This window comes from Phalacrocorax aristotelis, unplaced genomic scaffold (genome assembly GCF_949628215.1).
Source record: "Phalacrocorax aristotelis unplaced genomic scaffold, bGulAri2.1 scaffold_34, whole genome shotgun sequence".
In the NCBI taxonomy this organism is placed as follows: Eukaryota; Metazoa; Chordata; class Aves; order Suliformes; family Phalacrocoracidae; genus Phalacrocorax; species Phalacrocorax aristotelis.
The window spans coordinates 944,883-1,009,561 of record NW_027441361.1 but is presented as its reverse complement, the minus strand read 5'-3'; the positions used below and the strand labels follow the sequence as shown (position 1 = coordinate 1,009,561).

General features: G+C 47.9%; 1 protein-coding gene across 1 annotated transcript; it reads left to right on the top strand.

The window, feature by feature from the left end:
* The first annotated feature begins 13,420 nt into the window (after positions 1–13,420).
* LOC142051430 (protein ELYS-like) lies at positions 13,421–38,380 on the top strand. The gene is made up of 24 exons (XM_075080564.1): positions 13,421–13,541; positions 14,750–15,003; positions 17,775–17,955; positions 18,743–18,950; positions 20,221–20,337; positions 21,299–21,383; positions 23,374–23,524; positions 25,965–26,097; positions 26,185–26,366; positions 26,841–26,902; positions 29,565–29,655; positions 29,743–29,832; positions 29,995–30,139; positions 30,640–30,644; positions 30,911–31,006; positions 31,774–31,867; positions 33,342–33,465; positions 33,595–33,651; positions 34,868–35,014; positions 36,205–36,392; positions 36,564–36,708; positions 36,803–36,916; positions 37,929–38,076; positions 38,162–38,380. The coding sequence occupies exons 1-24, from the start codon at positions 13,421–13,423 to the stop codon at positions 38,296–38,298; spliced, it is 3,075 nt and encodes a 1,024-aa protein (XP_074936665.1). The 3' UTR covers positions 38,299–38,380.
* The last annotated feature ends 26,299 nt before the right edge of the window (positions 38,381–64,679 follow it).

The following is a 64,679-nucleotide window of genomic DNA, read 5'->3' as shown; positions in this document are numbered from 1 at the left end:
AAAAATGAGGCCTTGGGTGGTAAAACTGAGGCTGTGAGCTTTAAAACAGGGGTTTGGACCCTGCAAGTGAGGCTTTGGGTGGTAAAACTGAGGCTTTGAGCTTTAAAACTGGGGTTTGAACCCTAAAAGTGAGGGCTTAGGACCTAAGAATGAGGGTTTGACCCTAAAAAAGACAGGTTTGGACCTGAAAAGTGAGGGTTTGGCACCTAAAAATGAGGCTTTATTCCTTAATAGAGGGGTTTGGACCCTGAAAATGAGGGTGTGGCACATAAAAATGAGGCTTTGAGCCTTAAACAAGGGCTTTGGACTCTAAAATGCACGGTTTGGAACTAAAAAATGAAGGTTTGAGCATTAATATGCTGGATTCGATGCTAAAAGGGAGAGTTTTATGTCCCAAGCCTGTCTTTCAACACTCAAAGCCTCAGCTTTCAGTCCCAAACCCTCACTCTCAAGGTCACAACCCCTCTTTTAAGGCTCAAAGCCTCATTTTTAACACCCAAACCCTCACTCTCAGGGCTCAAATCACTCTCTTGACTCTCAAAGTCTCAGTTTTCAGTTCCAAACCTTCACTTTCAGGGCCCAAACCCCACTTTTAAAACACAAGGCTCATTCAGGGGTCCCAAACCTTCACTGTTAGGGTCCAATCCTGTCTTTTAGGCTCAAAGCCTCAGTTTTAGATCCCAAACCCTCACTTTGGGGATCCAAACCCCTCCATTTCATGGAGTAACCCTCATTTTTAAATACCAAACTCTCCCTTTCATTGTCCAAACCCTTCTTTTAATGCTCAAAGCCTCATTTTCAGGTCCCAAACACTCACTTTATAGCACCCAGACCCCTCTTTTAACCTCAAAGCTTTATAGTTAGGACCGCAAACCTCACTTTTAGGGTTCAAACCCCTGTTTTAAAGCTCAAAGCCTCATTTGTAAGAGCCAAACCCTCACTTTCAGGGTCCAAAGCCCCATTTTCACACTCAAAGCCTCAGTTTTAACACCCAAAGCCACACTTTCATCATCGAAACCCCGCTTTTAATGCTCAGTGCCTCCCCTTTCGGTCCCAAACCCTCACTTTTAGCATCAACTCTGGTCCTTTAAGGCACAAACCATCATTTTTTTCTTTCCAAAGCCTCACGTTTTAGAGTCCAAATCCCTCGTTTAAGGCTAAAAGCCTCATCTTCAGGTACGAAACCCCCACTTTCAGGGTCCAAACCCCTCTGTTAAGGAACAAAGCCTCAGTTTTAAATTCCAGATCTTCAGTTTTAGGGTCCAAACACCTACTTTTAAGGGACAAACCCTCATTTTTAGGTCCCAAACCCTCACTTCTAGCATCGAATCTGGTCTTCTAATGCTCAAACAGTCATTTTTTCGTTCCAAACCGTGAGTTTCAGAGTCCAAACCCCTGTTTTAAGGCTCAAAGCCTCATTCTTAACACTCAAATCCTCACTTTCAGGGTTCAAATCCCTCTTTTAACTCTCAAAGCCTCAGTTTTCAGTTCCAAACCTTCACTGTCAGGGTCCAAACCTGTCTTTTTTACTGTCAAAGCCTCATTTGTATGTTGCAAAGCCTCACGTTTAGGGTCTAAATCCATCGTTTAAGGCTCAAAGCATCATTTTTACGTCCCAAACCCTCCCTTTCAGGGTCCAAACCCCTTTATTATGGCTCAAAGCCTCATTGTTAACACCCAAACCCTCACTTCTAGGAACCAAAGCCCTTGTTTAACAGTCAAAGCCTCATTTGTAACACCCAACGACTCACGTTCAGTGTCCAAGCCCCTATTTTAATACTCATTGCCTCCTTTTTAGGTCCCAAACCCTCACATTTTTTGCTCCAAACTGTGAGTTTCAGGGTTCAAACCCCTCTTTTAAGGCTAAAAGCCTCAGTTTTAGGTTCCAAACCTTCACTTTCAGGGTACAAACCCCTCCCTTAAGGTTCAAAGCCTCATTTTTAAATTCCAAACCTTCACTTTTAGGGTCAAAACCCCTACTTTTAAGGGACAAACCCTCATTTTAGGTCCCAAACCCCCCCTTTAAAGCACCAAAAACTTCACCTGTAACAGCAAAGCCTTATAGTTAGGACCGCAAACCTCACTTTCAGGGTCCAAATCCCGCTTTTTAAGCTCAAAGCCTTATTTTTAGCAGCCAAAGCTGCACTTTCAGGGTTCAAATCCCTCTTTTAGCTCTCAGTTTTATGTTCCAAACCTTCACTTTCAAGGTGCAAACCCCACTTTTAAGGCACAAAGCCTCATTCAGAGGTCCCAAAGTCTCACTGTTAGGGTCCAAACTCCTCATTTTCATGGACTAAATCTCATTTTTAAATTCCAAACCCTCCCTTTGATTATTCAAACCCTTCTTTTAATGCTCAAAGCCTCATTTTAAGGTCCCAAAGACTCTCTTTATAGCACCCAAACCCCTCTTTTAGTCTCAAAGCCTTATAGTTAGGACTGCAAACCTCACTTTCAGGGTCCAAACCCTTGTTTTAAAGCTCAAAGCCTCATTCTTAACACCCAAATCCTCACTTCCAGGGCTCAAATCCCTCTTTTCACCCTCAAAGCCTCAGTTTTCAGTTCCAAACCTTCACTTTCAGGGTACCAGCCCCTCTTTTAAGGCACAAAGCCACAGAGCAAATGCTTGATATGGGAGAGGAGGAAACCTTGGGGCTCAGGGGTTGGGTCATTTTTGCCCACCTCTGTGGGGAAAAAACAATGTATAAAGAAAAGGATACCTTGTGATGCTCACTCCTCTGTGTTCCTGTCCTGTGACACGTTGCTGTTGATGTAAAGCTCCCTGTTGTCACTGGGGTGCATTTTGCAAGGAGGCCAAAGGATCGCCGGTATTCAACTTATGGGCTGTTCCGTCTGCACAAGCTGGCGGAGACGGCGCTGCGGAGGCAGCCTCGGATGGGTCTGACCCACCTGCTGCTGCCGCCGGGCGTTGTGTCCTGCCAAGAGGGGCCCCAATGGGGAGAAGCGGGCGGCAAGCAGGCCAAGGGAAAGCTGGACGGCGACAGGGCAGTGCAGGTGGCAGCGGGCTGCGGGTGGGAAGCAGCAAGCGCAGAGCATCCAATACCACCAACGTGCCTGCCAAGCGACGTAGGACCCAAGAGGAAGCCAGAAGGCAAAGGCTCTTCATGGGGCGGAGAAGAAAGGTTTAATGCAGCGGCCCACCCAGACACCACAGCACGGAGGCCTTGAACTGCTGCTCTGGGACTCCCACCCCACGCCCCACCCCAGCCTTGTGACCCTCAACTGCTCCAGTCCCACAGACCCATGCTGGAAGCTACGGCCCCCCGCTGCCCGGGGGCTGCGATACGTTCCAGGGAACACACAGCATTGCCAGGTGCCAGCACAGCTGGTGTCAGGGCCCAGCCGGGCCCCGCAGCTCCCGGCAGCACTGGGCCGCACGCCCCTGCAGCACCCCAGGGAGGCCCCAGGAGGCCCCGGCCCGGGATGAAGCCGCGGAGCAGTGGGTGCAGGGGCAAGGCAGGGCAGACGCGCTCACCGCTCCAGTGAGACACGGGAGTCCCCTCTGCCCACCCTGATGGGGCCAGTCCTAGACCCACTGGGTGCCACCTCTGATCCCACCGCCTTGACCCTGCGCCGCTGCCGGCATCCCCACCGCAGCCTGGAACCAGAGTCCCCAGGAGCAGCATCCCCACCCGGCGCTGAGGACGCTCCGCATCGTCCTGAGGGTGCCCTTGCTCAACTCCAGCCAGAGTTTCCACCTGCTGGGGCACACAGTGAAGGTGGTGGGGCTGATGCCCCAACCACCCAACCCGGAACCCAATTCCTTGATGGCAGCCCCAAGACCCAGCGCAGCACTGGATGCCTCAAGCCCCCGCTGACGGCAAGAAGGACACGGCACCGGCGGCACCATCGAGCAGCAAGGCACGCACCAGGTCTGCCGCCAAACCCCAGCAGCCGAGCGGGCTGTGCTTGTCGCCCACAGAGGCCAAACCCCACGGGAGGGGCTGCCGCAGCAGCTGCACATGCCGCCACAACCTCCCAACGACTCCCCGCTGTCCTTCGGGCCCTGGGGGGGCTCACGGCTGCGCCCACCCCGCTGGAGGAGCAGGAGCAGTCGGTGCCCATCACACGCAAGCAGCGGCCCCAGCGGGAGCGTGTGAAGGCGCTGGCCCAGGAGGAGCGGGAGCGGGCGGCCCTGCAGGTGTCACCGGGCAGCTGCACGTTTGTGTGCAGAAGGAGGCCAGCATGGACATAGCCAACGACTACGGCTACCCATAACCCACCGGCCCAGAACCGTCCCCCCCTCTTCGGAGCTGCCTTTTCCTCTCTAGCATTTGACTAAGGACAGAGCAGTGCCGCGGTGACGGCCTCGGTCAACATCTTCCTTCTGGCTGCCCTGCGAGGTCTTTGCACCTCTCGTGGTCAAGACAGTGTGATCCTGTTCTACCTCATTTGGCTGCAAGAAGAGTAAAAGAAGAAGCAGCTCCCAGAAGCTTCAGCAAACAGTTTGGCAAGGTCTTCTAGCCTGCTTCCACAGTCACAAGACCCAGTGCTGTTAGTATAATGTCTCATTGCCTTCTCTAGAAAGGCACTGAAGCAGAATGGCCTCCCTGTCACTGCTCGCTACCAGCAGCAACAGAGGCCTCAGAAAGGCCAGGATTTCGAGTCTTTCACCAGCAGGCCAGGAGTAGTGCGTACTACGGGATGTGGCCACTTGTAGCCACTTGCAGTCCAGACACTCAAGGTGGTTTTAGCTTCAGCTGCGGTGGTTGTAGGCACTGAAGCTTAAACCCAAAAGGAAAGAGAAAAAGAACAGCTCTCCAGGCACACGCTGTTTGGAAGTTAAAGCAGAAGAAAGGCCAGCGTGGCACACGCTCAAGGACAGGGCTGCCTATAGCCCTTTGGCAGGGAAGCTTCTCCCCAGCCAAGCGCATTTCTCCTCCTCTCCTACAGTTCTCCTCCCTCTCTGTCCCCGTACCTTCAGCTGCAAGGCCTGACTGTGATTCAGCACTGCCCGGAAAGTGAACTGTCCCAGGAGCCTTCCCTGCTCCTCAGGTTCCTACTTCAGGCCCAAGAGAAACACGGGGGTGGAGAAACCAGAGCGCCTCACACACTGTGGGAAGACTTAACTTCAGTCGGTGAAGCACGGGTTTATTTCAGCTACGCAGTCAAAGGAAGACGAGCGCAAGGAGCAGACAAGAAGCTGCACCTAGGTAGCACGCCACGCTTGCCTACTCAGCGAGTCTAGGCTGCCACTCAGAGAAGGAGCAGATGTTCCCAGGGGGAGGGGGGTAACCTGAGGGTCACAAATGCCCACGGGGATTGAAAGCCAGAAGGGCTAGGACAGTGCGCTGTGCCACCTCCTCTTCCCTGTGGCTCCCCGAGTTCCATCATGCCCCAGAACCTTCCTTTCAAACAGTATATTGGACAGAAGCGCAATACAGCTCCAAGGAGCTTGCTGCTTCTGCGAGCCAGGAGGAGGCCAGAGGCCGCTGGACTCTTTGACCCATACTCACCCCCGGCTTAGAAACGCTGTGCAACACCCAGCCCCCCACTCTGGAGAAACCATTCACGTAGACAGCCATGTCCTTTGGAGCTCTCCTAAGCTATCCTAAAGCGCTCTGAACATGAGGGACACAGTTTCACCTCAAACACAGCAAGTGAAATCCACCTGAGGGTGGCACCCCAGCGCCTCTCAAGGGAGGCCAGCCGTGCAGCCGACCTGCTGAAACAACCAGCCAGAGAGCGCAGCGTGACCACAGCAGTGCCCAGCGCCTTACGAGACGCACTGCTGGCGCTGCTGCAGGGACAGGGTTTGTGTCCACTGGAACAGAGGCTGCCGTCAACCCAGCGGCAGCCGCCAAACCCAAAATAACCCTTAGACCTGGTAGCATTGCCCCAGTCCAGGAACAAACCCTAAATCCAGACGCACCCCACACCTGGCTGCTCCCACCAGACCTAGCAGCATGCACCTGACACAGCAACACCCCCAAATCCTCAAGTTTCCCCCAAAATTGGCAGCAACCAGCAGACCCAGGCACACCCCCCAAAAACTGTCAGCGACCTGTCAGCACAATCAATAATTATACAGCTAAATAACAAAAGGATTAGACAATACTTTGTCTTCACTGTCCCCCAATCCATTTTCTTTCCCTTATTTCATTTTTTTTTTTGCATTTTTAATTTCAGCTCGTTTTGCTTGTGATCTTTATATAAGACCTGCTTTTGTAGAAGCGTGAAAGGTCTCTGTGGTCCCTCTGCTCATGAATCCATTTGCTAAAATAATGTTTTTGAAATCCTCTTTTTTGAAAACCTCTGTTTTAGGTATCTTACTGACCAGTTCATTCATGTCTAATATTGAAAGCTTTTGAAAAGCAGGAACGGGTTCGGTTCTATACAGGACAGCGTTGCTCAGAAATGGACCCCAGTCCCTGCTGGCCTCAGCGACCCAGTGGCACACACTCCTGTTACCGGCTCATCTGGTGGCTGGCTGTAAAGAAACGTCATCTTTTTTGCCGTGGCTGGGGGTGGTGATGGTGGTGTTGCTGGTGTTCTGTCTCAGCTCTATAATCCATAAAGGAACAGAGACTTTAAGGTGTATCATGTTACTGGTTTGACAGGACTTGCATGCTAGAGAAGAGTTGCTCAAGTGACTTGCTACTTTTACAACCTCTTGCTAGAAGGAGCAAGAGGGAACAGGGAAGGGTGTAGAGGAGGACTGGAGCAGCCCCGTAGCCGGTGTGTGCTGCCAGCATCGCCCTCGTACAGCCGTCTCGCCAGCAAAACGCAGGAGGAACAGGGCAGCTTATGGCCACTGCACAAAGCAGCTACAGCGCAGGAAGGGGAATTTAACTGCGAGGCTGTGGGGCACAGCCCGCGTGGTAGCCGAAGCCTCGCGGGAATCACGCGGAGATGTCAAGCTCTCTAAAGGACCCTGAGATATGAACAGGAAGAACTTAGCAATTGTTGACTTGGTATTTCTTGCAAACGGAAGCAGCTGACGGCTTCCTCTTTATTTGCTTCTAGTCCAGTCCTTGGGCCGATAGGCCAGACCTTGCAGCAGGGCATACCTGCTGGAGAAAAACTGCTAAAGCCGCCTCTTTGTTGCTGCTCCTGTAACCAGAGCGATCGAATTAACCAACCATAGATGTTGCTATACTTCTTGTACAGCCTTATCCAACTGGACGTTAAGTCTGGGGACATGGAGTATACCAATCAGTGTATTCTTTGATCTGCGTTTTAGTCCCTCGGTAATCATTAATGTGAACGAAACAATAGACAATGTGCTTCTGTCAGAAAAGGATGACAAAATGTGGTTTCGTGTAGCGGGCTGAGAAAACTGGCCAGGACTGCCAAGGTTAAGAGCCAAGTAGGTAAAAGGTAATTCCGACAGGGGGAGATCGCGACCACCGACTCACGGACCACCACCGACCCAAGTAATACCACCTACTCAAAAGAGAACAACAAAGAGGATAACTGAGTCTGCGCAGTAATTTACATACGGAACGAGCAAGTTTGTACCAATCGGTAGAAAGGACAATAATGAATATCTATGAATATGTGAATTTTTGATCTATAAATTGTACGGGAAAGGTGCGTAAGGTACGCACGTTAGGAGCAGCGATCCCGCGTGCATCCGGCGCTGTGAATAAAGAATGCCTGCTCTTTAATACTAAATTGCTGTTAAAGAGTTGTTTCTGATTTTACCGCGTTTTTCCGTAACACTCCTACCAGTCTGTCACGATCCACTGTCGGGCTGAACAATTTGGCAGAGGTTAAACCCCCTTGCTTTCCAACCGACCTCAGGGAATTCTGGGAGGTTGGGGGCGGCTGGGCTTAACTTCTGACTGACTCCAACGTGTTGCCGTGGCCACGTTCCTTCTACATTCTCGGGAACAGAACTAAGACTCAAAACGGAATCCAAGTGCCAAGTCCCTTCATTTGGCCAGCGATGGAGACGCGAGAGAAAAGCAGAGAAAGAGAGAAAAAAGGGAGAAAGGGGGGAGAGAGAAAACGAGAGCGACACCAGAGTGTTGTAATACCTACCGCCGCGGGTCTGGGACGGTCCGTCCCTCCGCGCGGTCCGTCCTTCCACACGGTCCGTCCCTCCGCGCGGTCCCTCCCTCCGCGCAGTCCGTCCCTCCGTGCCGACTGTGAGATTTGATTCTGCGCTTTTGAACAACTGAGGAGACGATAAGCAGTGAGTCACGTGTCTCTCTGATAATGTTTTCCTAGCGTAAGCTTAGCTGGGGCTGGGGGCATGATATAATTCAATAGGCTGGAAAAGGAGAAAGAGGACAGTTACCCTTTTTCCTTGTGGTAAAGCTGCACTTGAGCCTGAGCTCTCAAGAAACACTGCTGAGTTTATTTCAGTAAAACTGAAATCGAGAGGTTCTAAGGCAGTGTTGCAAAGCCCTTCAGGATTCAAGGGACACCTGGAGTTATAAACGTGAAACGCTCTTTTTTCCAGGTCATAGATGTTAAATAAGTCCATCAATCGCCCTCTGAGAGCTTGCTTGCATATTTTTATGTATTTCAATATTGCTGGAAATTTTTTCAGTTTTCAAGTCCTTTAATGACGGTTCACGGTTTTTAGTATTTCGTATAAAACCAAGATGTTGCTGCTGACCCCACCTATTGAATAGTTGCGTGTTTTAATTGCCCAAGCCTCTGGCTGAGTATTCATGCCATTGAACGTTACTCACTGAAGGTGTGTGCGTGAGGCATGAATCCAACCTTCGTACCCAGGTGGCGAATAGGAGTTTCCCCAGGGACGGATCCAGAGCAGGGAATTAAGCTCTCACTGCACTGCGCTTTGGAGGAGGAGCGGGTTTGTGCCCCTTCTCTGAGTGCATGGTGAGGTGAGGGGTGTTTCGCCCTTAGGGAACCTGAAGCTAAGCCAAAGAATGTCGAGTGAGTTCAAAACCCTGCCCAAGCCTTTGGAACATCCCGGCTCTATTCACTGAGGCAAAGGAGTATTTTAGTTGAGCAACACTTATGCTGGGTAAAATGAGAGGATGAGAGGCTTTTGCTGCTTCAAATACTCATGGAAATGTCATTTTAAACGTGGTTCTTCAGACGAGATAAGTCTGCACCTCTTTTCTTAGCAGGACAAAACTTCTGAGCCTGTTCCCAGAGATAGAAAGAGCACAGGAATTCCGTGGAGTTCCATGGTGGAGGTGAAAGATCCCAACCCAAAGGGTGCTGTGCTGACAAGCAGTGGCAAATACGCGATGCCAGCTCTTCCTGCGTAAGTATGGAATGAATTGGACTGACCGAGCAGTGAACAAGAGAAACCACGCGCACAAGTGTGAGTGGCAATGCAACGGAACTGGCCAGCGCCTGCAGTTACGGGGGAGGAAGCACTGTCACTGCGTCTTAATCTTAAAATCTGTGACACTGTCTAACGTCGCAGTAGGGTGGTCCCCGTGTTCATGCCCCTGGAAGCTGGTTAAACCTGTGCTGTGCTAAGAACGTGTATTTCTGCAAAGCATTTTGGTGGTGTTTGTAGCGGAGTTGTTCTCTTTGAGAGGTCGTTTTGGTTCTGTTTGATGTTGCAAAGGCTCCTTGCAAAACGTAAGAAATTGCCGCTGGACTGAGATGTCCTCCCCCTCTGACTTCTATGAACTCCCGTGTGTGGAAGAGACAGAACTTTTCCTGTTGCTGTAAATTAAGAAAACACTCCTGTGTGCTGAGAGGAGCGGCTGTTTTAAACTGCACTTGGTAGCACTTCTGTTTTGCTGCCATGGATCTCCTTCTGGAGAAGCTGTAACACAGGCTCCTTCCCTTTCTAAAATGTAATCACTCAGAGACTAACTTGACCGGAGACTAACTTGGTGCTGCGCCTGCAATGTACGTTTGCCGTCTGGCAAAGGAGAGGTGGGATTCATTTCACCTGATTTCTCGCTGTCAAAAAGTTATTTTTCTGGTCTGAGCTAATTTCTTGCTTGATCAAAGGAAAGGGAGAGTTCTGCAGCAGGAAAATTGTTCCCCCCTCCCTCTTCTGGTGTTGTGGCTCTAGAAGAGTAGTTTAATCTGAAGGCCTATGTTTTAGAAGGCAAATGTGGACTGAGAAGAATTCCACCTGTTCTCTTCCTTTGATAAAATCCAAAGCTTGGAAGAGTTTTCTTTGACCCATCTTTAAACTTTTCTCTCCCACCAGGCCCTCTCCCCCTCCAGGGAAGCTTCTGTGCGAGGAAAGAAGGAAAAGCCTCCCTTTTTGCCAGAGGAGCCATCGCCCTCTTCTTCCTCCTCATCCTGCTCTGGTGATCCTAGTCCAGATGAGTTGTTGTGTCTCATTTGTGAAGATACAATGTCCGATGCCGCTGTTAGTGCCTGCTGTGGAAGCAGTTCCTGTGACGGATGTAAGTGCAGCTCCCATGGTTGTTACTTCAAAACATCACATCTGATCTTCTGAAAGCAGAAAGAGGAGATCAGGGAATTACTTTGTCACCAGTTCTATTTAAGACTTAAGCAGAGCCTGAATAGGAAAGGACTTGTCTCACTTAAAGGGAAAAAAGGCAGGAAGCTTTTTTCCCTTTTTACGTATGTAGTTAAATCCTCTTGACAGGTGGAAGGAGGAGTTTGAGAAGAGAGCCTAACTGCGCAGGTGATTACAGTATTAGATATCGAATGCGTTTGGTTTGTCCGCAGCCCTTTCCCTCACACAAAATTATAGAGCCATCTCTGGTGCCTTCCTGTGGTCTGCAGCCAACGGGGAGCTGGGCATTTCATCCACACTCTTCTCCACGGGAGAGGTGGTTAAAAACTTCAGAGCTGTGCTGGTTGTAGCTGGGATAGAGTTAATGCCCTTCAGCGTCGCTGGCATAGTGCTGAGGGCACACTGATGTTTCAGCTGCTGTTAAGTAGCGGCTCCGTGTCGCTAAGTAGCGCCTCTACTAGTCAGGGGCCTCTCCAGCTTCCCGAGCTCTGCCCGACAGGTATGAGTGGCAGCGCCAGGGACCCCTCTGCCCGCCCAGCTCCATCAGGGGTGATGCCCAGGTGCGAGGGCAGAAGGAGGACCCGAGCCGTGCGTCAGTTGGCCAGAGTGAGTCGGCCAGCATCAGTCGGCCAGCATCACCTGCCCGGACTCAGCTGGCTGGCGCCAGTCAGCGTCAGCGTCTGTTGTCGGGAGTCAGTCAGGACTTAATCCTGTCGGCACCGCTGACCCCCCGTCTGGGGTGTGGGGCTGAGCGCGGTGGTTCAAGTGCCGCCTTAGGCCCGTCAGTCAGGGTGGCTGTGTCAGCCTTGGCTGGCAGCTGTCACCTGTGTTTGGGCACACGGTGCCGTGTCCTGCTCTGCTGAGGGCGGCTCCTCATTCCCTGCCTGCTTCAGCTCGTTTTCCTGCATCCACATGCCTGGGGTTTGCTGGTTTAAGGCAGTGAAACGAACTTAATCAGGCTTCCCTTAACTTTGTGTCTTCTGCCTAGTGAGCCGTCGGACAGAGCTTTGGAGGAAGAATGGTGACAAGCCCCTGCTGGTGTGGTGGTGTTTTACTGGTGTGGAGGAGAGGATACTTCAGTTGGTCAGAGCGAGTCCCCAAACCCCTGGGCCTGTCGCGTGGGCTGCCAACGTTTCCGCAGTTCCCCTCGTCGGGCGGCTGTTTGCAAGGGGTGTGTTTGAGCACTGGGGGTTCAGCAGCCGCCGGGCCCTGGCCCTGGGCAGCCTGCTCTGGGTGACCCTGCCTGCGCAGGGGCTGGACCAGCTGCCCCCAGGGATTCCGGAAGGCCTTTCTCTCCCTTGTGACTCCGTGACTCTGGAACCGGTGCTGCGAGGGGCCAGCGCTGTGGGAGCACTGGGAACGTTGTCTTTGCTGGGCTCTGCCTCTGTCAGGACGGCTGCGTGTGTACTCTGCCCTGAGACACTCGGCGCCTGCGCCCGTCTGTCCAGGTACGCCAAGCAGTGTGCAACAGAGCACACTTTCAGGAGTGACCTGAGGAGCTTTTGCTAGCTTTGCCGCGTTGGAGAGGGACTGCAGCTCCTGCATGCAGGAATAGTCGTGTTGGAGAATAACCATAGGAGGCAGCTGGGTAAAGTGGCTCTAGTGTCAAACGCTGATGTGTCTTGGGTTTGGGTTTTTTCACGTAAAGGGAAATGAAATCTGTGGTCTGCATCAGATACGGGATCAGGGCTGTTGGGGGCTGTATTTCTGGGGAAAATGTCACTGAACCAGTCATTAATAGTAATTCAGAAAGCTCTATAATTGTGATCTTTCCCTGCTGTTCAACAAAGTGGATGCTGTTTTTTCTCAACAGAGCATAGTTTTTCTTCCATTTCTTCTTCTTTGGCTTCTTCCCACTCTTTGTCCTCTTTCCTTAGACAATGTGACCCGAGCAGTGTCAGGCAATGGTGTCCCTTCTCTGACCACCAAGTAACTAACGCTTCCCTGAGATCACTTTAGCTTCCACATCTGGCTGAGTGAAAGAATGACGCCCGTCAGCCTCAGCCTCCCTCCGTGCGAGAGTGAGCCTCTACGTGCACGAGGGAGTCCAGAGTTGACTGAGAGTGCCTTGGGTGCTGCCCTTTCTAAAAGCAAAGGGGTTTCTTGCAGCTCTCCTTGCAAAGTGAGTGTGTGGTTTCACACGTGCATGAGCTAGCAGGATGGCTTACGGCCACAGAATGGAGATGGGCAAATCCCCTCTCCTTCTCCCCGGTGCAGTGTCCTGCCTCCTTCCTTGTGCCAGCTTTTATGCTTGCTGGCTCTCTCTGCAACCCCGTTTCACTCTCTAAGCTGGTGGGAAACTCTCTGCTCTTGTGGGTGCGTTCCCTGTCTGCTTGGGGAGTTAATGTGGCTCCTAAGGAGCTCTAAAACGTGTGCAGGTCAGGGCAAGGGAAGGCACAGGGATACAGGAGCAGAAGGAAGGAGCAGATGGAGAGAGGCGGGCAGCAGCAAGGCCTCTCTTTTGGTGGCACTGAAGTGAACCTGGTTTGTGACATCACGTCTTCAGCTGCGACTGACCTTATCTTTAGCTTTTCCTTCAGTAAGCCCGTAACATTGTTGGCCTTTGAATCTGACTTTCATGTACTACATGTCAGTCAACGGTGACATCCCAGAACACTGACTTGGCTGGATGTGATTCTGCTCAAACATGTAATTTCTCAACTTGTTCTTTTTTGTTTATTTTCTGGAGCTTTTTAATGCAAAACTCGGTCTCTGACTCGTGCCGCCTTGCTTGACTTGACTCCAGTGTCTTGGGCTTTTTCCCCGTGTTGTTTATCCTGTCAATACCCCTGCGTCCCTTTTTGTTGGTGATCTCGTAGGCATCAGAAAAGCAAAGGATTCTCCTTTTGCTCTGCTGTGAGATCCAAACCTGTCCTGAGTGCCCTTTTGTTAAGGAAAAGAGCCGCAGGAGGTGGACGGGAGATTATTCACGGCAAAGGGATGAAAGTTCTGTCAATCTCAAAAATGTCGATGGCTGTCAGGAGCCTCTTTTTGCATTTTTTTCTCTATTCACAGTGAAGAATGCGAGACCTCGTGGCTCAGGTAACGAGCAGCCTGCTGCAGTTTCCCGAGGTGACCATTCAGGCTCTTGGGGAAGATGAGCTCACCCGAGGTTCTGTGCTGCGTGGGCGGTTTTCCAGAGGTGAGCCTTTTCCTTGAAATTGGGTCTTGCTGTGAAGTTGTTACTGCCTGGAGGTGACCTGAGGCACGGGGTCACAGTATCAGCTGTGTCAGGTTGGTGCTGCTCAGGCGCGTCAGGTTTTGAGAGAACAGAAAGGATGAACTATGACAAAATGATGAAAAATGTTAACATTAAAACATTAGTAGAGTTAAACTTTGAAAGGACAACAGCCTGCGCCAGTCTTGAGCTATTAAAATAACACGGGCAAGTCCGTGAGCCCTCCTCAACTTCTAATTGAAGGAAAGGCAGTTTTCAAAAAAGTCCTGGTGTGGTTTTGGGCTGTATTTATTCGTACCATCATAACATCCCATGCAGAACTAGTTCTTCCACAGTGTTAGAGAGGCAACCCCCCCTGCTTTTTCTTTCCTATCCTGACTAAAAACAGAAGGAAGAGGAAAGCCCTGTTAGGCGCTGCAGCCAGGTTTGCAGAGTATTTAATGGGACGCAGAGGAGTGTCCCGGGAGAGCTGCTGAGAGCGGCTGAGCAGATGAGGTAGCTGACTTTGTCGGTGATCTGAAGGTAGCGCTGGGGGCCTGCCTGGGTGTCCGGGCGCCTGTGAAGACCATGTAGGATCTCTCTGTGTGACTGTAAGTGCAGTAGTTGAGTTAATACTCCCTTTGTGTTGGAAGTAGTTCAGTGAAACTAAACGTGCTAACTTCTCTCTGTGATCAGCGTGTGTAAAAGTTGAAATTGGCTCCCGCAGTGCCCATTTTAAGGTAATTCCTTGTTGAAGTCCAAATCCCTGCCCAAAGTAGGCGTGTGTCGAGCAAAGTTAGTAAACTAGAAAAGAATTGGCTGAGATTTTGCCATATTTGAAGTATATGCTTTAGGAGTTGTATTCTCCTATGTATTTAGATGATTTCTAGCAAAACCAAGCTGAATATGGTATAAAGACTAGAGACCAATCTATTGTAATCTTTATCCCAAACAACCAGAACTCTTCAGTGCAGGAATGACAAGTCCAAATGCAAAATAATAAGGTGGTTCATTTTACGATGCATTGGTTGAGGATTCAGTGGGTGATTTTCAATAATCGACCGGAATTGGGTAAGCCTCTCTTGCTCTGTGAGGTACTTCTGTTGAAGCAAAGGGGCAGTGATTGTGATTTTCCCGTTGTTTTCAACCCTCTCTTGGGAGTTTGCTTTAGCCAGCCTTTTCTCTTCTTCCAGGGAGAGATGGGCTGGCCTGGCTGGCGTGTGGCCCTCAGCTGGAGGTCGTGAGCGCTGTGACGGGAGAGCGGCTCTCTGCACACCGTTTCAGTGGAGCCCGTGAGCAGCCTCCCACCATCCGCGTGGTGAAGGAGGTTTCCTGGCAGACGGGAACGGGGCTGCTGGTTGGCTTGAGAGAAGCAGAGGGAAGTGTTCTCTGCCTGTACGACCTTGGAACATCAAGCGTGGTTACAGCAGTAGTTCTGCCAGGAAGGGTAGGTCCTTTTTAATGGGGGAAACGTTGTCAGGTGCTGCATAACGCTGTTTCAGGAGCAGCTTTGGAGCGTCTCTTTGCTAGGACGTCCATTTTCTCTATTGTGTCATCATACTGTCACTGCAGAGTGTCCAGTCGAGAGCACCTTGATGTGAAATCGTGGGGTTAACGGTACCGTTATCCTTTGAGTTTGCTGAGAGAGTCAAACAAGTTTTCTGGTTTTACAGTAGAGCACGTAGTTACCTAATTCTCCACTTTGACAAAAAAGCCTTGAAAACTACCTTTTTTTTTAGCCAGAGTGACAAAGACCTCGTCCTCACCCTGCCTTTCAAGTGTTGGTAACATACATGTCCTGAATGGTTCATTATGTCAGAAATACTGTCTTTAAAATATCTCAGACTTCCATGGCTGTGCTGTAGCTGACTTCGGCACATTCCCAGGAGTCTGGGACTAGCAAGCAGGTGACTTTAGAGCAAAGCACATTTTTCTGTTGACTTAGGATGGGAAAAAACAGGCTTCACTGCGTTACCTGGCAGGTGGTTACAGACCGACTTTCAGCCTGAAGCCCTTGAACCTCTGCTTATTGCATATGGTGCTTGTGCGGGTGGGATACTCTGGTGTAATGTTGCTAATTTTCCCTGCCTTCTCTAACCCATAAACTCAAATGACGTCCTTTCCCCTCGGCTCCTTATCTGAATGTAGACAAGAGTCACCTTAAGGTAATGGAACATCAAGACTCACTCTATCTTTACCACCTTAGAATCTGCGACAGATAAATACTTCCGTATTACTCAGCTTTCCAGAGCGTGATTGGGTTTGACTTGCTAGAATCCAGGCGGGGTTTGTTTGTCTGTAGCGCTACAGTGTGATTGCTGGCAGTGCGCGTTTGTGTGGTGGTGATTTCTAACGAGCTGAGCTGGGTTGGTGCTCCGCTGTGTGGGTTTGCCGATCGTCCTGATAAATCTCAGCGTTTGAGATGGAAAGGCAAGCTGTGTGCTGACATAGACGTGCAGTCATTCAGACTTGTAAAAGCAAACCTGAATTGAAAATATTAATGGTATTAAATTGGTTTATAACGGTTGCATGTTTCAGAGCTCTGGAATGGTATTTTCCCCACTCTTCCTGGTTTGTGTGAGGCAGAAGGGCAGCTTTCAGAGTGAGGGAGCTGAGACAGGATTTCTGCGTTCGTTCCCAGAATGAGCTGGCAGCAGTGTAGGAGAGTGTGCAAAGCGAGTGCCTGGTGCCGTGGGAAAATAGGCAGTTCCAGGAGCTTCTACAGGGAAAACTGAAGCGTTAAAACTGGGAACCTGTATGCAAAGGTGGAAAAGGTGGATTTGGGGCCAGTTGTACAACAACAAAACGAGACCTTAAAAGAAAAAGAAGTTAACAGCAACACGGGAACTTTGGCTGATTCTGCAGCACGATATGTGCAGTGTTTCTGCTTTCCTCCTGAGAGTCATCAAGGCTTGGAGCAGCAAGAATTCGAATAATCAACGCACTTTTGGTGGTGCTTTGAGTAGCTGAGAAGATTGGAGATTTCATCTGATTTCCAGGAAGTGTGAAACAATATAAAGTTGTCTCAATTACTGCGGGCACTTCTAGGAGTAGAATTCTTGTGGCCCAAAGGAAAGGTAAATTCTGTAGCAGATTGCCAGGCAGTGCAGTCACAGCAAGTGCTTGATACGGGAGAGGAGAGAACTTTGGGGCTTGGAGGTTTGGTCAGTTTTTCCCCACCTCTGGGGAGAAAAACCAATATATATAAAAAAAGGAATCCTTGTGGTGCTCACTGCTCTGTTCCATTGTCGTGTAACAGGTTGGTGTTGATGTAAAGCTCCCTGGTGTCACTGTGTGACATTATGCAAGGAGGCTGAAGGGCAGCCCGTGTTCTTTTGTTGTGGAGCCTTAGTGCAGGAGCCCTCACGTGCTGGTGTCTCTGCTGGAGCAGTCAGGGCTGTCCCGGGAGGGGCTGCAGGTGCTGAAAGGTCTGTCTTCATCAGGGCCTTGTACTAAAGCTGCTGGCAGGCGGCTCCGCGTGTTACAGAGCAGCGTGCGCTTCTCCTCAGCGGGAGCTGGCTTTTGGCGAACCAGCTGCTGGGCTTTTTGCCGCTGTTTCGGCACTGAAAACTTTTCTGCTTTCCCTGGTTGCTCTTTTGATTCTAAATGAGGACTGGTGTAACTTTCCCTAAGCTGGTATCTCCCTTCCACTATCTGTAACAATACTCCATTGCCGTGGCAGCGGTGTGTCTCCCCTGCAACTTGGCCGCTGCCGCGTCTGACTGAGAGCCGAGATTTGCCCTAATACCTGTTTGGCAAAGAAGGCGTGGGCTGTATCCCAGTGCTGACGGGCTGGGGGCCGTGGGAGAGCGAGAGTGAGTTTGGTCTTTCTTACTCCAGTCCCTTAAATACGGTCAAGTTTCTTGCATTTAACGGATTTTCTGTGTTGTCTTCGAGTTAATGGTTTCTAAGTAGAAAATGGAACTTGGTAAGCTGTGATAATAGACTGCACCATTGCAGTTGGAGTGAGCTCAGCGAAATCCCTGCAGGAAACCCAGTAAACGGAAGGCAGTAACGGATTTTTGTACCGGACATTTTTGGGGGTTGGTTTGTTTGTTTGTTTTGTCTGGATATAATTGGGATCAATGCTGTGTTTTTAAGTCTTACAACCCTGTATTTACTTTCTTGCTTCTGATGGGCTGGTTCTGGCTTCACTTTTGAGTGATTTCTATTTAGCTTGTCAAAGAGCTTAAATACTAACTTGTAGTTTTCCTGTAGGTAACTGCTGTAGAGCCCATAACCAACCCCGGAGGAGCCAGCGTGAGGCCTTGGCACCTGCACCAGGCTCTGCAAGGGTTTTGTGGCGTGGCAGCGGTGGCGACAGATGTTGGTCATCTGCTTGTGGTGGACCTTGGTTTGGATGATCTCTCTTGCAGTCAGAGGGAGAATGAACCATCGGGTGAGCTTGCGGTTTCTAAACTTGAACGGAAAAGTAAGAAAACTTGTGTCTTTTAAATCAACAACACGCATCCCACTTTGAAGCTACTGCTGTGCAGACGTGTATGGCTGCTGATTACAGGTGGCGGTTTGACATCGTCTAGTCCTGAATGGATTAAAAATGGGAGTGGCTTCATACTCCTCCTAAGGTTACAAATACCCCCTCCCACCAGGGTCCCTCTGTCACGGTGACTCTCGCCAGTGAGGGGTAGGAATTTGACCATCCGAGTCGGTGCAGCTGCCTGACAGGAAGGTGTGTCGGACGTGCCCTATTTCCTGGGAATGTTCTTCTGCTTCTGTTCATTGACTTGGGGCAAAGTTTAGGCTTGTTTTTTAAAGTAAATATGCCTTACCAAAATCCCTGCATTTGACCAAACGGAACCTGTACTTGGTGTACTCGGATTGCATACGCTGTTTTTGCTCTTACAAGAGTGGCCTCGGGAGCTGGTGTCACTTCAAGTAGCTTCACCATGAGGCCCAAACTCCTGATGTGCAGAGCCCAGGAAGAATTTGTCTATGGAGGTTTCGCTTTCACCTGGTTTTGAAATAGGAGCGAGGATACCTGTCCAGTCAGAGAGTTCCTATGTGCTCTGAATGCGTACAAAATGGGAAGAGCAGACAAAGTATTGCATCAATGGGTATTTTGCCGGGGGTGGTACAATTAGATCATACATGTTGTCACGTCAGTGTTTCAAATGCAACCTGAATGGCATAACGCATTCCTTTATTGTGTGGTTTTGTGCGTGCAGGTCTAGCAGTTGTCACTAGAGCTGCTGCTGGCGTTTCACAAGGAAGAGCAACCGTGACCAGAGCAGGGAGACATCTCTGCCTTCAGTTACAGTGTTCTTCAGGAACAGCAATATCGACCCTGTGCTACATCAGCAGAAGCAACCAGCTCGCCGTGGGTTTTTCCGATGGCTCCCTGTCACTGTGGAATATGAAAACTCTGCAGCGGGAGTAAGTCGGCCTTTGCACTTGGTCACGCCTGGAGGTGCAGGGCTCTCAAGGCTCTGCTTGAGGAGGAAGTCTGTTAATTTAAAGAGCCCTTTTTCAGGGAGGGAAATGTGGAGTGTAATCTTGGAGTGTTTAGGAATCCCCTTCTGAAGTAACCATTGAGCCATACCTGGATTCAGTGGGCCGCCTTCTCCCCAGCGGGCTGGGATTGTTCTCCTTATTGTGCCTGTGGGCTGAGGAACTGCGGAAAGCTCCCTTCTCTGGGTTCTGTCAAGCAGTTAGGGCGTGAGAGAGCTGCTTTCCATAAGGCAGTTTGTTCCACCAGCAGTATTCAGTGACAGCAGGAAATGTGTGTGTTTCAATGAAAGAGATTGTAGACATTATTTCTCAGAACCAGCTCCTGCAATGAGGGCACCCATTGAAAGGCTGAAGTATGTTAATGATGGGATTGTGGTGATAATATTCTTTAAAGCGTCCAGGTTGAAAGGAGTGAGACATGAAGGATCAAGAGCTGATCTGTGGCTGAAAAGACATTCTCTCCCACATTTCAGCCTCGACCAAAAGAGGGGACTGACCCATTCCAAGGCAGCGATGCATGGGAATGAAAGTCTGCTTGGAACACTTGGAGGTGGAATAAGGGTCGTGTCAAGGGATAAGCAACAGAGAAATTAGGGAGATGATTTCAGCTCTGCCAAAGAGCAATCCCCCCTGGAATATCTGACCCAATTCAGATCGGGATTCACTTAAGCAAATCTGCAGTGACTCACCGGGAACTATTGGCGGCATGAATAGAGAGTGGAGGGATAGTGAGGTGGCAAGAATAGATTGTGAAGGTGCAAAGAAGGTTCAGAAGTCTGGAGGAGAAACGCTTTAGATAGTCCAAGTAAAGAAACAAGACACTACTGGTGTTTGGCGCTGTTTTCAGCTTGTGCAGAAGAGAGGCTGCATTTTCAGTTCAATATTGAAGCAGGCGACAAGAGTAGGAAGAATCTTTTGCCTGGCAGCTGAAGGAATCTTTCATGTTCCTGCTCCGCAGGCAGAGGAGGAGATAAAGCCAGGTTATTGCCCGTGATGGACAGTAATTTCCTCACCTCGTGGCTGTTGCATCAAAAGCAGTCGCTCCCGTGACTCCCTTGTTTGAGATGGGAGTGTGACCTTCTGTGCCTTGAGGAGAAGCACATCAGGGGCTCTTTGCTCAGAAGATGCTTCTCCCCTTCTACAAACAGGCAGGGCCACCAGGCTCACCTGCTTTCTTTTTTTTTTAACCCTGCAGGCACCACTGTCAGCTTGAAGGAGGAAGGATTCCTGTCTGCGCCGTTACTTTTCAAGAGCCTGAGCATGATCCTCGCAACTGTTGCTACTTGTGGGCTGTTCAGTCGACGCAAGAAAGGTGAATAAAAGCTTACTATCGGCCACTGATTTTTCTTTTTTTTTTGAGTATTTGTTCACCTAGAGTTCACCCACATGTATTTGTTTTGTTGAATTAGCCGTGCAGGAGATTCTCTCCGGTATGGAAGGAGCTGACGGTGCGATTTGTACAGGATGTAACAGGGATGAAGAGGGACCTACTAGTTCCTCCCTGCTGAAAGGCAGCAAAGCGACAGTGGCTCTATTTCTGTGCTGGCATTCTTAAATGGCTTCCTTTGTTTCCTGATGACTGCTTCATGGTTTGCTTGATATTCACACCGTGGTGTTAAGATACCACGGAGCGCAGTGGAGGCTGCAGCTCCAGAGCACTAAAGGTGCGGATCCACCAGCCTGCTGCCCCTAAAGGAGGAGGTGACAGCATGGCCGGTTCCCTGGTGCCAGCCTGAGCCTTGGTGAGCCAGCTCAGCTCGGCTGGCAGGGAAGGTGTTCAGCAGCCAAGTCGGTGGTTTCCTGCTGGGCTAATGACTGAAACGAGGGTGTGGAAGGTGCCGTGTGTGCAGGGGAGGGACTGGAGCTTTGGTGGGAAGGGAAGGGGAGAAAGATCTGCCCCCTTCCGCATCAGCAAGCTATTTACTCAGCTCGGCTGCTCATGGAGTGGCAATCTTTTTCAGTTTGACTGTAAAGCAGTTTTGATTGCGAGCTCTTCAATGCAAAGAACTGTTCCCAACCATTTTTATTCCATAGAACACCTTGAAGCTTCCAGATTGTATGGGTAGCCTTTGCCCCAGAAGCTGTTAGTGTCCAAATTTCCTCCTTTGTGGTTTGGTGGCTAAATGTGACCAATTCTCAGGTTTTGGGAAGGGCTGTTTTTCTTTTGAGCCAGACAATGCTATTAAGGAAACCTCAGCCTAGATCTAAGGAAAGGGTAACGAGGACTATAAAGCAGCTTTGTAACCAAATGTCATCATTTATACCTTTTCCAGTGAAGGCGATGCCGTGAGTTTACATCTGTTGCAGTTAGCGTTCGCAGACAGGAGGCGCTTGGCTTCAGGACAAGTCATGTACGAGGTAAGACGTGCACGTCCGTGAAAGGCTGGAAAGAGTCCTTTTCCCTAAGGGAGTATCAGTGAAGTTGGCAGGGGGAATATTGACCATGACAATTCAGAGATGACTTAAAAAGAAAGAATCTTTTGCTGAGTCTTCCTGGGCACGGCCTTTGTCCATACTTTTTGAAAAGAAGTCGTACAATTTCATACCGCCGTGTCGTGTGTTCCAGCCAGAGCCGTCTGCAAAGAGCCCGTATAAATTCAGTTCCTGAAGAGGCAGCAGCTTTTACAAATAAAATGATTCTTCATTTAAACACCAACTGAATGGCATGTAGGAAGAGAAGACAGGGCTTTGAGTAGCTCTGTTTAACCAAACTGCAGAGTTGAATAAGGTTCTGTCCGTCTCCCTTCCTTAAAACACGGGCGTACAGCTTTATTCTGTTCCGGTCTTCAGGTTTAAATTCTTGCTTTCCCTTTGAGCTCTGTCAGCAGGACTTCACATGATGCTCACCTGCAGGGTCTCTTCGGTGCTGGTCCTGAAACTTAGTAGCTCTAAAGAGAACTCTTTCTACTTTTTGGCTGCGTTACCTATGAACTCTGCTCTTGAAGCCAGCAAAATACGCAAATACAGTAAAGAGTGGTCTGATTTGGTCAAAAAAGTATATGTAAATTTTTAGAAGTGGCTCCAAAGAGGTTGTGTTTAAAATAGAGATGAAGTAGCCTTACCTCTCTGTTATCTAACAGATAGAAGACGCGTTTTTAGAATGTATAATTTTATTCAGTGTTATGCCTGAAACCCTTGCAAAATCTTTTTGATGGGAAAGTAATCTTAATTCAGAGCATGTCTTTCCTGTTGAGGTGCAGTAGGAGAGGATCTGTGCTCTACAGCCTTGATATTTATTAGTAGTATTTCCTAGAATGGTTAAGAGAAAGCTTGCCTGTTCTCAGAGTAGGTGAGTTAAATGTAACATATCAGGTCATACGAGAATGGATTGTCTCGTGCCAGCTCATGCCAGTTCCTTCTAGAGCTCTGAAACTTTAGGAAACTTGGGTAGAATGAGGTACAATCAATTTTTTTATTTTCTGGTAGGTTTTTGGAGACTTTTAGCTGCTTGGTTTTTGGTTTTGTTTGGTTGGTTTTTAATTGTAGAGCTGCTCTTTGTCCACAATCCACACGCCCATGTGTTGTAGGGTAGATCATTTGACCAAGTGCTGTATTTGGAAAGACAGTATTTCAGTCAATGCTTGCTTAGCAAATGGTGGTCTCAGAGGTTCCACACAATCCTGCTGGAGTTTCTATAGGTCTCAAAGTAGTTTGCTGACTCTGTAGGGATTTGTGATCCTAAACGCCTTGCCCACGTGCATGCCATGTCCGCCGGGTTGTTTTGCTGTTGGCTGCACTTGGTGAAGGAAGGGAGGCATATTTCACCCATCAGTCCCTGAGGAGGTGAGAGGAGGAGCTGGCAGGAGCTGACGTGGTTTGAGAGAAGAGTGTGACTCAGTAAGAAGTTCTCATGGCTACTCCCGAGGGATGGGCTTTCACTCTAGCGGTGTGTGCCTATAGATAATGCCTCGCAAGAGAGCTTTGGCTGCTGGAAGGCCGTGACTCCTCTAACTTCATCAGTTCTGTGATCAAGTCATGGAGCAAAGCGCTTTGCATGCCTATGTATGGCATTATTTCAGATCTCCCTTTGTAGCTAAATATGTAGGTTTGTGAAGAAACCGGGATGGTGCAGGGAATTCTGCAAAACACATTTAGAACCAATATTGTGAGGGAAATGCTCAGTTTTGAAAATGTGCAAAGCTTTTACGGCCAAACTTACCCGTTACGGTTTGACACTCTGTTCTCTTGCGTGTCAGCTGTAGTTTCTCTTTGCCATCAGATTAAGCGCCTGGGAGAGATACAGTACAATATGCAGGTTCTAGTAGACATAGACATTCTTTCCTACTGAGGTGTAATGTCTGCTTTTCTCTCAGAATGACCCTTCTCTCTCCTGTGATTTTTTCCGCAGCGTTTGGCATCCTGTGTTGAAAAGTACAGGTTGGATCTGACGGGCGGAGCCTTTCCCTTGCGAGGGCAGAGCAGCAAGGCCAAACTACTCAGCTGTCAGGCTATAGAAACCTTTCCCAACCGCGCAGCCAGAGAAGGCAGCGTTGATGAAGGTTTGTTCCTGATGTCCCTGTTTGGTTTTTCTAAACTAATTGGTTTTGGCATCCAAGCAATGAATGCTGTTCCATACCCACAGCCTGAAAGTCTTAAGTCTCTGTATAGACTAACTTCTTGGGCTTATTTCAAAGGAAAAACTGGGTGCTGAAATTCTGTGGGACTTGTTAAAATAAACCCTATTTTTCCCTTCAATGCTTGCTGACATGCTGTAGCGATGTATGGTGGGGTCACCTCTATAACGCCTGTCAGTCATTTTATTCCTCCAGCTCTCGTCTTTGAACAGTAAGATCATCCCCTCCATTGCTTAGGAGCGTTCCCTCAACTTTCTTTTTTCCCCTCTTCCAACCTATGCCTGCACCTGCATCCAGCTGGCGGCCGGTCAGGAGTGCTGTTCCCCAGGGCTCGGTGTTGGGGCCAGATCTGTTTGATACCTTCCCCAACCACCTGGATGAGCCGGCAGTGTGCCAGGGTGGCCAGGAAGGCCACCAGCATCCTGGCTTGTATGAGAGATAGTGTGGCCAGCAGGAGTAGGGCAGTGATCGTCCCCCTCTACTCGGCAGTGGTGAGGCTGCACCTCGAATCCTGTGTTCAGTTTTGGGCCCCTCACTACGAGAAAGACACTGAGGTGCTGAGTGTGTCCAAAGAAGGGCAGCGAAGCTGGTGAAGGGTCTAGAGCACAAGATTTAGTTGGGATCTTAGGAAAAATTTCTTCACAGAAAGGGTTGCGAAGCAGTGGAACAGGCTGCCCAGGGAAGTGGTGGCGTCACCATCCCTGGAGGGAGTTAAAAGACGTGCAGACGTGGCGCTTTGGGACAGGGTTTAGTGGTGGACTTGGCAGTATGAGGTTTACAGTTGGGCTCGATGATCTTAAGGGCCTTTTCCAACCTAAATGATTCTACGAGTCTATGATCTGCCTGTGCACTTTGCCCTCTCTGTGTCTAATAGGTTCCTACACCTACAAGCTCTTAAAGCAATAGCTTCTGGCTTCCCTCGTCCGGACCGACAGTTAAAACTCCTCTGGTGTCTTTCATTACCTTGCAATAATGAGATGTGCATCTCTGGGTTTGCACATCCAGTGATGCTCTGAGCACATCTCTGAGCCGGCTGCAGTGATAACTTCCACAGCCTTTTGTTTGGGTGTGTGAATGCCCTTCCCTCTCTTCTTACTGGCCTTAACTTATGTCTGCTTGTTACAAAGACGACACTGGCATGACTTTCTAGGCTATTTGTGTTTATTAGCTTTGACTTAGTCCTGAAGAGGCAGCTTCCACCTCTTTTGGGGTGCCACCCTCTAACAACAGCGTGTCAAAATCTAATTAAAACTCCTTTGGATTTTCTCCACTTGTGTCACGATTCTGAGGAGAGGGCCTTCTAAAACCTTGTCAAAAACAACCAACACACGCACCCACCAAAAAACCCAAACCAAAACCAACAAAAAAGGCCCTTTCGGTCCCCTTTTCATGAAGTCTGAGGCATGGAAAAATGCTTGTCATTTTTCTGATGGCTCCTCATTAGCTTTTATCCAGAAACTATTCAAGTTGTAGGCCCACATGAGCTTCTGTTGGATGTGGGTTGAGGTTAGAAATGCAGCTGGCTTCTGATTTATGAAACTAATTGACATCTTCAAAGGCAGTTTCAGCGGCTCACACAACTGAAAGGGCACAGAAGCTCACGATGAAACACAGTAAAGCGTGGGAGGCTCCCTGAGCAGCCCTGATGAACTCAGCAGAGAACAGAGACCCATTTTGCCAAATGACCTGTCTCCTGGTTCCCTGCTCTGTCAGGGTAAAGGATGCACCCCCCACTTTGCTCACATCTGGAGAATGCCTTCTCCCCAGAGACGGCAGACCATGCCACTTCTTGAGAGAACCCGAGTGTAACATGGTCAATGTTTGATGTTAAACTCTTTGTTCCAATCTCCTGTTTGTTGGGGTTGGGTTTTGGTGTTTGTTTTGTGTGATAATTGTGTTCTTTCATTCTGACTGTGCTGGAAAGGAGCTATTCGTAACACTCGTAATCGAGTCGAATCTGGAAATTAATCATGCCAGCTGAGTGATCAAGTGTATATGACAAGAATTTGTATGCTTTCTAAAAGCAGCAATGTATGTTTTCCTAGGGTGGTGGGTTGGTTTTTGGTTTTTGTTTTTTTCTAACCATCTTGATGCACTCTTACTGTATGGGAAACTTGATTACCTGACAATTGTGTATTGGATTTGTCTTAGGACGGATACAGGTTGAACTCGCAAAGGGGGGCAGCATGACTGAAACCTATCACAGAGGTGATGCTATGGTGTACATTGTTAAAATTCTTCTTAGTCAAGTGTTGCGTTTCATGAGTGACGTAACAGAATGAATCCAAAATAGAAAGTGATGTTTTGAAAATGTCAGATAGATTGTATTTTCTCCCAATAAGAATCAATGTCTTGTCTTTTCCAGTCATATCTCCTGGCACCAGTGTCTCAGTCTTCAGCTGGCAAGTGAATACACGCGGCCAGGGAAAACCATCTACTTATTTGGGTGTATTTGACTTTGACTGCTGGTATCAGGCTCAAATGCCAGGCTCGCTAAGGTAGGTTTTTATGAAGCTGTTTTCAGTATCCCTCCCCATAATTCATTGGAAAGTCGGCGTTTAGCTTCTGCGCTTGTTTTCTTTCAGGCCAGAAGAATCCCTTCAGGACTGCCCCTATTTTGCACTGTGGTCACTGGACGCTGTAACAAGCACGACTGCTCCAAACCTCCTTCTGGATGTTGTGGTGCAGGAGCGCAGCCTAAGCTGGAGAGTTCCTCCTTCTTATCCACAACCTGAGCTGTGTTTTCACCCAAGCACCTATAATTTTGGTAGGTATTACACGGCTTTGAATAGTGATAAGCTTAAACCGAGCTCAAATGCCATTTCTTGGTTCTCCTGTTCATTGTTTGTCACGCAAAAACCCAACCAAACCGAAACACCCCAACCCCCCACCCACCCAACTCTGGTGACGTTGTACTGACCAAGTGTGTGCTGTTGTGACACCTGCCTGACAGGCGGCTGGGTCTGGGGGTTGGGTGCTTCTGTAACGCAGCCCGTGAGGTGGTGCTGGTGATCAAATGAAATGACTCTGGGCTGAAGCTCAAAGCGCAGCACCTCGATAGCCCCGGAGGGAAAATCTCTACACTCAGCCATTATTTTTCTAAAAAAGTCTGTAAGTGATGTGATGAGGAGAACGGGTACTCAGTTGTACCTTTCCAGAGGTTGCTGTGACAAAAATGCAAACTGGTGCTACCATCACGGTGAGAGTATGGAATGTTGTCCAACGTTCGTTGTCTCTGCAGATGGCACGTGCTTGCTGAGCTCTGGAGTTGTTCATATGACGTGCAGCAGCTTCCAGAAGGAGGTGAGCTTTTACTGTATCTTTATGGAGAATGTCAAGAGATGGACCTTTCCTAAGCTTTCCATGGCGCTGCTTTCGGTGTCAGGGACCATTTAATGCTCCTCCTGCCCATCCACACGCGTAACTGCAATTGTACCCTACCAGTTTTATCAAATGTAATGTTTGAGGTCCCCTCTTGGGAGTGTAAACCCACCGTTGTCTCCCGTTGAAGCACAATCAGGGCCTGAATGTCTAGAAAGGAAGAGAGCGCTGCTCTAGGAGCAGGAAGAGAAAGTCGGGGAAAGCTGTTCCTTCTCTCTCATCAATGAGTGTAACTGCCTGCGTGGTCCTGAGTTCAGGTTTTGATCCCTGATTACCTTGGAAAAGAGGACAGAACGGAGAAAAGGAAGCATCGTTCCCTCAGAACAACCTTCCCCCCCCATCAGTCTCTCAAAGCATTAGGTTCCGTGCAGGACCTGACGATGGGGGTGTCTCACTCGGATGCGAGTGGCTGCGAACATCCGCTTGCGGGACTATACCTGATCATTTGCTTCCAAGGCAGTGAGCTGCAGCAAACAATTGCTGTTGGCAGCTCTACCCGATGACTTCCCTGTATTTTCCCTTCATCGGTCGGCTTTGCTGCAGCCTCTCAAAGCAGATCTTCACCTCTGTAGCCTTTGCCTTGTGCTACAGGTGCCCAATTGACTCCTCTGGGACTGCCCTCTTGTTGCTGCAACACCTCAGTCACCTTTAGCTCGTGACACCCACCACCTTCTCTCTGCTTTATCCCACCGCAGTGACTTCACCCCCCTCCTTCAGAGGTTTCCCATTTGCAGGGCACCAACCTTTCTCTCTCCTCTGAAGGATTTCCCTGAGAGATGCAGCCTTTGTGATGAAGAACCCATCTTCACCCAGGCAGGCTCCAAGCGAAATGCTGAGCGAGCGAGTCATCAGGCAGAGGAGCACTTAGTAGGAAGGGGAGAGCAGGCTTTCCCTGCCCTCATCTTCCTCTCTACTGGATTCCTCACCAGATCTGTGGGGGTGCGCTGGGGCAAAGAGCACTTGTGCACAGTGTGGTAGCTAACATGAACGTCTTGGCAGGTTGGCCTGGCCCATAGGCTGTCTCTTTTGCAAGCCTGATGTAGGCTCTTCCATTCAGATTGGGTGATCTGATGTCAGCTCCACGTTGGAAATAATTGGGAAATGCAGAAATTTGTCACACCCTTTGCTGAATTGAGACTAGATCATTCAGAGGCTTGTTAGGCATTTGAGCAGGAATTGCTTGTGAATGTGAGTAAGACAAATCTCAGAATTAGGGGCAAGAAGCTTGGTTTGGGGTTTTGTTTGCCACCGTAAGTTGTACTCGGTGTGTTTCCTTGTCTGAGGCTGGTTTTCAGAAAAAGATGGAAATCTGATGTGTGTATTCGAATGTGTAGAAATGGCTTTGAATGTGATGATTTTATTTAGAAGGGAAAGATACTTCTGAATGTGCTTAAAAAGCCAAAGAAACAAGCAAACAAAAAGCAAAAGCCCTAAAAAGGAAAATTTGCTGAGGGCTCAGTCTTGGGCCCCTCGGGACAAGAAGGACATAGAGTTGCCGGCGCGTGTCCAAAGAAGGGCACCAAAGCTGGGGAAGGGTCTGGAGAACAGGTCTCATGAGGAGAAGTTGAGGGACCTGGGGTTGTTTGGCCTGGAGGAGAGGAGGCTGAGGGGAGACCTTATCGCTCTCTGCAACTGCCTGACAGGAGGCTGTTGTGAGGTGGGGCTTGGTCTCTTCTCCCAGGTCACTAGCGATAGAACGAGAGGAAACGGCTTCAAGCTGCATCAGGGGAGGTTTAGGTTGGATATTAGGGAAAATGCCTTCACTGCAAGGGTGGTCAGGCGTTGGAAGAGGCTGCCCAGAGAGGTGGGGGACTCACCATCCCTGGAGGTATTGAAAAGACATGTAGACGTGGCACTTGAGGGCACGATTTAGGAGACATGGTAGTGTTGGGTTGACAGTTGCACTCAATGATCCTAGAGGGCTTTTCCAACCTTAAGGATTCTATGATTCTATGTTTCGATGATCATTTCACCTGGAAGAAGTATCAGAGCACCAGCTGCACTCAGCTACTCCTTAACAGTGCACGTCTGTGCCTGCCTGTGCTTTGCCCTTCTGAAGGATTGCCACGGCATTAGAACACAGTGTTTGAAGCACCTAAAACTGAAACCTATTAGAACATCAATGTTTCACTTCTTTTCTGTCGTTTTGGGAAATGACAACTTAATGTTTGGGGTGTCGTAACTCCTTCATGTCTTCATAGCCTGGAAAGCTGCTTGACCTTGGCTTCACTGCTTCCATGCAAATGTTGCAGAGTTCTGTTTGTTCTGGCCCCTTCGCGCATTCCTGATGGCAAACTTCTCTGCACCCCATGTGCCATGGGTATAAGCAGGGCACGTTGCTGGGAATAGTTAATTGGAACGCAGTAAACTGAGAGGATAATGCAGAGGCATGCAAATAAAGATTAGAATTAGCCTTTGGGAAGTTGTCGTGTCAGGGGAAAAATTCCATGTGCTCCTCAAAGCAACAAGCAGCCCAGCCTGTGATGCCTGAGTGAGTGTAGAGTTAGAAACAAGCACTTACTGTTGGTGGTTTGGATGTTGAAAGCAGGTAGGATTCTCCTTTGATTTCGCCTGTTACTTTTAGGAGGAGCAGTTAGAGGCGGTCTTGTCAGCTGCTGCCCAGACAGGTTCTGTAGGGCTTCTGACTGGCTGCATTAAGCTTTGGACATCTAAAGGTAAGACTTGTTATGTGGTTTTTATGTTGCATGGTTTCTTCGTTTGGAATTCTTGATTCATTTCTTTTTTGTTCTCTCTTTTTAAAGAGCAGCCAAGTTCTGCTGCTAATTTACAGTTGGCCCTTGACTGGACGTGGAGCAGAGTGATCTATACAAAAGGTGCATTTGAGCAAATCTGTGAGTACTAGTGCAGCCATGCTGCAAACCTAGAATCAGTCTTTCCAGTTGAGCTTATTCAGTGATCTGCTGGTAGATGGTCTTGCCCGCAGATCTGGAAGTGCACTTTGAAACTCTGAAATGGCTCTGTAGGCTAACGATTTCATACTTGTTCTTGAAAAGGTGTTGCGCTGTTTGACGGCTCCTGCAGCTCCACTGACCCGCAGAGGTTACAGGCTCTGCAGCACCGCCAGTTGCTTTTGAGCAACCTTAGCAGAGTCTTAAACTGTTTTCTAACAGAGGCACAAGAGCTCGCTGGAAAAGGTTTGTCACAGTATTTCTAACTCTCTGGTGTGTCTTATGAAGATTTGGAACGATGCTGGGGCTGTAATTGTGGAAAGAGGAGCTGTTGTTGGTTTTGCTGTTTGGCAGAAAGTCAAATGTAGCGGGGAGAAGGGGCTTAAATGGGAGGGGTTGGGGCTGCCACTTAACGCGCGTTGAGTTCAGGGCACGAGTTTGTTGGGGAGCTCGTGCGAGTGGGTGGGGAGGCTGCGTTCAGCAAGGAGCTGTGCAAGCACCCGGCTTGAAATTACAGCAACGGGATGTGGCACTGTGACAAATACTCCCTTTGATTGTCAGCTAGCAGTGCGTAATTGCATGCAAATATTGGGCTGGAAATTACTAAAATCAGAGAGGAAGCCTAAATGAGTAACATGTGAAGTGAGTTGCATGAGTTTCTGTAGCTGTTTCTATTAGAACTTGTTCCTGGCATATTGAGGAGAAAAGAGAAAATCCCTTTGCTAGAGTAAACCTCTCTGCTACGTGAAGAACAGGTGCCTTATCCATGAGTGGATTTAGTAGTTCCGACTTCACTTTTTTTTATTAAACCTTTAATGAATCTTCTTCTTTGTAGGGGTTGCTTGTGATTGTGGGCTTTTTCTTCAGTTAAGGAAGTGATACGGAGTGAAAAATGCACAGGCAAAGATTCCTACCGTGTTATTTTTCTACTTTCTCTTTAGTGCAATGAGGGGACTTTTATAAAAAAACAAAAGAAATTGCACACCAACAGTCCTCTTAAGCTTCTTTTCATGTTTTGCAGACTTGACAAACAAGCTGGCGGTGACCAGCCTCGCAGCTTTGTATGCACGAGTGGTCCTCTGGTTCTGTGGGTCCCGTCTCCTGCCAGAGGGCTCAGGTAAGCCTAAACTGTCACGCATCTGTAGCAGTCAGTGCTTCCTATGAACACGTGCTTCCCCGTGGTTTTGTCAAGGCTTCATCAATACCAAGTCGTGCCGGTTCAGTGACAGCAGATGCTGAAGTTCTGCTGCTGAAATTGAGATTTCACTGTTTTTGCAACTCCGTCGTGTAGAATGACGGAAGCAGTTTCTTTCCGGGGTGTTTCTCAGAAACAGCACTAAGCCTCTGAGTGAAGGAGTTGCTCGTGCCCACAGCTTGAAATCCTTGGGATTGTAAACAAGTAACTCCTAAAGCACCAACACGGGAATGCTTGATTTTACAGTAAAAGCCTGACGTGCGTGTTTTGAACTTTTTACGGATTGTTTGAGGAAAAAATACACCTTGGAAATAGTTCACCATTTGGATGGGTTATAAACCCTATTGTCAGCCTTAACTGTCTTACGCATGTTCACATGACATGTTTAAAAACCCATTCCCTTTGAGAACTGGGGTTTTTTTTTTAGAGTGAACTTCAGCTGACACTACATGTTCTGGATGCTACATCACCTGTAAGCTTGAAATGGCACTTAGGACAAGGAGGAATTGACTCCTGTGTCGTAGGTCTCTTTTAGCAAAGGCAGAAGGAGGATGGGCTTCTTTCAAAGTCGGAGGCTGGCCTGTGCTTTTGATGCTCAGCTTGTGTGTTCTTCTGTCTTTTTAGTCAAAAACTGTAGGTTGAAAATGTGATATGACTTCTTTAACTTACTTCTTATTTATTGCCTGTAGGTGATGAGATGCGTTTCTCTAGACCTTTCTACAATTATCCTCTGATTCGGAGCTACTACGCTGGTCATCGACAGAAACTGGAGTGTTTATCAAGGTAGGACGTGCAGGAAAGCTCTAGAGCAGTTCCGCTGCAAATTCAGAAGCGGCAGCAAGTGGCTTTTCCATCAGCAGCTGTATTTGCTATGCTTCATGCGTTTGCTGGCAACACTCTTGACTGGAGTGATGCGTGTGTCCTGCTGAACAGAGAGGTTCCTTTCCTGTGTTGAAATGTTGATATATACCTCTGCTTAGTGCCCTTTGTTGGTGTCATCATTGTTTTGACGTGCACGTAATTCATTGGCAATTCTGTGTCATTTGTTACCACTGGAAAAGGTCGTGTGGTGAGGACAGGATCAGTCACGGCCAGGTCAGCCAGGCACGGCCTTTGCAGAGCAATTGTTCTGGACACAGAAGAAAGCATGTTTTAGAAAAAAAAAACCAAAAAACAAAGCAAAAATAATCTCTCTCAATGACCAGTGATAGATGGCGATAAGGGGATTGGCCCAAATCTCCTACTCCCAAGCACCGCGGTGTCATTGAAGGAGATGGGCAGAGTCACATGCAGCTGGCACAGCCAGCGCGCTCCTGGCTACTGGATAAAAGTGCCTTCCTCACGGGAACTGCCTTTCCTGGGCTGGCTCACGAGCATAATGGTGATGTGCCTTGGGTTAGGTGAGAACAGATTTTTCTTTGGCAACTGTTCTGTAACCTAAAGAAAGTCCTCAAGTAGCCGTGGCTGTGGCACTGTGAACAAGGTGCAGCAGGAGGAGCCCAGGTGGAAGCTGCTCTATGTCAGGCGTTGGCTTTCAAGCTCCTCTTCCTGCGCGTCCTTCTCAGGTAACTCTCGTACAGGCTCACGGGCTCCTTAGAAGCACCACCTCCAGCGTGCTGCTTCTGCTCGTCCTCCTCGGGAAATGAAAGGCTGGCGTCGCAGCCCGCAGGAGCCTGCGATGGGCTTCTGAGCAATGCCGTGTTTAACAGGCCAGCCCTCCGTCACTGTGATGGCATGTGCAGAGGCACAAACGTGCTGCTTCAGGTGATACCAGAATTCAGCTGTGGGCTCAGCTTTGTGACCGTGACTGTTTTTCAGTAACAAAAGCGAGGTGCTGAGACCAAAGGCTGACATTTCCGTGCTGTGGTCTCACCGCTGTGTGTGGGAACGCTCCCACTGGAGGCGTGGGGTTTGGGTTAGCTTTGCTCACACTGCCCTTGTATTACAAGTAATGCGGCACAAAAGAAAACCTGAAAACTAAAAGGTCGCTGCAACTTTCCCCTTAATAAGGGAGCTTTTTGGATTCCTATTTGGAGCTCCTTTAATAATTCACTAGGATCTAATGAGCACCTTTCACCTGACTCCAAAATTTCTTTCCAGTCTATTTCAAGTCACGATCATGCCTTTGTCTGTTTGTTCCTTTCTTGGAGTCGTGGGAGCTTTAGCTGGGTTTGTTTTGGCTGGAGGAAATCTGTGACACCGAGAAGCTGGAATTAGTGTTTTCCTCTGTGCAAATCCTCGCTAGGTTTTGTTCCAGAAGAAAATGGGACTCTGACTGCCTGATGGTCGATGGGATGGTTTCCCAGTTAGGAGACCGAGTTGAGAAGTTGTGGCAGAGAGATGAAGGAGGAACGGGGAAATACCCACCTCCTAGTTTACGGGTGAGTGTTGTGTTCGCTGAAGGCAACAACAACAGCCACAACAAACCCCAGCCCCAGCCCAGCCCTCCCCCAAAGCCAATGATTTCTCAAAGAGAGGAGTTTTAAAAAGCTTCTACCTTTTCATTCCAGGCACTGCTGGAGCTCTATTTGCTAGAAGGTGTTGAAGAAAGCCACAAACATGCAATCGTATCCCTTGGAGTTATTTCTGTTACACCTCCAGTATACGCGCATCAGGGGTCTGAAATGTCTGTCACCTACGTGTTCGATGCATTTTCTAATTTGTGCTTCAAACACACTGCGGATGAACACGTGTAGTTAAGAATTAAGTCGCAGACAGAAGCATTGTTTGATTTCTTTGTACTGTGGATTTTTTAGGAATTTTTAAAATGTTTTGTTGCAGTGTCTTTTCTGATGTGAGAAAACAGGTCTACTAAGCAATGTTAAAGGTAGAAAGCTCCCCTAGATTTTCTCAAAATGTAAACTGTTTTTCATTTTTGAAGCACCCATAGCTGTAGCAAACAGCTGCTTCCTCAAGCGCTGCACTAGAATGTGCTGCTTCAGAGCAAAAGGATTTCTGACAGCGGTTTACCAGGACCTGATGTTGCTGAAATCATCCATTTTCCAGCACAGCTAAGAGGGCTTGCTTTTGTGCTGTTACAAGTGCAGGCACACAGAATAATAGAGAGAGAGAAGGGAAAAGCCATTGGGCAGAAACTGAATTTTTAAGCTGCCGAAATACACTGTGTTGCTTTGGTTGTTTGTTGCCTGAGCCGAGAGGGGAGCCTAGAGAGCAGGGGCTTTAAAGCTGTTGCACCCCGGAGCTCTCTGATGAGAATAGACCCCCCAAACCAGCTGTCAGAAAGAGAAAGTGACACTGCCGATGAGTGATCCACATACTGGTTTAAATCCAGTTTTAATCATTCAGAGCTAAGCTGTGCTGTAAGGACACCCTAATTTCACTTGTTTTATATACGCTGGAAAGGAGGGAAAAACCAGCTGTAGAATTTGTTTGCTTTAATAATCAAGCATTGGCCGTTCACGTGTTTTGAATGTCTAGCTGGTGGCTGCAGTGACTAAAGAGGGAGCCTGAGTTTCCAACGGAACTGTTTAAATATCAAAAGGCAACCTTTCTGAATGCCTTAGAGAAATCAGAGAGTCTGTCTTTCTGGTTATTTATTCAGAATGCAATTTTGTTGTTAGGGCCTGACTATCTTCAGGTTGCAACAGCATAAAACGGCAAGACTAATACATGAGTATTTTCTGCGTCCTACCACTATGATATATATTCTTATTTCCTTTTATTATTTATTCCTATTATATTAATCATAGGAATAATATTATTTCATGTGATAAATTGTTGGTCTTGCAAATTTATTAGCCTTAATTAGATACTTGATATCAGACAATTTACTTGCTGCTAGACATCATACATTCCTTTCCGAACAAAACAGAAACTTCCGTCGACTCCTTCGCAGCTGCCTTTGCCATCCCTTCGGGCCTTGTTAAGCTTATCCAAGGATTTTGGCTTCTAGACCACAAGGACTATGAAGTAAGCATGTGACAGTTTAGTTAGGCATACGTTGTAGTGCAAGGCTATGATCTAGCAAATGACTTTAAAACCCTGGTGCTTAGCTAATAACAGGTGATAAAACATGGGAAGCTTCTTTTGTAATCCTGCTTCAGCAGCACCTTCAGCAATACGTGATGATCTGCAGTTTGGTTTTAATTACGTTGAGAGGAAATGGATTAAGACAATGAAGAAGTCAGCGTTAATAATGCTTGAGATGTGAATTGCCAAAGCCGTCTGTTCAGGTTGTTCTCAGCAGAGCAGTCGAGCGCTTTCTCAAAAGCAGTGGTTTGGGTACTTTAAATAGTCAAATGACCATCCTGGCAGCAAGATTTGAGACAGAAGACCGCAAAAGTGACTCTTCAATCTAATTCATGTTCCTTCTGATGCTGAGGGTTGCTCTTTGCCTGTCACAATTTTAATACAACCTGTCTGGGAGAATAACTTGTATTTATAAGAAGTGATGTTTGCCTATGGGGATTTGGTTACCCTAGCCGAGTGTGAATCACTCCTTTTAAAAGACTCTGGTTTTTTTCTGTATGGCTAACTGATTTTTTTTTCCTGCAAATAGTAAAGAATGTATATTTACCTGTCCGGTATCAGGGACATTCACCCTTACTGAAGAAACTTTTGAACAGTTTTGTTGTGTGCTTGTGTGTCCAGTCTGATCCCCTCTATACAAACAGGCTGTGGCCAGGCTGGAAGGGGCCCAGAGAGGGGCCACCAGGATGATCAGAGGACTGGGAAGCTGCCATACGAGGATGGGCTGGGAGAGCTGGGTTTGTTCAGCCTTGAGAAAAGGAGGCTCAGAGGGGATCTCATCCCCGTGTACCAGGACTTAGGGGGTAGCTACAAAGAAGGTGGAGACTCCCTTTTTACACGGAGTCCCATAGAGAGGACAAGGGGGATGGACACAGGTTGCTCTTGGGGAGATTCCGACTGGCCACCAGAGGGAAATTTTTCACACTGAGGACAGTCACCGTTGGAATAATCTCCCCAGGGACGTGGTTGACTTGGCCACGTTGGACACTGTCAAGAGTCGTCTGGACAGGGTGCTGGGCCATCTTGTCTAGACTGGGCTCTTCCCAGAAAGGTTGGGCTAGATGATTGCTGAGGTCCCTTCCAACCTGGGATTCTGTGATCTTAGTAAACCTGATCTCCACCTTCTGCAGAATTCCCTGGCCCTGCTCTTTCACCCAGCTACAACCAAACCTGTGTCGTGGCAACACGTGAGAATTCTTCGGTCCCTCATGTGCCAAGGAGAGCATGGGCGAGCCCTCAGATACATGCAAGTGATGAAGCCACCATTCGCAAGCAGTTGTGAAGAGCGACTTTTCCTCACTGTGCTGTTGTCCAATAGGTAAAGAAATATCTGCCACCATTTTGGCATTGAAATACTGTGAAAGGTGGAGAACAAACACTAGAAATCACAATCCCCTAAATTTCCTTTAAACTTTGAGCACAATAACTGTGGGGCATCTTTTTAGTTATACTATTAATACACCTTTACATCTCAAAAAATTAACTACAGGTGCATGGCGGAGGCTTGGGCTCTGCTGCAGGAAGACGCCGCTCAGTTAAAGGAGGAAGAGCTATTAAAAGACATGTATGACATCTGTCGGGAGATGGGACTAGTGGGAGACTTCCTGAGGCTGCCTTTCACAGACTCTGAACAAGTAAGTGTGGGCAAGAGGAAAATCTGAATCCCTTCTTTGCCAAGAGAAGAGGCAGGGTCATCATATATGTTTTAAAATGTGTTATTTCTCATAGAAGTGTTTGGAGAAATTTTTACGGATTCATGAAATTCTTTTAGCCCGGCAACTGCAGCGTGCCAACTGTATGGCAGCAGCACGGCTGAACCAGGCGATGAACGTTCATCTCATGGTAAGCGTAAAAGTCCTGCCAAGTGTGCCAGTTTCTCTCAGGGGTTACTGACCGGTTTAACAGCGCTCAGTAAGAATCCTGCTTTCTTTATCACACCCTTCTTTGAAATACTTGCAATAAGCCTCTGCACCTTACGTTACAGCTGAACCTAAAAGTTGAACAGAATGTGTCACTACTCCAGAGCTACCCCGTGCAGTTGGAAATTCTGTGTTCCAGGCTGTTGTTGACTCCACTTCGAACAGTTTGTTTGTGTCTAAGGATTAAATAAGTATCTCCTGTCAGCCACTCTTACCATTCAGATATTCAGGGACGTACGTTATGTAGGGTTCGGATGATTGGAAGTTGTTTGGGTTACTGTGGAATGAAGAGTGTGTTGTATGTCATCTCCTGTATCTCACACGCAGCTCTGGGTGCCAACCCACAGGCAACATTTGCATCATGGGTTGATGTTTTTATTATTTCCTCAAGTTATAGCATGAGGTCTGCAATTCCACAGCTTTCGTTTTACCACTTTTTGGACAGAAAATTCTTACCTAACTTCTGTATCTCAAAGTAGCCATATCAAATTCTGTGTTATGTGAACTTCTGTTGTGGTTCTGTGATCCATGTGCTGCTTTCCGGAACCATAGTTCTCCGGGGAAGCAAACTTATGGGGTGGTTCTGGAAGGTTGAGGTCCTGCATTTGAAAGCTTCCATCCAGGGGGAAGGGGTGTGTAGGTAGCTTTCTCTTCCTCATTTTAATCCTTACTTCCTCTTGTCCAACGTAACCCGCCGCTGCCCTGGAGATTCAGTCACCTGGGGCAGTGGCGTTTCAGGAAAAACAAGGGAAAGGCTGCTGTTTTGTCAGCCACGTGAAACTTGTGGGTGCTGACAAGTGTGTCAGAATGAGGTTCTGCAGGGTGCCGGCATGGTTTTACCTTAAAGTTGTAGGTTCTGCTATTATTCTAGTCTTCCTTCCACTTGCCTAAAGATACAGGGTGAAACTTCTTGCTTTACGCTTTTTGTTCACCAGAATGATCGTGCTCCTCGCTGGAGACAGAGAGCAGTTGCCAGAAATTCTCTCTCAGCCCAGCACGGCAAGACCCTTCCTAGAGGTCAGAGGCAGCTGGCTGTAGAGAGAGCCAAGCCTTACCATCTGCCTTCGTCCGGACCAAGAGAAGGTAATTTTTAGGGGGGGAATATAACGCACAACTAACCATCGCTCTGATTGCACAAGGCTGATCGTTTTTCCCTCGTGCTTTACAGCTGCAAGACCAAAGCCATTCTCGACAGTAACAAAGCCAGCTAATGCAGGAAATGTGCATCCAAGGGCACCTTTCAGCAGTCGTGTGTTGGCCAAACTTAGAGAGTTATGGGTAGGAAATGAGCAGAAACCCAGTTGAGAGAGAGTTTTTCTGCTATGATAATGTTTGTTATGCAAAATACATATATTTATATTATGGTAAATATGTTTAGAGAATTTAAGAGAGCTGAAACTAAAACAATGATTAGCATCAAGCTATTGGTGTACACATCTTGCTAGACTTGATTGTGTGATCAAATAGTGATCTCTTCCCACTTGCTGACACCTTTCTGCTTTGTTTCTGCCTCTTTTACTTAAAAATAGGCAGAACGATAAAGAGCAGGAAAGAGGCCAGTAGCTGTCAGATGATTTTCCTACAGGTGGTGTGGCCAAATCAACCTCAGTTCTGGTATATTTGGACTTGAGGGCAATGAAGGTCAGTTACTGTCCTTCTCTACTGTCCTTTTGCCATGAGAAAAGACCAAGACCTTGGGCAGATCGTACTATAAGGACATGCCCAGCGTGCAAATAAGGCCGCAGATAACTAAAAGTAGTTTAATCCCCCATCAGAACTTCTTCTCATGGAAGATGACTCTCAGGGTTGTCAGCACACTCCATTTATTTGCTGCAATTCATCCCTTCCCATGTAACCAACCATAAATAGCTTCTGGTGGGGAAGAAGCAAGCTCCAGGCAGGAGCCAACCCATAGTCTCTTGTGAGTTGTTAGGCAATGCTTGTAACCTCTTAGCCTAGGCCAGTCGGAAAATGCAATGAAAGAATAGAATTTCTCGTAGTAAGATAGCATTTGTTTCTTATGTTGTTGGTACTTTTGTCTTCTGTGCAAAACTTGCAGGTTTCCATCGCAGGAATGCTGTTCTCACCAAAGCAGTCACGATAATGAGTGCCTTTGAGATGCTCGGAGAGAAATGTTCTGCGGTTCCTTCTGAATTACAGCTGTTCCTCAAATAAAAAGCGTTTTCCTATGCACTGTGCTTTGTGGGTGACCCATACGTGAGGCAGAGGGAAAAATGCAAGTGGCGGTTCCTGATGTGCCTGTTGGTTCAGGTCACTCACTCCTGGGCCGTGCATCACCCGGCGTGGTTCAAGAGCAGGCTTATCCCACAGCAGCCATCGGTGTGGTGTGCCTTGCTCTTGAACTTGGTTTAAACCCAGACTAGACCATGAGTTATTAGTGAAAGCCTGATTGCTGGTAGTTTGATACTACAATTGTAATGTTAATAGGCAGGGAGAGAAGGATGCGGGAAGCAGGTGTGTGACTTCTGTGAACAGCGGCAGCACAGGCGTGTGTGACCCTAGGAATCCAGGGCACAGCAAAGCCTTTGCTTCTGATCCAGCCTATTGGTCTCAGAGGAGCTTCCGAAAGGACGAGAACGGCGTGCTCATCTCTGCAGGATCCAGCAGTTCCGTGGTCCAGGTAAGCCTTGAGTCAAAGAACCAGCTGGAAGCAGCTGTCACTAATACGCAGCTGGAGGCCGGTCAGTTCCTTTATCTCCCGTTATTAACATCCATGTCAGCGTAACCGGCATTTATCACTTTCCTGGTGTGAAGCAGTGGCTAGATTTTATCTACATGTCTTGTCATCCTGGAACTGAGTGTTGCTGTCAAGTGTGCTTGCCAGTCTTGATTGCTAATTTAAACTGCTAGTGAGGGCTCTCCTGGCAGAGAGCAGTGCTTGTGTGTGCATTTGGTGGCTCGCTTATGAAGAGGAGGCACTTGATGGTTTGTTAGAGAGAGGTCTCTGGTGATCATGGTCAGGGAATGCTGGAGAACGCCTGGCAAGGTTATAATGCCACGCTGCTGGCGTACGGTCAGAGGGGCTCAGGGAAGAGCCCATGAGCGACTATCGGGTATGGTGCGAACAGAGGCTGGGTGCCCGTTGTGCGCCAAGAGCTCTTCAAAGCCCCCCGCACTCGGGAGAACCACAAGCAGTGCCAGGTGGGATTAGCACAAAGTGATGCTACATGGAGTAAATGGGTCGCACTGGTCACCCAGCGGGCTTGAATAGGAAACCCCAGCGGCCCAGGAGTCTTGGAAGTGACCATGGGCTGGCCAGAAGGCAAAGACTTTGGAATATCCCCAGAGGAGGGGGTGCCACGTGCTGAAGAAGCCCCACTGTATAACAAACTCTCAGAAGATTAAAAGCAACACGCCCTGTTCATTGTAAGCGCCATGTGCTTACAATGGTGGATGCAGCGACCGGCTGGCTGGAAACATATCCCATCCCCCCCACCCCTGCCCAGACACCATTCTGGGTCTGGAAAAACAAGTCCTGAGGTGACGTGGCACCCCAGAGAGTGGTCAGACAACGGACTCATTTCCGAAACAACCTCATAGACACCTGGGCCAAAGAGCGCGGCACTGAGTGGGTGTATCACACCCCCTGTCACGCACCAGCCTCTGGGAAAATGGAGCGGTACAATGGACTGTTAAAAACTACGCTGAGAGCAATGGGGGGTGGGACATTCAGGCCCTGGGATGCACATTTGGCAAAAGCCACGTGGTTAGTCAACACGAGGGGATCTGCCAGGCGAGCTGGCCCTGCCCAGTCAGAAATCCTACATGCTGTGGAAGGGGATGGAGTCCCTGTAGCGCACGCAAAAAGTACGCTGGGCAACACAGTCTGGGTCCTCCCTGCCTCAGGCAAAGGCAAAGCCATTCGTGGGATTGTTTTTGCTCGAGGACCTGGGTGCACTTGGTGGGTGATGCGGGAGGACGGAGAAGTCCGATGTGTGCCTCAAGGGGGTTTGATTTTGGGCGAAAACAGGCAATGAACTGAATGGGGCAATGCGAACTGCTATATAATACTGTGTGTCACCTCTGTGTTGTATCCATGATATCAGAGTACGAGCCTCCCAAGCCATGGACGATAAACTGCGACACAAGCAGAGTGCAGCAGTGACGGAACGGTGCCTGACTCGGCGTGCAGCAGCCCAGGTATGGGACCTGGGCATGGCGTGAGCGGTGTGGAATAGGGGGAGGCGGCTGTGCTGGTTTTGGCTGAGAAGGGGTTAATTCTCCTCACCGTGGGGGGCGGCTGCCTTTCCGGCTTCCCGCGCTCTGCCGCGGGGGAGGGGGGGGGGGCTGGGAGGGGCGGGGCCGCGGTGGGGGCGGCTGACCCCGACTGGCCAGTGGCAGGTTCACTCCATACCACGTGACACCACGACCAGGATATTAAGGGGGGTGGGGGGGGCAGTTGCGGCTCGGGAGCGGCGCGGCGGCGGGTCGGCGGTGGGGGAGCGGCTGCGGCGCGTGGGGTTTGTTCCGGCGGTTCGTTCCCCCTCTCCCGCCCCCCCCCCCCCCCTTCCCACCCCTTTCCCCCCACCCCGCGGGGCTTTGCGCCTCTCGTTGTTCTCCTTTCCATTGCATTTCTGTTGTTGTTTCTTTTACTTTCATTTATGAAACTGTTTTTATCCCAACCCACGAGCGTTACCCTTCTGATTCCCTCCCCCATCTACCGGTGGGGAGGGGGCGAGCGACTGTGTGGGGCTGAGCTGCCGGCCAAACCACAGGCCCTAGAAGTGAAGTTTTGGAATTTAACGCGGAGGCTTTTAGCTTTAAAAGTGGGGTTTGGACCCTGAAAGTGAGGGTTGGGGCCTATAGATGAGGCTTTTAGCCTTATACGAGGGGTTTGGATTCTAAAAGGCACGGTTTTCAAAGAAAAAATGCTGGTTAGAGCATGAAAGGACCGGAGTCGATGCTAAAAGTGAGGGTTTGGGAGCTAAAGAGGAGGCACTGAGCGTTACAGGTGGGGTTTGGATGCTGGAAGTGCGGCTTCGGGTGTTAAAACTGAGGCTTTGACTTTTAAAAGAGGAATTTGAACCCTGAAAGGGGGGGTTTGGCTGTTACAAATGAGGCTTTGAGCGTTAAAAGAGGGGTTTGGACCCTAAAAGTGAGGTTTGCAGTCCTAACTATAAGGCTTTGATGTTAAAAGAGGAGTTTGGGTGCCTTAAAGTGAGTCTTTGGGACCTGGAAATGAGGCTTTGAGCGTTAAAATAAAGGTTTGGACAACGAAAGGGAGGGTTTGGAATTTTAAAATGAGGGTCAGTCCATGAGAAGGATGGGTTTGGGACCTCTGAATGAGGCTTTGTGCCTGAAAAGTGGGGTTTGGATGCGTGAAGTGAAGGTTTGGACCTAAAAACTGAGGCTTTGAGCGTTTAAAGAAGGCTTTGAACCCTGAAAGTGAGGGTTTGGCTGTTAAAAATGAGCCTTTGAGCTTTAAAAGAGGGGTCTGGACAATAAAATGGAGGCTTTTGAACTTAAAAATGAGGGGTTGTCCCTAAAAAGGAGGGGTTTGGGTCCTAAAAGTGAGGGTTTGGGACCAAAAAATGATGCTTTGAGCCCTAAACGATGATTTAGACCCTAAACGTGAGGCTTTGCAAGATATAAATGAGGTTTTGACAGTAAAAAAGACAGGTCTGGACCCTAACGGTGAGGGTTTGGGACATCTAAATGAGTCTTTTAGATTTAAAAGAGGGGTTTGCACTCTAAAACTCATGATTTGCAACAAAAAATCTATAGTTTGAGCAATAATATAGTCGATTTGATGCTAAAAGTGAGGGTTGGTTTGGCACCTAAAAATGAAGCACTGAGCGCTAAAAGAGGGGTTTTGATGCTGAAATGGAGGCTTTAGCTGTGTTAAGAGGGCTTTGGGTCCTAAAAGTGAGGGTTTGGGACTCCTAAATGAGGCTTTGTGCCTTAAAAGTGGGGTTTGGACCCACAAGACAGGGTTTGGCTGTTAAAAAAGGAGGCTTTGTGCCTTAAATGAGGGGTTTCGACCTTGAAAGTGAGGGTTTGGGACTGAAAAAATGAGGCTTTGAGTGTTGAAAGACGGGCTTGGCACATAAAACCCTCCCTTCTAGCATCGAATCCTGTCTATTAATGCTCAAATCATGATTTTTTCCTTCCAAACGGTACGTTTTAGAGTCAAACCCCCTTGTTTAAGGCTCAAAGCCTCATTTTTATGTGCCAGACCCTCACATTCAGGTTTCAAACCCCCCCTTTTAACACTCAAAGCCTCATTTCTAGGTGCCAAAGTTTCACTTTTAGCACCCAAACCTGAGCTCATTTTTAGGAGCCAAGACCTCATTTTTTATGTCCAAAGCCCTATTTCCACCGGCAAAGCCTCATTTTTAGATCCCAAACCCTCATGTTCAGGGTCCAAACCCCTCTTTTTATGCTCAAAGCCTCATTTTCACCACCCAAAGCCTCACTTTCAGTGTCTAAACCCGTTTTAAACCTTGCAGCCTCTGCTTATGGGGTCCCACAGCCTCTGCTTCTGGGGTCCTGCCGCCCCTCATTTTTTGAGTTCCAAACCCCTCTTTTAAGGCTCAAAGCCTCCTCTTAAGGTCCCAGACCCTCACTCTCAGGGTGCAAACATGTCATTTTTACTCTCAAAGCCTCTTTTATATCTTGCAAAGCCTCACGTTTAGCTGCCAAACCCGTCTTTTAAGGCTCAAAGCCTCAGTTTTCTTCTCTAAACCACCACTTTCAGGGTCCAAACTGCTCTATTAAGCATTAAAACCTCACTTTTAGGTATCAAAACCTCATAATGTCCAAAGCCCTATTTTCAACTGCAAACCCTCATTTGTAGATCCCAAACCCTCACTTTCAGGATCGAAACACCTGTTTTAAGGCCCAAAGCCTTATTTTAGGTCCCAAAGCCTCATTTTTTTGGTTCCAAACCCGTGTTTTAAGGCTCAAAGCTTCATTTTTAACTCCCAAACCCTCACATTGACAGTCCAAACCTGTCTTTTGGGTTCAAAGCCTCATTTTTATCACTCGAAGCCTCACTTTCATGGTCCAAACCCCTCTTTTAATGCCCAATGCCTACTTTTAAAGTCCCAAAGCCTCACTTGTAGCATCCAAAGCCTCACTTCTAGGTGCCAAAACCTCATTTTTTAGATCCAAAGCTCTATTTTCACCCTCAAAGCCTCATTTTTGTATCCCAAAGCCTCACTATCACGGTCCAAACCTGTCTTTTAGGTTCAAAGCCTCAGTTCTAGGTCCCAAACCCTCACTTTCAGGGTCCAAACCTGTCTTTTAAGGCTCAAAGCCTTATTTTAAGTCCCAAACCCTCATTTTTGGTGTTCCAAATCCCTGTTTTAAGTCTAAAAGCCTCCTTTTCATATCCCAAACCCTCACTTTCAGGGTCCAAACCCCTCTAGTAAGGAATAAAGCCTCATTTTTAGGTGCCAAACCCTCACTTTTCAGGTCCAAACCTGTCTTTTTTTAGGGTCAAACCCTCATTCTTAGGTCCCAAGCCCTCACTTTTAGGGTCCAAACCCCAGTTTTAAAGCTCACAGCCTCATTTTTACCACCCAAAGCCACACTCCAAGCATCCAAACCCCTCTTTTAACACTCAGTGCCTCCTTTAAAGGCCCAAAGCCTCACTTGTAGCATCCAAAAGCTCACTTTGAAGTGCCAAAACCTCATTTTTACTGTCCAAAGCCCTGTTTTCACCTGCAAAGCCTCAGTTTTAGGTCCCAAAGCCTCACTTGCAGGGTCCAAACCCCTCTTAATACTCAATGGCCTCCTTTTTAGGTCCCAAAGCCTCCCATTTAGCATCAAATCTGCTCTATTAATGCTCAAACCGTGCGTTTCAGTCCAAACCCCTTGATTAATCCTCAAAGTCTCATTTTTAACAGCCAAGAGGGGCCCAAACCCCTTTTTTAATGCTCAGTGCCTCCTTTAAAGCCCCAAGCCCTCACATTTAGGTACTAAAACCTCATTTTTATTATCCAAGCCTCCTTTTTATATCCCAAACCTTTACTGTTGGCATCGAATGCGGTCTTTTAATGCTCAAACCGTCATTTTCTCTTTCCACACTGAGTTTTAGAGCCCAAAGCCATCTTTTAACGCACAAAGCCTCATTTAGTGGTCCCAAACCCTCACTGTTAGGGTCCAAACCTGATGTGAGGCTCTTCGCTCTTGCTGCAAAAGCTATTTCAAATCACAGCTTTGAATAAGAAACACTATACTAGGTTTATTCCAAGTACATTCATCATCCACTTGTTTCTTTCAATATCTGATCATTTCTATTCAAGCCAAGTAAGAACAGGGTCTCTCCCAATGTCAGGCAACACTGGACCTGTCCAGCAAGCGTCAGTCATACTAGAGAGAGAGTAAAAAGCTGAGTATTGTAAAACTCCTGCTTCGGCCCTATTGGTGAGAGAACTTTTGAAGGGAAATATTTCTGACCTTCAAGTCAGTCAAAAGCCAAAGTCAGTCAGCTATTGCATTTCCTCTGGCTGTGGTTCCACGAATGGATCACACTCAGGTGGAATAAATCTGCTTGAGATGCTTGCAGGCACAAATTCTTACAAACCAAATCATTTCTCTTAGTCTGGCACTGCTTAGCTCATGCAAGGACGTAAGTTTACTTGGTTTAGGTGTAAGGACGTCAGCGGCAAGTCCTCTGGAACCGGGGCTGGAAGTTGTATTTTAGCTTTACGTATCTGGAAATCACAACTCCTCCTCCTTTTTCTTGTTCACTAAGTAGCATCTACGTGAAGGGCATGAACAAACGTAGGCGAGTGCACAGAAACGTTCATCGTCCTTTAACTCTGCCGCATTTCCGATTTTTAACATTATTGTATTTGTGTGTATATACCATATATTAAGTTTATTGGTTAATTTCATATTTGATAAAAATAGTCCATTTGCTTTCCCCTGCCGTTTAATTTTAATGGTGTTTACTGACTGTGACAGAAATGTACATTGTTCACTCAACACCCTTTCCCCTGCGCTTTAATATCCTACTTTTTACTAAAGCATATTTTCACATTTTCTTGCCGTGTCAATATTCCAAACATCCATTTTGCACAAAGTATTTCACCAAGTAATTACGTTTGGCTGCTCCTTGGCTACTGGCTCTAAAAAAAAATTAAATTTTTGAGGTTAATGGGTTTTCTTTATTACAGCTCAAAATACTTCATTGTCACACTGTACTAAATTGCTAGCCTTCCATGTCTCTGTTGGGGGGAAATACACACACACACACCCCCCCAGCAGTGGGTTGTTGATTGATTTTTGTTCACATCTGCGCAAACACATTTCTTATCAGGCAAAGTAGTTCTCTTTATTCCAGAGGACAACGCCCGTGCTATTATTCCTCAAAAGGAAACAAAACCATCTGCTTCTCATAATTTGCACTTGTATTTCCAGATTTCCTGATTATTTAAAAACCTAAATACTTTGGTATGTGCCACAAGACTTGGATCAACATGCTGTCTTCAGGTTATGCCATGCACGTGCGGTGAGTCTTTTATACAAGCACCAGATCAAATTCACCCCCTGCTGATCAAGTATTTGACAAAATGTTTTTTCGTTAGCGATAACGAACAGCTGACCTGATACATCCATCAGTTAACTCACAAAGTGTAAGGTCAGCTCAATAAGCGTGACATTTGGAGCTAGCTTAAAAAGAAGTCTGGCAGTCACCTAAGGGCTCAGAAATCTTTCAATAATTTTATTGGCTTGTTCTTTGCCGCTAAATACTGTAGCTTCATTCTGAAAAGCTACTCTCAACGTTGCCTAAAGGCTGATGCTTTCCTACAGCACTCTCAGGCTAGCTTAACCCCTGAGCTTAAGGAGCAAAGGGATAGGAAACCAAGTCACGCCATCAAGTATCGCTAATAGTCATGCTGTAACCAAAGTGATGAACTTAATCAACCAGGGATGTTGTTATATTTTGGGGACATGGAGTGTACGAATCAGCGTATCTGTCGACCTGTGTTTTAGTCCCTCGGCAATCATTAATGTGACCGAAACAACAGACAACGTGCTGATGTCAGAAAATGATGACAAAATGTAGTTTCGTGTAGCGGGCTGAGAAAACCGGCCAGGACCGCCAAGATAAAGGGCCAAGTAGGTAAGAGGTAATTCCGGCAGGGGGAGATCTGGCCCCGGGGAGTTTTAAGGTTGCTGGGAGGTGTGAAGGTCTGCATGTGGGATCAAGTCAGCTCAGCCCTTTACGGTTTTGAACTGCTTTTCATTTGGAGGAAAACTGAAAGCTTATAACACTGGGAAGCCCTTTACAACAGGAAATCAAAGGGCTATTGAGACACTCCTGCCTGAAGGACTTCAAGGTTTGCAGCTTTCCCTTGGGCGGGAGGTTTTGAGGTTTCCCCATTATTAACCTCTGGTGCGGCACACTCCCGTGGGGCTGGGGAGCACAGATCCGATTAAGCGCAGATTTGCTGATGCCACGTTGTCACCGCGGTGGCCACCGTAAGAGAGCCCCGGATGTAGTGCTGTGCAGCAGAAGCTACATCCCTGGACTGTGTCTCAGCCGCTTTCTTACTATACAAATATCTGTGTACGTCGAGTAGTAAAGCCTGCGCAACACAGCTGCATTTCTTTGAGGACTGCTGTGCCATAAGCCACATCTTAGCCCCAAAGTTTTCCTTCCCCCTCAAGCTCGGAGTGTGCACTGCCCTTCATGCAGGGATACTCTCACTGCCAATGTGTTTGTTCTCCTTTTCCCCTTTATAACCATTCCCTTCCCGGAGCTTTCTATTTGCTGATGCCCTTAATATCCAGAGCTGTCAGGGATGAAAACCAAAGCCCTGCCGGCAGCTCAGGGAGGGTGAGCGGCTGCCCTTTTCCAAGCAAGCGGCTGAAATACAGCACGGTCAGCGGCGCTCTCAGTGTCCAGGCCTGTCACTGTCACGCTCCCAGAGCACCTCCACCTGCCCAGACCCCGCCGGGGGCTCAGCCACCGAGAGCAGATGTCCTGGGGAGAGACTGGGGGGGCCTCGCAGGTCCTGGGGGTGTTGGCATGGCCCAGGCCCCTCTCTCCCTTCGTCCCCTCTCCAAAGCCCTGCCTGGGAGGGAGGCTGCTCATCTCTCTTGGGAAGTGCAACCTGTTGATAGTCTTAAAAGAGGTTAAATGCAGCCTCTGTGGGGTCTGGTACCCTCATGCAGCCCCCTCAGGGCAGCTTCACAGAACTTGCTTCCTCAGCAGGCACAAAGCGATACCTGAATCAATACTGAGCTGCAGCAAAGTGATGAAGCAGGAAAAAATTCCATGCAAGTTTTCATACTCTGGGCAAGTTTGATGCGAGATGTGGTCACGCGAGGCTCTCAATAGGATCAGGTTAGGAGCGCACAATAAATACCGCCAGCTGTCCCCTGCAGCACTGGGGCTTGTTAGCTGACTTGTGAGCCAGGCTGAGCGTTGCAGTAAGGAGCCGGTCCTCCGGCCCCAGGGACCGTTACGCGCTCACCTGAGGCTGAAGTGAAGCATGGGTTCAGAGCTCAGTGTCAGCGTGCCTGGGCAGAAGCCCAAGCTGCCACCCCTTTGCATCCAAGGGGTAAGTGCCATCAGTGGGTGCAGACGCTGGGGTGCATTTCCCACAGCTCATGGCACTCTCTGTTTATACCAGCACGGTGCATTAGAATGGCTAAGCCGCGCTTTATTAGCTCGCCAGCCCAAAGGGCTGTGATTCAGGCCGATAGTGGTGTTGCTCAGCTGGTTGCGATCTGGTTACAGCACAGCCTCACCCTGTGGGGTCTGTTTCCCAGCAAACAGCGGGAACAGATGAGGAACAGAGGGCTCTGCAAGGGGCGAGTTGTTCGATCTGAAGTGAAACACGAAGGCACGAGCGAGCTGGAGCGACGCACTGAGTCCCTCCTGCAAGAGCTGAGTACGGGGAGGTGCTGGCGGAGGGGAGATAATTTGGCAGCCTGGAGAGCAAAGCAGGCACTTGGAGGAAGCGGAGAGAGAAAGAAACAAGAACGACTGGCAAGAGCCTGTGGAGGGTGTGAGAAGCAAAGATTTAAAATCAGACCTTGAAATAATGCTGACTCAGCACAGCTGCTGCACGCTATTGCTAATGGTGAAAAGCCTCAGGGATTTTTAGAAGCAAAACCAACAAGCAAACCAACAAAAAACCAGCTGGGTGATTTTTTTCCCCCTCAGCTCGGTTACTTTTCCCCAGCCCTGGCCACTCTGCAAGGCGATGCTCGTCACCCATATCAGGGTGCAGGATTGGGCCCAGGGCAGGGCTTTTGCAGGCAGCACATTTCTTGTTCCCAGTAACGCAGTTGCTGGGCATTGATCAACAACTGGGGCAGTTGCCCAGAATTACCATTCTTGCTCTCTCCCCAGTTCCCTTCACTTTTGCTCTTCCTTTTTCTTTCTTTCTCTGTCTGACTCCCTGCCTGTATTTTCTAACTCCTCCCTGTCTGTCCTACAGCCTGATGCTATGTTTTCCTTTCCCTACACCTCTCTCCCGCTCCCTGGCCTTCTCCTTCCTCTGTTGCCGTGTCCTGGCCACCTGGTTCCCCTCTGTGCTGCAGCCTGTCCCCTCTCTCCCGCCTGTATCCCCCGCTCGGCTGGCCCTGCTGCTCTCGGGGCCTCCGTCCTGCTCCCCGGCCCCTTCTGCTCCTCCTGCGTGAACCCTGAAACTCACGGTTTGGGACCTAAAAAGGAGGCAATGAGTGTTAAAATAGGGGTTTGGACGCTGAAAGTGAGTCGTTGGGTGTTACAAATGAGGATTTGGCTGTTAACCAAGGGCTTTGGTTCCTAGAAGTGAGGGTTTGGCTGTTAAAAATGAGGCTTTGAGCCTTAATAAAGGGGTTTGGACCCTGAAAGGGAGGGTTTGGGACCTAAAAATGATGCTTTGAGCCTTAAACAATGGATTTAGACCCTAAACGTGAGGCTTTGTGACATACAAATGAGGCTTTGACAGTAAAAAAGACAGGTTTGGACCCTGACAGTGAGGGTTTGGGAGCTCTAAATGCGGCCTTGAGCCTTAAAAGTGGGGTTTGGACCTTGAGAGTGAAGGTTTGGAACTGAAAACTGAGGCTTTGAGAGTTAGAAGAGGGATTTGAACCCTGAAAGTGAGGATTTGGGTGTTAAGAAGGAGGCTTTGAGCCTTAAAACAGGGGTTTGGACTCTGAAACTCACGGTTTGGAATGAAAATATGACTGTTTGAGCATTAGAAGACCAGATTCGATGCTAGAAGTGAGGGTTTGGGACCTAAAAATGAGGGTTTGTCCCTTAAAAGTAGGGGTTTGGACCCTAAAACTGAAGATTTGGAATGAAAAACTGAGGCTTTTAGCCTTAAAAGAGGGGTTTGGACCCTGAAAGTGAGGGTCTGGGACCAAAAGATGAGACTTTTAGCCTTAAACGAGGGGTTTGGAGTCTAAAACGTGAGGCTTTGGAAAGAAAAACTGATGGTTTGAGCATAAAAGGACTGGGGCCGCTGCTAAAAGTGAGGGTTTGGGACCTAAAGAGGAGGCACTGAGCGTTAAAAGAGGGGTTTGGACATTGGAAGTGTGGCTTTGGGTGTTAAAAATGAGGCTTTGAGTGTTAAAAGGGGGCTTTGGACCCTAAAAGTGAGGTTTGCGGTCCTAACTATAGGGCTTGAGGTTGAAATAGGGGTCTGGACAATAAAAGGGAGGCTTTGGAACTTAAAAATGAGGGTTTGTCCCTAAAAAGGAGGGGTTTGGATCCTAAAAGTGAGGGTTTGGGATCCAAATTAATGCTTTGAGCCCTAAAGGATGGTTTTAGACCCTAAACGTGAGGCTTTTCAAAATATAAATGAGGCTTTGACATTAAAAAAGACAGGTCTGGACCCTAACAGTGAGGGTTTGGGACATCTAAATGAGGCTTTGAGAGTTAAAAGAGGGGTTTGGACCCTGAAAGTGAGGGTTTGGCACCTAAAAATGAGGCTTTATTCCTTATTAGAGGGGTTTGGACCCTGAAAGTGAGGGTTTGGGATATAAAAAGGAGGCTTTTGCCCTTAAAACAGGGATTAGGAAAACAGAAAAATGAGGGTTTTGGACTTGAAAGAGGGGTTTGGACCCTGAAAGTGAGGGTTTGGGACCTAAAACTGAGGCTTTGAACCTAAAAAAATGGAATGAAAAAAATGACGGTTTGAGCATTAATAGGCTGGATTCAATGCTAAAAGGGAGGGTTTTATGTCCCAAGCCCGTCTTTCAACACTCAAAGCCTCATTTTTTAGTCCCAAACCCTCACTTTCACGGTCCAAAACCCTCCTTTTTAGGGACAAACCCTCATTTTTAACAGCCAAAGCCTGACTTTTATTGTCCAAACCCATCTTTTAACGCTCAAACCCTTATAGTTAGGACCGCAAACCTCACTTTTAGGGTCCAAACCCCTCCTTTTTTAGGGACAAACCCTCATTTTTAGGTCCCAAAGAATCACTTCAAAGCACCCAAAACCTCACTTTTAACATCACAGCCTTAATAGGTAGGACAGTAAACCTCACTTTTAGGGTCCAAATCCCCGTTTTAAAAATCAAAGCCTCATTTTTAACAGCCAAAACCTCACTTCCAGGGTCCTAACCCCTCTTTCAATGCTCGGTGCCTCATTTAGATGTCCCAAACCCTCACTGTTAGGGTCCAGACCTGTCTTTTTTTACTGTCAAAGACTCATTTATTTGTTGCAAAGCCTCACGCTGAGGATCTAAATCCATCCTTTAGGGCTCAAGGCATTGTATTTAGGTCCCCAACCCTCCCTTTTGGTCTCCAAACTTGCCTTTTCTAGTGTCAAAGCCTCATTTTTAGGTCCCAAACCCTCACTTTCAGGGTCCAAACCCTTCTACTAACCTCTCAAAGCCTCAGTTTTAAGTTCCAAACCTTTAATTTCAGGGCCCAAACCCCACTTTCAAGGCACAAAGCCTCATTTAGAGGTCCCAAACCCTCACTTTGAGGCTCCAAACCTATCTTTTCTGTGCAAAGCCTTATTTTTATATCCCAAGCCTTCACTTTTAGGGTCCAAATTCCTCCTTTTTAGGGACAAACCCTCATTTTTCACCTCCAAAGCCTCTCTTTTATTGTCCAAACCCAGCTTTTAACACTCAAAGCCTTATAGTTAAGACGGCAAACCTCACGACAAGTAGCAGAAACTGCTGAAGGAGAAGGTGAATGGAGCCAGTTTGCAGAGGTAAAGGCCATCCAGCTGGCCTTAGACATCGCTGAACGGGAAAAGTGGCCAGTGCTCTATCTCTATACTGACTCCTGGATGGTGGCAAATGCCTTGTGGGGCTGGCTGCAGCAATGGAAGCAAAGCAACTGGCAGCGCAGAGGCAAACCCATCTGGGCTGCCATATTGTGGCAAGATATTGCTGCCCAGGAAGAGAACCTGGTTGTAAAGGTACGGCATGTGGATGCTCACGTCCCCAAGAGTCGAGCCACTGAAGAACATCGAAACAACCAGCAGGTGGATCAGGCTGCCAAGATTGAAGTGGCTGAGGTGGATCTGGACCGGCAGCAAAAGGGTGAACTATTTCTAGCTCGGTGGGCCCATGACACCTCAGGCCATCAAGGGAGAGATGCAACATACAGGTGGGCTCGTGATCGAGGGGTGGACTTGACCATGGATATTATTGCGCAGGTTATCCACGAATGTGACACATGTGCTGCAATCAAGCAAGCGAAGCGGGTAAAGCCTCTGTGGTGTGGGGGACGATGGCTGAAATATAAATATGGGGAGGCCTGGCACATTGACTATATCGCACTCGCACAGACCCGCCAAGGCAAGCGCCATGTTCTCACCATGGTAGAAGCAACCGCTGGCTGGCTGGAAATATATCCTGTCCCCCACGCCACTGCCCGGAACGCTCTCCTGGGTCTGGAAAAACAAGTGCTGTGGCGATATGGCACCCCAGAGAGAATTGAGTCAGACAATGGGACTCATTTCCAAAATAACCTCATAGACAGCTGGGCCAAAGAGCACGGCATTGAGTGGGTGTATCACACCCCCTGTCACGCACCAGCCTCTGGGAAAATCAAAAGATACAATGGACTATTAAAGATGACACTGAGAGCAATGGGGGGTGGAACATTTAAACACTGGGATACACATTTAGCAAAAGCCACCTGGTTAGTCAACACGAGGAGATCTGCCAGGAGAGCTGGCCCTGCCCAATCAGAATCCTTACGTACTGTGGAAGGGGATAGAGTCCCTGTAGTGCACATAAAAAATATGCTGGCAAGACAGTCTGGGTTATTCCTGCTTCCAGCAGAGGCAAACCCACTCGTGGGATTGCGTTTGCTCGAGGACCTGGGTGCACTTGGTGGGTGATGCGGGAGGATGGAGGAGTCCGGTGTGTACCTCAGTGCGGCGAGCGAGGAAAGCAAGCAGCCAACTCAACATGAGTGATAGAGCAAGCTTCAGCTTTATTTTTAAGTCACAGCGCTTTTATATGCTCTTGTAAACAAGCTTCAACAATTACTTAATATGGGTTGCGACACCTCCTTAACGAACAGTCTATTTCTGTACTTCGTGCCTAAACTCCTTGTTCTTGTTTATCGTTTGCTCTCAAGGCCGAGAGATATCCCTGCCTTTCTTCTTTGCTCTCAAGGCCGAGATATCTCTCGCCTTTCTTCCTCCTCCTGGTGACTTGCAGATTCTCTGTAATTTCCCATCAGCGGGTCTGACACCGGGTCTGTAGTCAAGCTAATTCCATCGCGTACCTATAATCCTCCAGCCCGCTTTCTATCTCAAACAACTTATCATGGGACCCACATGTGGATTCAAGCTTATAGTTTCCCACACCTCAGGGGGATTTAATTTTGGGTGAAAACAGCCAATGAACTGAATAATATGCTGTTAATTGCTATATGATGTTGTATGTCATCACTACTATGGTTGCATCAATGGAATGCTATCATGGTGGGAATCTCCCAATTAATAATAATAGCGAATGAACCTTCAATGGAACCAGGCAAAGTGCAGCAGTGAGAGAACAAGAACTACCAGTGCAGCAGTGATGGAACAAGGACTGACGTGCAACAACCTGACCCCACGCACACCGCCTCTCTGAAGGACCCTTACAAGAGATGAAATCCAAAGTCATGGACTAAATGAACTCAATGGACATTTCACAGGCATTCTACAGGGGTGTTCCATAGACTAGTGGAATGATAAATGAAAATCTGTATAGAGAGAGAGATATATAGTTAAAGGATGAGAAGATGGATAGGGATTATTGAATTTGTACTGAATAGTATGGGACCTGAGCATGATGTCAATGATATGGAATAAGGGGTGGATACTGTCATGGTTTCAGCTGGGATAGAGTTAATTTTCTTCACTCTAGCTGGTATAGTGCTGTGCTTTGAAATTAGCATGGAAAAAAAACCCTGTTGAGATAACACACAGATGTTTGGGCTGTTGCTGGGTAGCGCTTATACTAGTCAAGGACATGTCCATCCTCCCATGCTCAGCGGTGCACAAGAAGCTGGGAGGGGAGGGGGCACAGCTAAGAGAGCGGATTCAAACTGACCAAAGGGATATTCCATATCATGTAACGTCATGCCCAGTATGCTACCTGGGAGGGGCTGGCCGGGGGAGGGAGGGAGCAATCGCAGCTCGGGGACGGGCAGCGTCGGTCCGCGGGTGGTGAGCGGCTGTATCGTTTGTGTTTCCATGGTTTTTTTTCCCTGTTTTCCCTTTCCTTCCTTTTCCCTTTTATTATATTAACATTATTGTCATTATTATCATAATCATTTATCATCATCATTTTATCGTAATCATTAAACTGTGCTTATCTCAACCCACAAGTTCTTTTGCTCGTCCGATTCTCTTCCCCATCCCACAGGGGTGGGGGGGGGTGTGAGCGAGCGGCTGCGTGGTGTTCAGTTGCCAGCTGAGGCTGAACCACGACAACAGGGAAGGTCCATGAACTAAGGGAATGATGTCTGTGTATTATGTTAAAGGATGGGAAGGGGAGGGGTGGTGGTTGGTACGGTTGTATTGCATCGTATGGGACCTGGGCATGGTGTAAATGGTATGGAATAAGGGGTGGAGAATGTGCTGGTTTTGGCTGAGAAGGGGTTAATTCTCCTCACTGTGGGGGTCGGCTGCCTTTCCAGCTTCCCGCGCTCTGCCGCGTGGCGGGGGCGGGGCTGGGAGGGGCAGGGCCATGGTGGGGGCGGCTGACCCCGACTGGCCAATGGCAGGTTCATTCCATACCACGTGACACCATGACCAGTATATTGGGGGGGGGCAGTGGCAGCGCGGGGGCGGCGCGGCGTCGGGTCGGCGGGCGGCGAGCGCGGTTTTGTTTCGGCGGTTCGTTCCCCCTCTCCCCTCCCTTCCCCCCTCCCCGGGGCTTTGCGCCTCTCGTTGTTCTCCTTTACATTGCATTTCTACTGTTGTTTCTTTTAATTTTAATTATTAAACTGTTCTTATCCCAACCTACGAGCGTTACCCTTCTGATTCTCTCCCCCATCTACCGGTGGGGGAGAGAGCGAGCGACTGTGTGGGGCTGAGCTGCCGGCTAAACCACGACATCGCTACAAAGGAGGGGTTTGGACCCTAAAAGTTTCATTTATGGTCCTAACTATAAGGCTTTGCTGTTAAAAGTGAGGTTTTGGGTGCTTTAAAGTGAGGGTTTGGGAGCTCTAAATGCAGCCTTGAGCCTTAAAAGTGGGGTTTGGACCTTGAGAGTGAAGGTTTGGAACTGAAAACTGAGGCTTTGAGAGTTAGAAGAGGGATTTGAACCCTGAAAGTGAGGATTTAGGTGTTAAGAAGGAGACTTTGAGCTTTAAAACAGGGCATTGGACCCTAAAAGTGAGGTTTGCCGTCTTAACTATAACGCTTTGACTGTTAAAAGCTGGGTTTGGACAATAAAAGAGAGGCTTTGGAGGTGAAAAATGAGGGTTTGTCCCTAAAAAGGAGGAATTTGGACCCTAAAAGTGAAGGCTTGGGGTATAAAAATGAGGCTTTGCACAGAAAAGATAGGTTTGGAGCCTCAAAGTGAGGGTTTGGGACCTCTAAATGAGGCTTTGTGCCTTAAAAGTGGGGTTTGGGCCCTGAAATTAAAGGTTTGGAACTTAAAACTGAGGCTTTGAGAGGTTAGTAGAGGGGTTTGGACCCTGAAAGTGAGGGTTTGGGACCTAAAAATGAGGCTTTGACACTAGAAAAGGCAAGTTTGGAGACCAAAAGGGAGAGTTGGGGACCTAAATACAATGCCTTGAGCCCTAAAGGATGGATTTAGATCCTCAGCGTGAGGCTTTGCAACAAATAAATGAGTCTTTGACAGTAAAAAAAGACAGGTCTGGACCCTAACAGTGAGGGTTTGGGACATCTAAATGAGGCACCGAGCGTTGAAAGAGGGGTTAGGACCCTGAAAGTGAGGTTTTGGCTGTTAAAAATGAGGCTTTGATTTTTAAAACAGGGATTTGGACCCTAAAAGTGAGGTTTACTGTCCTACCTGTTAAGGCTGTGATGTTAAAAGTGAGGTTTTGGGTGCTTTAAAGTGATTCTTTGGGACCTAAAAATGAGGGTTTGTCCCTAAAAAAGGAGGGGTTTGGACCCTAAAAGTGAGGTTTGCGGTCCTAACTATAAGGGTTTGAGCGTTAAAAGATGGGTTTGGACAATAAAAGTCAGGCTTTGGCTGTTAAAAATGAGGGTTTGTCCCTAAAAAGGAGGGGTTTGGACCGTGAAAGTGAGGGTTTGGGACTAAAAAATGAGGCTTTGAGTGTTGAAAGACGGGCTTGGGACATAAAACCCTCCCTTTTAGCATTGAATCCAGCCTATTAATGCTCAAACCGTCATTTTTTTCATTCCATTTTTTTAGGTTCAAAGCCTCAGTTTTAGGTCCCAAACCCTCACTTTCAGGGTCCAAACCCCTCTTTTAAGTCCAAAACCCTCATTTTTCTGTTTTCCTAATCCCTGTTTTAAGGGCAAAAGCCTCCTTTTTAGATCCCAAACCCTCACTTTCAGGGTCCAAACCCCCCTAATAAGGAATAAAGCCTCATTTTTAGGTGCCAAACCCTCACTTTTCAGGTCCAAACCTGTCTTTTTTAGGGTCCAAACCCTCATTCTTAGGTCCCAAGCCCTCACTTTTAGGGCCCAAACCCCAGTTTTAAAGCTCAGAGCCTCACTTTCAGGTCCCAAAGCCTCACTTTCAGGGTCCAAACCCCTCTTTTAATGCTCAATGCCTATTTTTAAAGTACCAGACCCTCACTTTTAGGTACCAAAACCTCATTTTTTCATTTCCAAAGCCCTGTTTTCTCGTGCAAAGCCTCATTTAGAGGTCCCAAACCCTCACTGGTAGGGTCCAAACTTGTCCTTTTCACTATCAAAACTCATTTGTATGTCGCAAAACCTCATGTTTAGGGTCTAAATCTGACTTTTAACACTCAAAGCCTTCTTTTATGTCCAAAAGCTTCACTTTTAGGGTCAAAACCCCTCTTTTAACTCTCAGAGCCTCAGTTTTAAGTTGCAAACCGTCCCTTTCATTGTCCAAACCCTTCTTTTGCCACTCAAACCCTTATTCTTAGAACCGTAAACCTTCACTTTTAGGGTTGAAACCCGTTTTAAAGCTTAAAAATGAGGCTTTAACAGCCAAACCCTCACTTTCAGGGTCCAAACCCCTCTTTTAACTCTCAAAGCCTCATTTAGATGTCCCAAACCCTCACTGTTAGGGTCCAGACCTGTCTTTTTTAATGTCAAAGCCTCATTTATATTTTGAAAAGCCTCACGTTTAGGGTCTAAAACCATCCTTTAGGGCTCAAAGCATTAATTTGGATCCCAAACCCTCACTTTTAGGATCCAAACCCCTCCTTTTTAGGGACAAACCCTCATTTTTAAGTTCCAAAGCCTCCCTTTTATTGTCCAGACCCCTATTTCAACCTCAAGCCCTATAGTTAGGACCGCAAACCTCACTTTTAGGGTCCAAAGCCCCCTTTTAACACTCAAAGCCTCATTTTTAACACCCAAAGCCACACTTCCAATGTCCAAACCCCTCTTTTAACGCTCAGTGCCTCCTCTTTAGGTCCCAAACCCTCACTTTTAGCAGCGGCCCCAGTCCTTTTATGCTCAAACCATCAGTTTTTCTTTCCAAAGCCTCACGTTTTAGACTCCAAACCCCTCGTTTAAGGCTAAAAGTCTCATCTTTTGGTCCCAGACCCTCACTTTCAGGGTCCAAACCCCTCTTTTAAGGCTAAAAGCCTCAGTTTTTCATTCCAAATCTTCAGTTTTAGGGTCCAAACCCCTACTTTTAAGGGACAAACCCTCATTTTTAGGTCCCAAACCCTCACTTCTAGCATCGAATCTGGTCTTCTAATGCTCAAACAGTCATATTTTCATTCCAAACCGTGAGTTTCAGAGTCCAAACCCCTGTTTTAAGGCTCAAAGCCTCCTTCTTAACACCCAAATCCTCACTTTCAGGGTTCAAATCCCTCTTTCAACTCTCAAAGCCTCAGTTTTCAGTTCCAAACCTTCACTCTCAAGGTCCAAACCCCACTTTTAAGGCTCAAGGCCGCATTTAGAGCTCCCAAACCCTCACTGTCAGGGTCCAAACCTGTCTTTTTTACTGTCAAAACCTCATTTGTATGTAACAAAGCCTCACGTTTAGGGTCTAAATCCATTGTTTGAGGCTCAAAGCATCATTTTTACGTCCCAAACCCTCCCTTTCAGGGTCCAAACCCCTTTATTAAGGCTCAAAGCCTCATTTTTAACAGCCAAACCCTCACTTCTAGGAACCAAAGCCCTTGTTTAACAGCCAAATCCTCATTTGTAACACCCAACGACTCACTTTCAGCGTCCAAACCCCTATTTTAACACTCATTGCCTCCTTTTTAGGTCCCAAACCGTGAGTTTCAGGGTTCACGCAGGAGGAGCAGAAGGGGCCGGGGAGCAGGACGGAGGCCCCGAGAGCAGCAGGGCCAGCCGAGCGGGGGATACAGGCGGGAGAGAGGGGACAGGCTGCAGCACAGAGGGGAACCAGGTGGCCAGGACACGGCGACAGAGGAAGGAGAAGGCCAGGGAGCGGGAGAGAGGTGTAGGGAAAGGAAAACATAGCATCAGGCAGTAGAACAGACAGGGAGGAGTTAGAAAATACAGGCAGGGAGTCAGACAGAGAAAGAAAGAAAAAGGAAGAGCAAAAGTGAAGGGAACTGGGGAGAGAGCAAGAATGGTAATTCTGGGCAACTGCCCCAGTTGTTGATCAATGCCCAGCGACTGCGTTACTGGGAACAAGAAATGTGCTGCCTGCAGAAGCCCTGCCCTGGGCCCAATCCTGCACCCTGATATGGGTGACGAGCATCGCCTTGCAGAGTGGCCAGGGCTGGGGAAAAGTAACCGAGCTGAGGGGGAAAAAATCACCCAGCTGGTTTTTTGTTGGTTTGCTTGTTGGTTTTGCTTCTAAAAATCCCTGAGGCTTTTCACCATTAGCAATAGCGTGCAGCAGCTGTGCTGAGTCAGCATTATTTCAAGGTCTGATTTTAAATCTTTGCTTCTCACACCCTCCACAGGCTCTTGCCGGTCGTTCTTGTTTCTTTCTCTCTCCGCTTCCTCCAAGTGCCTGCTTTGCTCTCCAGGCTGCCAAATTATCTCCCCTCCGCCAGCACCTCCCCGTACTCAGCTCTTGCAGGAGGGACTCAGTGCGTCGCTCCAGCTCGCTCGTGCCTTCGTGTTTCACTTCAGATCGAACAACTCGCCCCTTGCAGAGCCCTCTGTTCCTCATCTGTTCCCGCTGTTTGGTGGGAAACAGACCCCACAGGGTGAGGCTGTGCTGTAACCAGCTCGCAACCAGCTGAGCAACACCACTATCGGCCTGAATCACAGCCCTTTGGGCTGGCAAGCTAATAAAGCGCGGCTTAGCCATTCTAATGCACCGTGCTGGTATAAACAGAGAGTGCCACGAGCTGTGGGAAATGCACCCCAGCGTCTGCACCCACTGATGGCACTTACCCCTTGGATGCAAAGGGGTGGCAGCTTGGGCTTCTGCCCAGGCACGCTGACACTGAGCTCTGAACCCATGCTTCACTTCAGCCTCAGGTGAGCGCGTAACGGTCCCTGGGGCCGGAGGACCGGCTCCTTACTGCAACGCTCAGCCTGGCTCACAAGTCAGCTAACAAGCCCCAGTGCTGCAGGGGACAGCTGGCGGTATTTATTGTGCGCTCCTAACCTGATCCTATTGAGAGCCTCGCGTGACCACATCTCGCATCAAACTTGCCCAGAGTATGAAAACTTGCACGGAATTTTTTCCTGCTTCATCACTTTGCTGCAGCTCAGTATTGATTCAGGTATCGCTTTGTGCCTGCTGAGGAAGCAAGTTCTGTGAGGCTGCCCTGAGGGGGCTGCATGGGGGTACCAGACCCCACAGAGGCTGCATTTAACCTCTTTTGAGACTATCAACAGGTTGCACTTCCCGAGAGAGATGAGCAGCCTCCCTCCCAGGCAGGGCTTTGGAGAGGGGACGAAGGGAGAGAGGGGCCTGGGCCATGCCAACACCCCCAGGGCCTGCGAGGCCCCCCCAGTCTCTTCCCAGGACAGCTGCTCTCGGTGGCTGAGCCCCCGGCGGGGTCTGGGCAGGTGGAGGTGCTCTGGGAGCGTGACAGTGACAGGCCTGGACACTGAGAGCGCCGCTGACCGTGCTGTATTTCAGCCGCTTGCTTGGAAAAGGGCAGCCGCTCACCCTCCCTGAGCTGCCGGCAGGGCTTTGGTTTTCATCCCTGACAGCTCTGGATATTAAGGGCATCAGCAAATAGAAAGCTCCGGGAAGGGAACGGTTATAAAGGGGAAAAGGAGAACAAACACATTGGCAGTGAGAGTATCCCTGCATGAAGGGCAGTGCACGCTCCGAGCTTGAGGGGGAAGGAAAACTTTGGGGCTAAGATGTGGCTTATGGCACAGCAGTCCTCAAAGAAATGCAGCTGTGTTGCGCAGGCTTTACTACTCGACGTACACAGATATTTGTATAGTAAGAAAGCAGCTGAGACACAGTCCAGGGATGTAGCTTCTGCTGCACAGCACTACATCCGGGGCTCTCTTACGGTGGCCACCGCGGTGACAACGTGGCATCAGCAAGTCTGCGCTTAATCGGATCTGTGCTCCCCAGCCCCACGGGAGTGTGCCGCACCAGAGGTTAATAATGGGGAAACCTCAAAACATCCCGCCCAAGGGAAAGCTGCAAACCTTGAAGTCCTTCAGGCAGGAGTGTCTCAATAGCCCTTTGATTTCCTGTTGTAAAGGGCTTCCCAGTGTTATAAGCTTTCAGTTTTCCTCCAAATGAAAAGCAGTTCAAAACCGTAAAGGGCTGAGCTGACTTGATCCCACATGCAGACCTTCACACCTCCCAGCAACCTTAAATCTTCCCGGGGCCAGATCTCCCCCTGCCAGAATTACCTCTTACCTACTTGGCCCTTTATCTTGGCGGTCCTGGCCGGTTTTCTCAGCCCGCTACACGAAACTACATTTTGTCATCATTTTCTGACATCAGCACGTTGTCTGTTGTTTCGGTCACATTAATGATTGCCGAGGGACTAAAACACAGGTCGACAGATACGCTGATTCGTACACTCCATGTCCCCAGAATATAACAACGTCCCTGGTTGATTAAGTTCATCACTTTGGTTACAGCATGACTATTAGCGATACTTGATGGCGTGACTTGGTTTCCTGTCCCTTTGCTCCTTAAGCTCAGGGGTTAAGCTAGCCTGAGAGTGCTGTAGGAAAGCATCAGCCTTTAGGCAACGTTGAGAGTAGCTTTTCAGAATGAAGCTACAGTATTTAGCGGCAAAGAACAAGCCAATAAAATTATTGAAAGATTTCTGAGCCCTTAGGTGACTGCCAGACTTCTTTTTAAGCTAGCTCCAAATGTCACGCTTATTGAGCTGACCTTACACTTTGTGAGTTAACTGATGGATGTATCAGGTCAGCTGTTCGTTATCGCTAACGAAAAAACATTTTGTCAAATACTTGATCAGCAGGGGGTGAATTTGATCTGGTGCTTGTATAAAAGACTCACCGCACGTGCATGGCATAACCTGAAGACAGCATGTTGATCCAAGTCTTGTGGCACATACCAAAGTATTTAGGTTTTTAAATAATCAGGAAATCTGGAAATACAAGTGCAAATTATGAGAAGCAGATGGTTTTGTTTCCTTTTGAGGAATAATGGCACGGGCGTTGTCCTCTGGAATAAAGAGAACTACTTTGCCTGATAAGAAATGTGTTTGCGCAGATGTGAACAAAAATCAATCAACAACCCACTGCTGGGGGGGTGTGTGTGTGTGTATTTCCCCCCAACAGAGACATGGAAGGCTAGCAATTTAGTACAGTGTGACAATGAAGTATTTTGAGCTGTAATAAAGAAAACCCATTAACCTCAAAAATTTAATTTTTTTTTAGAGCCAGTAGCCAAGGAGCAGCCAAACGTAATTACTTGGTGAAATACTTTGTGCAAAATGGATGTTTGGAATATTGACACGGCAAGAAAATGTGAAAATATGCTTTAGTAAAAAGTAGGATATTAAAGCGCAGGGGAAAGGGTGTTGAGTGAACAATGTACATTTCTGTCACAGTCAGTAAACACCATTAAAATTAAACGGCAGGGGAAAGCAAATGGACTATTTTTATCAAATATGAAATTAACCAATAAACTTAATATATGGTATATACACACAAATACAATAATGTTAAAAATCGGAAATGCGGCAGAGTTAAAGGACGATGAACGTTTCTGTGCACTCGCCTACGTTTGTTCATGCCCTTCACGTAGATGCTACTTAGTGAACAAGAAAAAGGAGGAGGAGTTGTGATTTCCAGATACGTAAAGCTAAAATACAACTTCCAGCCCCGGTTCCAGAGGACTTGCCGCTGACGTCCTTACACCTAAACCAAGTAAACTTACGTCCTTGCATGAGCTAAGCAGTGCCAGACTAAGAGAAATGATTTGGTTTGTAAGCATTTGTGCTTGCAAGCATCTCAAGCAGATTTATTCCACCTGAGTGTGATCCATTTGTGGAACCACAGCCAGAGGAAATGCAATAGCTGACTGACTGTGGCTTTTGACTGACTTGAAGGTCAGAAATATTTCCCTTCAAAAGTTCTCTCACCAATAGGGCCGAAGCAGGAGTTTTACAATACTCAGCTTTTTACTGTCTCTCTAGTATGACTGACGCTTGCTGGACAGGTCCAGTGTTGCCTGACATTGGGAGAGACCCTGTTCTTACTTGGCTTGAATAGAAATGATCAGATATTGAAAGAAACAAGTGGATGATGAATGTACTTGGAACAAACCTAGTAGAGTGTTTCTTATTCAAAGCTGTGATTTGAAATAGCTTTTGCAGCAAGAGCGAAGAGCCTCACGTCAGGTTTGGACCCTAACAGTGAGGGTTTGGGACCACTAAATGAGGCTTTGTGCGTTAAAAGATGGCTTTGGGCTCTAAAACTCAGTGTGGAAAGAGAAAATGACGGTTTGAGCATTAAAAGACCGCATTCGATGCCAACAGTAAAGGTTTGGGATATAAAAAGGAGGCTTGGATAATAAAAATGAGGTTTTAGTACCTAAATGTGAGGGCTTGGGGCTTTAAAGGAGGCACTGAGCATTAAAAAAGGGGTTTGGGCCCCTCTTGGCTGTTAAAAATGAGACTTTGAGGATTAATCAAGGGGTTTGGACTGAAACGCACGGTTTGAGCATTAATAGAGCAGATTTGATGCTAAATGGGAGGCTTTGGGACCTAAAAAGGAGGCCATTGAGTATTAAGAGGGGTTTGGACCCTGCAAGTGAGGCTTTGGGACCTAAAACTGAGGCTTTGCAGGTGAAAACAGGGCTTTGGACAGTAAAAATGAGGTTTTGGCACTTCAAAGTGAGCTTTTGGATGCTACAAGTGAGGCTTTGGGCCTTTAAAGGAGGCACTGAGCGTTAAAAGAGGGGTTTGGATGCTTGGAGTGTGGCTTTGGGTGGTAAAAATGAGGCTGTGAGCTTTAAAACTGGGGTTTGGACCCTAAAAGTGAGGGCTTGGGACCTAAAAATGAGGCTTTATTCCTTACTAGAGGGGTTTGGACCCTGAAAGTGAGGGTTTGGGATATGAAAAGGAGGCTTTTAGACTTAAAACAGGGATTTGGAACACCAAAAATGAGGGTTTGGGACTTAAAATAAGGCTTTGAGCCTTAAAAGACAGGTTTGGACCCTGAAAGTGAGGGTTTGGGACCTAGAACTGAGGCTTTGAACCTAAAAGACAGGTTTGGACCGTGATAGTGAGGCTTTGGGATACAAAAATGAGGCTTTGAGGGTGAAAATAGAGCTTTGGATCTAAAAAATGAGGTTTTGGCACCTAGAAGTGAGGCTTTGGATGCTACAAGTGAGGCTTTGGGACTTTAAAAGTAGGCATTGGGCATTAAAAGAGGGGTTTGGACCATGAAAGTGAGGCTTCGAGTGATAAAAATGAGGCTTTGAACCCAAAAGACAGGTTTGGACCGTCAATGTGAGGGTTTGGGAGTTAAAAATGAAGCTTTGAGCCTTAAAACACGGGTTTGGAACAAAAAAAATGAGGCTTTGGGACCTAAAATAAGGCTTTGGGCCTTAAAACAGGTGTTTCGATCCTGAAAGTGAGGGTTTGGGATCTACAAATGAGGGTTTGCAGTTGAAAATAGGGCTTTGGACATTACAAATGAGGTTTTGATACCTAAAAGTGAGGTTTTAATGCTTAATAGAGCAGTTTGGACCCTGAAAGTGGCGGTTTAGAGA

What these genes read in the sequence shown, in the direction of transcription:
- LOC142051430 (XM_075080564.1), top strand. Translation starts at nt 13,421, where the DNA reads ATGCGAGACCTCGTGGCTCAGGTAACGAGCAGCCTGCTGCAGTTTCCC. An exon ending in TCTCCTGCCAGAGGGCTCAG is followed by an intron (nt 31,007 to 31,773) that starts GTAAGCCTAAAC and finishes TATTGCCTGTAG; the next exon opens with GTGATGAGATGCGTTTCTCT. An exon ending in AAACTGGAGTGTTTATCAAG is followed by an intron (nt 31,868 to 33,341) that starts GTAGGACGTGCA and finishes GTTTTGTTCCAG; the next exon opens with AAGAAAATGGGACTCTGACT.